At 30.9% G+C, this 62561-nt stretch overlaps 11 protein-coding genes across 12 annotated transcripts; 7 read left to right on the top strand and 4 right to left on the bottom strand.

The window, feature by feature from the left end:
• Positions 1 to 12721: 12721 nt before the first annotated feature.
• On the bottom strand, positions 12722 to 14047 carry OCT59_012175 (uncharacterized protein; the record flags this gene model as incomplete). The annotated part of the gene is made up of 8 exons (XM_066134299.1): positions 12722 to 12763; positions 12839 to 12877; positions 12957 to 12995; positions 13072 to 13111; positions 13188 to 13230; positions 13310 to 13360; positions 13438 to 13485; positions 14032 to 14047. 8 exons carry the CDS (start codon positions 14045 to 14047, stop codon positions 12722 to 12724), a joined length of 318 nt encoding a protein of 105 aa, XP_065989578.1.
• A 3335-nt stretch (positions 14048 to 17382) lies between these two features.
• Positions 17383 to 19151, top strand: OCT59_012174 (uncharacterized protein; the record flags this gene model as incomplete). Its single annotated transcript, XM_066134298.1, has 6 exons — positions 17383 to 17395; positions 17481 to 17687; positions 17831 to 18193; positions 18273 to 18442; positions 18533 to 18720; positions 18848 to 19151. The coding sequence occupies 6 exons, from the start codon at positions 17383 to 17385 to the stop codon at positions 19149 to 19151; spliced, it is 1245 nt and encodes a 414-aa protein (XP_065989577.1).
• Positions 19152 to 20219: 1068 nt separating this feature from the next.
• Positions 20220 to 22370, top strand: OCT59_012173 (uncharacterized protein; the record flags this gene model as incomplete). The annotated part of the gene is made up of 3 exons (XM_066134297.1): positions 20220 to 21201; positions 21286 to 21639; positions 21919 to 22370. 3 exons carry the CDS (start codon positions 20220 to 20222, stop codon positions 22368 to 22370), a joined length of 1788 nt encoding a protein of 595 aa, XP_065989576.1.
• Positions 22371 to 27324: 4954 nt separating this feature from the next.
• OCT59_012172 (uncharacterized protein) lies at positions 27325 to 29368 on the bottom strand (the record flags this gene model as incomplete). Its single annotated transcript, XM_066134296.1, has 2 exons — positions 27325 to 28298; positions 28387 to 29368. 2 exons carry the CDS (start codon positions 29366 to 29368, stop codon positions 27325 to 27327), a joined length of 1956 nt encoding a protein of 651 aa, XP_065989575.1.
• Positions 29369 to 33872: 4504 nt separating this feature from the next.
• Positions 33873 to 35429, top strand: OCT59_012171 (uncharacterized protein; the record flags this gene model as incomplete). Its single annotated transcript, XM_066134295.1, has 6 exons — positions 33873 to 33903; positions 33979 to 34176; positions 34268 to 34462; positions 34528 to 34706; positions 34818 to 35047; positions 35123 to 35429. 6 exons carry the CDS (start codon positions 33873 to 33875, stop codon positions 35427 to 35429), a joined length of 1140 nt encoding a protein of 379 aa, XP_065989574.1.
• A 793-nt stretch (positions 35430 to 36222) lies between these two features.
• Positions 36223 to 36695, bottom strand: OCT59_012170 (uncharacterized protein; the record flags this gene model as incomplete). The annotated part of the gene is made up of 2 exons (XM_066134294.1): positions 36223 to 36225; positions 36303 to 36695. 2 exons carry the CDS (start codon positions 36693 to 36695, stop codon positions 36223 to 36225), a joined length of 396 nt encoding a protein of 131 aa, XP_065989573.1.
• A 2289-nt stretch (positions 36696 to 38984) lies between these two features.
• Positions 38985 to 40820, top strand: OCT59_012169 (uncharacterized protein; the record flags this gene model as incomplete). 2 transcript variants are annotated; one of them, XM_066134293.1, is made up of 5 exons in its annotated part: positions 38985 to 39150; positions 39216 to 39434; positions 39519 to 39756; positions 39828 to 39938; positions 40010 to 40820. In XM_066134293.1, 5 exons carry the CDS (start codon positions 38985 to 38987, stop codon positions 40818 to 40820), a joined length of 1545 nt encoding a protein of 514 aa, XP_065989572.1. The 2 variants fall into 2 exon arrangements, with proteins under 2 accessions (XP_065989572.1, XP_065989571.1); XM_066134292.1 differs by lacking the exons at positions 38985 to 39150; positions 39216 to 39434; positions 39519 to 39756; positions 39828 to 39938 and having other exon boundaries at positions 40017 to 40820.
• Positions 40821 to 41468: 648 nt separating this feature from the next.
• On the bottom strand, positions 41469 to 41955 carry OCT59_012168 (uncharacterized protein; the record flags this gene model as incomplete). The annotated part of the gene is made up of 2 exons (XM_066134291.1): positions 41469 to 41662; positions 41946 to 41955. The coding sequence occupies 2 exons, from the start codon at positions 41953 to 41955 to the stop codon at positions 41469 to 41471; spliced, it is 204 nt and encodes a 67-aa protein (XP_065989570.1).
• Positions 41956 to 43201: 1246 nt separating this feature from the next.
• On the top strand, positions 43202 to 43846 carry OCT59_012167 (uncharacterized protein; the record flags this gene model as incomplete). The annotated part of the gene is made up of 1 exon (XM_066134290.1): positions 43202 to 43846. One exon carries the CDS (start codon positions 43202 to 43204, stop codon positions 43844 to 43846), a length of 645 nt encoding a protein of 214 aa, XP_065989569.1.
• Positions 43847 to 43998: 152 nt separating this feature from the next.
• On the top strand, positions 43999 to 44723 carry OCT59_012166 (uncharacterized protein; the record flags this gene model as incomplete). The annotated part of the gene is made up of 2 exons (XM_066134289.1): positions 43999 to 44240; positions 44312 to 44723. 2 exons carry the CDS (start codon positions 43999 to 44001, stop codon positions 44721 to 44723), a joined length of 654 nt encoding a protein of 217 aa, XP_065989568.1.
• A 129-nt stretch (positions 44724 to 44852) lies between these two features.
• OCT59_012165 (uncharacterized protein) lies at positions 44853 to 45146 on the top strand (the record flags this gene model as incomplete). The annotated part of the gene is made up of 1 exon (XM_066134288.1): positions 44853 to 45146. One exon carries the CDS (start codon positions 44853 to 44855, stop codon positions 45144 to 45146), a length of 294 nt encoding a protein of 97 aa, XP_065989567.1.
• Between the last annotated feature and the right edge of the window lie 17415 nt (positions 45147 to 62561).

Raw genomic sequence — 62561 nt, 5'->3', positions numbered from 1 at the left:
GAAAAGTAACCATGATAATAATAATAAGGAAAAGAAGTAAGAAAACAACACCCGTTACAACAGCTAGTAAGAGCTACGCAGCAAAGGCTTCTTTCAGAAATAAAGGTCTAACCTGTGAATCGCTTGGCCAGTTAGTCTTTAAGAGCGCAAAAACCAGACACACTGCTACAAAACTCTTCAGAAAGACCAGGAAAATGTTCGTACAGAACTGCCATCTTACAATATTTTTGATGGACTCTAAGACATATTATAACGTTCCTAATAATAAGCTGTAAGAGCCTGAGCAAAACCTACAAACCACGACAGACACTTCAGAACACCTCAAAAAGTCTTTTAATTATTCTAAAAGCAAAAAGTCTTCATACTTTTCATCCATTTCTTGATGGAAATTTTTGATCAAGTGAGTAATGGAAAAGAGTTATAAGTTTTTATAGAACAAATATCATCATAAAAAAAATGATTAATATATTATAATATATATTTGTATAATTAAAAATAATTACAGTCAGACCTCCATAATTGCACACCTTTGGGACCATATGTATAATTTTAAAAATAGTGCATTTAAAGAGGGTGTGTATTTATAGAGGTAAAATAATTAGAGATCATATAAGCTTAGAACTGAATCAGAGGGTGCATTTAGAGAGGGTATATCATCAGGAAATTATATAGTGCGAAAAGTTGCGCAAGTTTACACATCATAATATTTCGTAAGCTTCCAGACCCGCCGCAAGTTTGCGTAAGCGTAATATTTTGTAACTTTTTAAAATATTTCGAAATATTACGATATGCAAAGCTTCGTAATTTTACGATTTGTAATATTCCGTAATTTTGCGGTTCACAATATTTCGTAATTTTACATAATATTTCGTAAGTTTTCAGACCTGCCGCAAGTTTGCGTAAGCGTAATATTTTGTAACTTTTTAAAATATTTCGAAATATTACTGTATGCAAGGCTTTGTAATTTTACGATTCGTAATATTCCGTAATTTTACTGCGTAATACTTCACAACTTTTTAAAATATTTCGAAATTCTATGATGCGTAATGTTCCATAATTTGATGATTCGTAATATTCTGTGATTTTACACAACTTAATATTTCGTAATATTTCAAAATATTTCGATAAATAATACTTCATTTTCTGTACTATAAGTTTATATAATGTATGTTTTATTAGATATAATCATAAAAAATTACAAGTATTTATTAATATATACAGAATACATAAAAGTAAAAAAAAGAAAGAGTAGAGTAACAATATTATTAGAAGTAAAAAGAAGAGAAACAGCTATAGTAACGTTAGTATTAGATATAAAGATAAAAGAAATATTGTTATTATTGTTAGTATTAAGGTAAAAAGAGTTAAAGAAACAGTAAAAGGAGTAAAAGAAACATGGATATTATCATTAGTATTAAAGTACAAGTAAAAAGAAATAAAGGAAACGTAGATAGTATTGTTAGTATTACGACATAAAGTAACAAAGAGGTAAAAAAAAAACGCGTTAATATTAAAATAATTAGTATTAATAAATAAATATTTCTATAACTGCAAAGTAATTGAACAAAAGAATAAAGAAATAAAGAGAAAGGAAAAAATAAACATGTTGTTAGTATTGTTAGTATCGTTAGTATTAAAGTACAAGTAAAAAGGAATAAAGGAAACATGGATATTATTGTTAGTATTACGATACAAAATAACAAAGAGGTAAAAAAAAATGAAAATAATTAGTATTAATAAACAAATATTTCTATACCTGCAAAGCAATAAATTATGAAATATATGTAAACATATTGTATATAATTAAAGAAATAATAGAAAGAAGAGACAAAAAAATTAAAAATATTGAACAAAAGAATAAAGAAATAAGAAACAAAAATAAATAAGACAAAAACGCGTGCATGATTAAATGATTAAATCACATGCAAGGATCAGCCTAATTTTGATTGGCCAGAAAATACGATATCATAAAATTACAGAAATTTGCATTTTAAAAAATTATGTATATTGTACAGCGGGTGTGACATAAATAAATCGTGACTGAAATTTGTGTACAATTTGTGTTTAATTTGTGTTGATAATTCTGGTAAAAAATTATTAATTTTGGCCAAATTTCGTTAAATTTGTTAAATTTGTGTTGAGTTTGTGTTGAATTTGTGTTGCGTAATTTTTTATTTATCACGAGGGGATGATATTTAGTAATTGCATGTACGACGTACAAGATTTTTTTTTATGATTTTTTTAAGAAATGTACGCAAAATATTTAATCAGAATATAATTGTTTTATTTTTAAATATGATATATTGATGATTTTTTTTTAAAAAAAAATTGATTTTTTTAAAATTCAATAGAATGTGCTAATAATAAATTGGTTTATTTTTAAATATAATATATTGATATTTATATTTAAATAACCAAAACATGTACATGATTTTTAATTATTTTTAATTGAAATCAAACTAAGATTTTTTTTTTTAAAAAAAAATTAAAATAAATTAAGTGATTTATATTTATATTTAGAATCATGATATTTATATTTAGATAATCCATATCCGCATGAGATTTAATTAATCTGTTTAATGATGAAAAGTCTAATAAATTAAATTTTAATTGAAACGAGAAATAAAATCAAACCAAAGAGGTATTGTTCAAATTTTATTTAAAGTGACATTTTACGACTTTCTTTCAAATTTTTACTCATCCCAAAATCAAATTATAAAAATCAAATCTAATCTAATAATGCCTCGCCACACACGTCGTCGTTCCCACTATAACGTCCATTAGAACTGGGCTATGATGGACGAACTTGTTGACATACGCCGAGACAGAAACCGCGCCTACCACAATATTAATGGTAGAAGCCGCCAAGATTTTTGGGACTCTGTTGCCAATAGGTTCATATGACTAATATTTATAATTTCTTTAAGAAAGAATTTAAATTCAAATTAACCAATCCATTTAATTGAATCAGAATAAATAGAATATTTCGAACGAGGGTTTCCGGGCAACAGTGCAGCCAAAAGTGGAGGAACCTCGTCAGGGATTACCATGTAAGTAAATAAATAAAATTACATTCATATAAATTAAATGTATTTACCGAATATTCAAACTGCACTGGTAAAAAAATGGTCTATCCTACACATATCCTACACATATCTTACATATATCGGGTACTCAAAATGTAGAAAATCATACACAAATAATACACATATCATACACATATCGGGTACTTATATATATAGTATACCTATCAGATACCTGATATATGTATGATATATATATTAGTACCTGATATGTATATGATATGTGTATTATTTGTGTATGATTTTCTACATTTTAAGTACCCAATATGTGTAAGATATGTGTAGGATAAATCATTTTTTTACCAGTGCTGATTTTGATATTTAGAACTATGTCCTTTATCGTAATGGTAACCCTGGGCGGCGGCTGTGGACGTGTACCGGCACAAGATATTATCGTGAATTTAGAACGAGATTTTGGGAGAGGCCGGGTAATTATACTATAATAAAATTTATAATTAATATTTACGTTCATGTTTTAAATTTGATAAATTTGATCAATTTTAGTCACGCGTGATGATCGTAGGGCAAGGAGAAACTTACCTACGTATCGTAGAAGAAGATAATTATTTTTATTTTTTTATTATTTATTAAGTGAGTAGCTAGGCCCAGTTTGTACCAAATATCGGCTGGAGACTCACGTTTTTTTGGGCTGTGACTGATACTGACGTCCACGCCGTACAGCCTGGGTACTATTTTATAAAATAGTAGCGAACAAGTATCAAATGTGTATTTTTTTTATTAAGTTATAATAAAAATTAGAATTTACTTTAATTTTTAACATAAAAATTGTAAATAATAAAAAATTTGTAAATAAAAATAAATTTGCTTTCCCAAACTTAAAAAAAAAGGTGTTTATATAAAAGAAAAGGTGTTTATATTATTTTTGATTATTCAATAGTATCACATGCCCCTTGTATACGTTCTACTGCATATGCAGTTTACAATCTCGTAAATTTTCGAAATATTTCAACCGTAATATTACGCAGGTTTACAGTTTCGTAAATTTTCAAAATATTTTAACCGTAATATTACGCAGGTTTACAATCTCGTAAATTTTCGAAATATTTCAACCGTAATATTACGCAGGTTTACAGTTTCGTAAATTTTCGAAATATTTTAACCGTAATATTATGCAGGTTTACAGTTTCGTAAATTTTCGAAATATTTCAACCGTAATATTACGCAGATTTACAGTTTCGTAAATTTTCGAAATATTTTAACCGTAATATTACGCAGGTTTACAGTTTTGTAAATTTTCGAAATATTTTAACCGTAATATTACGCAGGTTTACAGTTTCGTAAATTTTTGAAATATTTTAACCGTAATATTACGCAGGTTTACAGTTTCGTAAATTTTTGAAATATTTTAACCGTAATATTACGCAGGTTTACAGTTTCGTAAATTTTCGAAATATTTCAACCGTAATATTACGCAGGTTTACAGTTTCGTAAATTTTTGAAATATTTCAACCGTAATATTACGCAGGTTTACAGTTTCGTAAATTTGCAGAATATTTTGACCGTAATATTGCGTAAATCTTACGATATTGAAAACTTACGTAATATTTTAACCGTAATATCACATAAATCTTACGAAATTGTAAACTTACGTAATATTTTGAAATTTTTCGAAATATTATGCCATAAACTTTCGTAAACTTACAAAATCGTAAACTTACGCAATTTTTCGCGCTATAAAATTTCCTGATGATATAGTGGGTGCAATTATAGAAAGTGCAATTATAGAGGTCTGACTGTACAACATTATATAATAATTATAATACTAGTAGTAATTATAATATTATATAATAATTATAATATTGTGTTGTAATTACAACTATGTATGTTGTAATAATTGCAACCTTATATATAAATTTCTAAAAATAATTACATATTAGTATATCTTTAACTTATATATATATCATACAAATATCAGATACCTGATAGGTATACGATATATATAAATATCTGATGTGTGTATGATATGTATATTATTTGTGTAAGATTTTCTATATTTTAAGTATCCGATATATATAAGATATGTGTAAGATATGTATAGGATAGGTTATTTTTTTACCAGTGTATAATTATACTTCTAATAATGAAATAATGATGATATAGTATGATAATAAATATTATGATAATCATCAATATTTAAAATAATTTTTTTTTCTATATTTTGTAAGAATAATTATTAACAGATTGTTCATGTTCATTTGAAATAACTTTTTTTTACCTATCTACAGTTTTTCTTAATATTAATAATCTTATGTTTGCAAGTATATCAATAGAAGTAGCTGATGCTCTAGAAGTTTGCAAAATGCAAATATAAACTAATATCAACTTTAATTTCATTAATATACTTATTATTAATACATGCTAAAAAATAACATAGAAAAACCAATTTTTTCTTATTACTATTATTAGTTTTTTCTGATTTATTAGTAGAATTAGTTTCTTTATATAATTTATCAAAAAATTCAATTAACCATTTATCTGTTATTTCTAACATCATTTTAAAAACTGTATTAGCTTTTACTTTAGCTAGTGTTGATTTTTATAAAAAATATTTAATATTATTTTAATTTTTTCACTTTAAGCTAACTTCATGTAAAATATATAAAATTAATATTTGTGAATAATTTCTTGATAATCTTATTCTAATTGTTTTAATTTTATTTAATTATACAAAATATTATTTCTTGATAGATAAGTATGATTTTTTATTTTTAATATATTATTATTATTCTTGTTTTTGAAAACTAGTATATTATATATATTCTTCTAATATAATATAATTAGAATCAAGAGTTGATCACCCTTGGCTCATTGGTTAGTCTGTAAAGGACCCCGAACATTACTAATAAAACTCAGATCTGAATTTGTATAAACCTTATAATTAATTTCTGTTCCAAATGTATAAAGTTATATGTAGATTTTAGCCTCAAATTTTGCTATCTCGGGATCCAGTGATTGGATTTTAATGATATTTGGCTTGTTAGATTCGTCTCATTGAGGCGAACATTTTGATATATAATTCATCTTTTTAGGTATAATCTTGACTGAGATATCTCATTTGAAATTTTAGTCACACAGGATCTGAGTTGTTTTAATAATGTTCAGGGTCCTGTCTGTGAGTCCTCTTGTGAAACCTGATTATAGTGAGGATGCAGGTTCAATTCTGGTTGATCACAGAATCTGCACTGAATTTTACTGCATACAAACATATCATATTGTTGAAGTGGAGTTATAGGATTAGTGTGAACTGCTATATATGAAGTCGAAATTAAAGCCCAAAAGTAGAAATATTTCGACTTGGGAAGGTCAAAAGATGAAATTAAAGTCAAAATGGTCGAAATTACATTATAGTCATGTGATTTTTATAATTATAATTTAATATAAAATTTTAAATGTGAATAACTCCGTCAATATTAATGCTACAGATATGAAATACATATCATTGGAATCCTCTCGATGAGCTGAATCCAACCGCGTAAAGATCATAAAAATCGAATCACTGGATGCGGAGATCGTTAACTTTGAATTTTAAAATTATTGTTTACTATAAAAATTATAAGACTATTTAATACCAAATTTTAAACGTGAATAACTCCGTCAATATTGATGCTACAAATATGAAATACATATCATTGGAATCCTCTTGATGAGCTAAATCCAACCGTATAAAGATCATAAAAATCGAATTACTGGATGCGGAGCTCGTTAACTTTGAATTTTAATATTATTGTTTACTATAAAATCATATGACTATGACGTAATTTCAACCATTTCTACTTTTGAAGAGGCTCAAGTCAAAATCATTTTGACCATTTCGACCATTTTGGAGGTCAAAATTAACCAATTTCGGTTTCATGTATATGAACTGCATCATGGTGTATCAGTATGTACAGTTAGGCTGCACATTTTAACAGAGAATCATGGTGTCCTCCGTTCTGAAACTAAAGCAATGGGAAGCCAATTTTTCTGTCTAAGTAGTCACTACTTGCATACTACTCAGATGGACTCTTGTCTTAGTGGTCATTCTACGATATCACTAAGGGTATGTTGAACTTTACTGCAAAGGTTCACATGTTAGATGGGGTCCATAGATGGTAAAGTCTTAGGTATAATGTCTTTACAGTAGTTTATCTTCTAATAAGTTTAAGCTAACTATGATGTTTGTAAGCATTTGTGCAAAAATAAATTTTTATTAAAGGTTAATCATTCTAGTATAGTTGTTAAGATCGCATTTCTTTATTAAGTCTGATTATGGTAAAGTCATAGGTTTAATTCTGCTGATCACAGAAATTAAACAAATTTTACTGCAAACACTATTATCAATAATATGAAAATATAAGAATTAGAGTAGTTAAACTGCACCATAGTAAATTAGTATATACAGTTAGGTCACACATTTTTAACATTTCTTATAAGGTTTTTAGAATATTCAAAATCCTGTCTTTAAAGTTACTACTTACATATTTCAGAGTAGTGTTCTGTTCCAATGGTCATTTTACAATACCACTGGAAGTACTAAAAGCTTTACTGTAGAGGTTCAAAGTGTTAAATGGTTACCATAAATGGTAAATCCTTTCTCTTCAAATGATTGGCATAATCTTTTCAAGTGGCAGTTTAATGATATTATCAACTGTGATAGTTAAAGGGTCCTTTGAGGCCTGGTCTTCTAAAAAATCATAGTCTACAAGGGTATAATATGTGAAAAAATAATTATAATAAATTGGATAAATAATTTTATCTGATTATACAATAAACATATTTATATATAATGATTATTTTTTGTTTACATGTCTATTTACAATTAGTTACTTTGCTGAAATCTTCAAATTTGCCACAATATTTTAATGATACATTTTCAACATCTTCACGATGACATCACGATTTTTTTTGATGATATCGCGACGATATAGTTATGATAGTCTTAACGATACCTTTCCAACATCTTCGCGATATTAAAATCGGTAATATTTTGATATCAGAACAATATCATATTGATTTCGTAATTTGATATTGTGAAGATGTTGGAAAGGTATCGTTAAGACTATCATAACTATATCGTCGCGATATCTTCAAAAAAATCGTGATGTCGTCGTGAAGATGTTACGATGATGTTGAAAATGTATCGTTATGATTATCAAAGCTGTACTGTTACGATATCATTTAAAAATCGTGATGTTATCGTGAAGATGTTGCGATGATGTTGAAAATGTATCGATATAATTATCAAACCGTACTGTTACGATATCATTTAAAAATCGTGATGTTTTCGTGAAGATGTTATGATGATGTTGAAAATGTATCGTTATGATTATCAAAGCTGTACTGTTACAATATCATTTAAAAATCGTGATGTTTTCGTGAAGATGTTATGATGATGTTGAAAATGTATCGATATAATTATCAAACCGTACTGTTACGATATCATTTAAAAATATTATTTCATTTAAAAATATTATTAAGATATCAGGACGACATTTAAACAGTATCAAGATGATATTTGACAAGAATTTAGAGGGTCATGAAATAATTGTGAACCATAGGTAGTACATTCAATAATTTTTATTAATTGATAATGCCGTATATATTATTAATATGCAATTATGATGGTCAAAATGAAAAACAAAAACAACGTATCGATATCATTGTTATTACAGCTTGAAGTAGTCGCGTTCCGTCATTATTGATTCACAATTGTTGAATTGATAGTAAGTATTGCGAAGTTTAATCGTACTTGGTAAATTATGTAGGTGCATCCCTCTCTAGTAACATAAAACAATGTGACAATATCGGTATGACAATAATATTATAAATGTTGAATTGATGTAAGTTTCCTGATTACGACGCACCTGGTAAATTACTTCTCTCTCCGACGGTTAACATAAGACACTAATATTATATCAAATACTGAATTGACAAGAGTCTGTATTACATACAACGCAAGTTTCTGCGAAATTAAAGATAAGTACCTGGTAAATTAGACATCTCTCTCTCTCCAGATGGTTAACTGTTATGACACTAATATTGTATCGAAACTTTGTGACAATTGTTAAATTAATAAGTACACGGATTATGGTGCAAGTTTCTGCGAAATTAAAGATACGATCGTACCTGGTAAATTAGACACATCTCTCTCCCGGATGGTTAACATAAACCAACGTGACGATATCGTTATAACATAATGGAGTAGTTACGCACAACATTATCGGATTTCGTCACAAATATTAAATACTACTAGGATTCACCTGTTAACTACATTAGCAGTTAATGGTTAAAACCTAAACTTGAAATAAAGTAAAAATTTAATTATTTAAATTTTTTCTTGATGTTATTCTTGAACATGCAACATATAGTTGTCCATGAGAAAATACAGGAGTTGAAGATACAAACCAACCTAATTTAATGATAGTTCTTGAGATTTATTAAAGTCATTGCAAATGCTGGTTGTTAATCCTAAAAAAGATGCATAAATTAAAGTACTGCGTTTATAGAAATCAAACAAAATTTTTTTTTTAAATAAAAATTGGTTTCAGAACACTTGGGTCACCAAGATTTTCAACCTTAAGAATCAAAAAATGCAATAAGTGGGTTGAGCTCATCCGGCGGGCCTACCTCATTAGAGTGTCCCTTAGGTCGTCAGCCATTAGCACCCAACTGCCTATGACCAATGATACATCACCACTACCTTCCGATACCACAAGATCCCAAGTATTACATAGGAGCACGGCGCTTTCGCTATGTGCATACCCTGCCTCCATGATACGGCCTACCATATAGAGGTCTTAAAAATGGTGCATTTCCATCAGCGGCCAAAAAAAAACCCTCGAATGATCCCCCAAGTACAGTAGTACCTTTTGTGAAAAAATTTCAGGATAATCTCTCTTTCTTTTCGTTCCTTTGTTTTCTCTTTTTCGTTTTTTCACAATGGTTTTTTTCTTTTTTTTCTTCTTTCCCTTTATTCTTTTTCTTTGGGTATTGATATGAAAAAAAAATTATTATAAAAAGGTAAAAACTATTAAAACTGAACGCGTAATTATTTTTGACGCGTTATATAAATATCAAAGATAGTTTAACATAACCCAGCGAGAGCAGAATATGTACCTGTCGTACGCCAGAATAAAAATAGACGCGCATATACAGTGGTCTGACTGTAATTGTTAATATGAATATATTTTTTTGAATAAAGTATACTGTTGATAACAAAAACTGTCAAAATGTTTTTCGGTATTAAAAAAAAAATTGAATAGAGAGATGTAGACATAAACATAATCGTGCGAATGTTTAACATGTCTAACAAACAATGATTTGATTGGATAAAAATTGCAAAGTCACGTGCCTAATAAATTCATGAATACGATATCAAACGATATCGTAACGATATCGTTATCTTTATTTATTTAATAAATCACGTTATCATAAATAAATATACCGAAAAGAATCATGAGATATTGTACTGCATAATAAAGCTATATAGCCGTAAAATAATAATTATTTTTTATCCACAAATCAATTTTCGTATCATAGACACAGTGAACTTTCTGTACGTGGTCAATTATTGATATCGGGAAGATTCTTCTCCAGCGAATGTCTTGGCTTGTCTGAATGCGAAAAAGAGGACATTTCAATACGTTGTGAATTCTGTTAATATTGTCAAACCAATCAATAGTAATAAAGGCATAATATTTATCATCATTGCCTTTGTATTTGAAGATCCCTTTTATAATCGCATAACATTCACCACTGTCTTTCTCGTGTATTGTTATGACGTCACCAATATGAAGATGTACTTTGGAAAATACGCCATCGCTTTCTTCCATAGTGTATGTCGCCAATTCATACCAGCTCATTTGAGAATATATAAGAGCTGACTTTTGTCCAATGTCCATAAATGAAAGAAGCAGCTCAGATTTGAAATTTGGCAAATTTTTCATGATATTTTCGCGATCCTGACGGGATAAGCTCCTCTTTAAGATAATATTTGTAATAAAATCCACTGGAGATGAAATGGCTATATAAAATTAAAAATACGTTAATAATTGCGGAAATATTATTATTATAAAATTGTAATACAAACCTTCTTCATTTCCTTCCGGTTCTTGTTCATTTGATACCTTGTCTTCAGTAATATACCAATTAGTCAATAAATTTCTAAAATTTGAGGACATAGTAGCGAAACCTCTACAAGGTTGTGATAATCTTTGATCTGCGCCTCCATCTACTTTACAGAAACCTCAAAATTTTAAACAATGCCAAATTGATATAATAATGATGTTAATTCTATATCGTAGTGATATCGATTTGCAGATGATATCATTATAATATTAGGATGATATCGTTCCAATATTGATTTGATATATCAAAAAGATATCGTAGAGATATTTATTTAAATAAATATCAAATCGATATCACTTTAATATCGTCAAAATGACAATGATATTTTTTTAAAAAAATGTGAAAAAACACGATATTGATATAATATCAATTCAGTATTAAAATATATCATAACGATATTATTTTAAAAATGTTAAATCAATAATATGTTGATATCGCTAAAACAACAAATAATTATCATATTGATATCGGTTTAATATTGCTAAAACGATTTTTTTACACTAGTTGAAAAAAGACAAGTCAAATTAAGGTCGAATTTTTTGGCGCAGTTCGGGTGCCAATCGTCTTATACGGAAAGAATATTCAACTATCATTACACTACCGTTCAACCTAAATTTGACTATAGGTCTAATAGTAGTCAAATTAAGGCACAAGTTCAGATAAATATTATTCGACAAAATTTTAAGCTCTAAAGATGACCAATTTATTCTTCAATATTTTTTTTATTAATTTAGTTTAATATTAGTTCAATTTCAAATTTATTAATTTATTAAATGCTACAGTACACGTATATTAGCATTTATCTAATATTATAAATAAAAAAAAGATAAAGTTCAAATCACGTGATCACATCTTGAAAAGAACGAATGTTAAAAGTCGTCTAACTATACCTAAAGAAAAAAAATAAAGTCCAAGTCCGATCTGAAATAAAAATTCGGAAAAATTAAACTTAAAAAAAAAGTTTCAAAACGAACCGTTTTGAAACTTACTGATCCGGGATAAGGAAGCCGAAACTACAAAAAAAGATAATAAAAAAATTAAATAATAATAAAAAAAAATTTTAAAAAAAGTTTTAAGTGAAAAAACTTACTAATTCGATCCGGGAAGTGTGAAACTATCGATTTTTACAAATTAAAAGATAAAAAAAATTAATAAAAAAATTAATAAAAAAAAATCAAAATTAATAATAAAAAAATAAAACTTACCAATTCCAAGACATCTACACGTCCTACACGTAACATTTGCGAGTTATGCAACACGAAGGATTCCGTTTTCCTAGCGTACATGGTGGCTATGGTGTAAAAAAAAAATTTTATCTAATTACTATGAAAAAACACCAGCTGCACCTCCCTTTCCCAGAAATAAATTTTCAAAAGAAACTTACCAAAGCTGAAGAAAATTCCAAGGAACCGTCCTACAAACGTAAGAAATTATTAAAAAAAAGAAAGGAACGGTTAGTAAACCGTTCCAAAATAATAAAAAAAAACAAAAATCAAGATTCGTACTCGTACTTACGAATCTTGGTTCCTTCGATCTTCGGAAGCCAACCGAACCTATAAAAATAAAAGAAAAAGAACAGTTAGAAACCGTTCATAATAATAAAAAAAAATCCAAGGTTCGTAACGAACCTTAGTTCTCCTTTTTCCGATCCTCGGAAGCCCACAAACCTATAAAAAAAAAGAAAGAATGGTTAGTAAACCATTCGTAATAATAAAAAATAAAAACAAAGTAAAGATTCGTACTTACGAATCTTTGGGTTTTCGTTCTTCGGAAGCCCACCCGAACCTATAAAAAAATATACAAAAACGGTTAGTAAACCGTTCGTAATAATAAATAAAAAAAATTAAAGATTCGTACTTACGAATCTTTGGGTTTTCCGTTCTTCAGAAGCCCACCCGAACCTAAAAAAAAGAAAGAACGGTTAGTAACCGTTCATAATATTAAAAAAAAATAAACAAAACCAAGATTCGTACTTACGAATCTTGGTCCTCTTTTTCCGTTCTTCGGAAGACACCCGAACCTAAAAAAATAAAGAAAAAAACGGTTATTAGTAACCGTTAATAATATTTAAAAAAGACAAAACCAAGATTCGTACTTACTTACGAATCTTAGTTTTTCTGTTCTTCGGAACTCGGAAGCTCCACCGAAACCTAAAAAAAGAAAGGAACGGTTATTAGTAACCGTTCCATAATATTAAAAAAAAAAATAAATAAACCAAGATTCGTACTCGTACTTACGAATCTTGGTTCATCTATTCGTCGGAAATACACCGAGCCTATAAAAAAAAGAAAGGAACGGTTAGTAAACCGTTCCAAAATAATAAAAAAAATAAATAAATAAAACCAAGATTCTTAAGAATTTTAGGTTCCAAAACCCCTTCCTCCTTCCCCTTTCCCCGTTTTTTACCTTAAAGTCCGGTTTCGTGAACAAGCCGGCGTCCTCCTACACGTCCTATAAAAAAAATAACGAAAAGAAACGTTAGTTCGTTTCTTAATTAAAATTAAAAAGATTAAAAAAAAAATTAAAAAAAAGATATGTAAGTTTCGAAACGAAACTTACATTACTTCCAAGAAAAAGAGGCGGAAGAAGGTGTGAGAAAAGGGGAGAACGAAAGGGGAAGGGAAGGACGAAAGGGAAAGGGAGGACGAACGAAAGGAGGGAAAGTGGAAGGGGAAAGGGGAGTTTAAAAAAGATGATCCTTTTTTAAACTTTAAATACGCGTGACGTTTAATTAGTGCATTATTCGACCAATATCTAATGTAGATCATGGTCAAATTTTTGATTTTAGTCTCCTGCATCACCATCAAATCTGTGGTGGTACAGTTGGGTTCAATCATTTTTAAAAAGTCAGGTTTGAGAATATAGTCAAAAGTGATCAAAATCAGCAAATGAAATTAGAAGTATTTATACTAATAGTATTTATTAATTAAAATAGCAATAAAAATAAAAATAAAAACTACAATAATAAAAAATCCCCAAATAAGAAAAAATGCAGAATTTTCCAAAAGATTATCATATTTCTTTTCCAATTCATAGGATTTATCTTTCCATCTTCTTTCTTCTTTGTCTTTTTGACGATGAGTATGACGCTGGAAATAGGTCTTTCTCGTCCTTTTTCTTGATGATCCAGGTGGCGACATGCTTTAATCAATTAATTGTTAATAGTAGCTTATGAATTGTCTCTCTATATGAATTGTCAATTATTAAATTCGTACCTAAAAAAATTTTTTCTGCTGCTGACTGCGCGTTGAATTAATAAAAAAAAAAAATTAAAACCACTGCTTTGATTTTTCTATTAAATAAATTATCAATAAAAATAAATTAAATTATTGAAGTCAATTTATATAAAGAAAAAATTTTATAAATTCATACCTAAAAAATTTTCTTCCGCTACGTTGGAGTACTAAAAAAATAATCATTTTTTTGTTCTTATATACAAAAAAAAGAGATAGCCTTGAGATCATTAATCGAACGATCAAACTCGAGGAATATTATCATTTTAGGAAATATTTATTTTATAAAAAAAATGACTTGTTTACATAATTATCACATAAAAAAATTCATCAATATTTTAAAAAATGTATACATATAAAAAAAACGTGAAAAAACCATGTGAAAAAAGTTTTTTATTAGCGGATAAAAAAAATTCATAACTAGTAAAAAAGATTCACGTGTAATAACAATAAAAAAAAGTTTAATTGTTTGCTTCAGCTTCATTCTTTTCAATTTTAGTAGTACCCGTTTGCTACTAGCATATTACTAGTACCCAGGTTGCACGACGAGGACGTCGGTACTAATGACAACCCAAAAAAAAATGATACCAGTTATACAATGTCCATCGTTAGACGAAATGGTAGAGCAGAGCTAGATCTACCAATTGTACAATGCCTATTGCTAGGATGGTAACGATTTGTAACTACAATAAAAAATTTAATAATTTATAAAAAACTGTGAATTATGGGATTGAAGTATGCAATTACAAATATTCATGTTAAAATATCTAAAATATATTGTATGATTCTTTTTCCTTGAAGGAGAGGTCATGTTTTAATAATAAATATATAACTATATATTTACACTGATGCTGCTGACCTGTAACTTATATCATTACGTTTCAATCCAAGATTTTTTTTTTTTTAACCTCCTTAAAAAAAATTTTTTTTGGATTTATTAATTAATTAAAAAAATCATTTCACGAAAAAAAATGTTACAGTTCCTTATACGGACGTTTAATATAATGGCAAGTGATTGCCTCGTGAGAATGATAATGAAATAACGAAGTCTCATGCCTCATGATGTTTTTTCCATAGGGAAAATGAAAATTTGAGGCTCCTTCTTTTCAATTATTAAATTATCAATTTTTTTCAACGATCGAATTTAACGAATTTTGAATTTTTGAATGAATTTGAAAAAAAGAAGATTTCTAACATTATAAAAAAAGGTATAAAAAGTCATCATCCTTTAGATTTTTTCATTAATTTCATGTAAAAAAATATTTTAACAAAAAAACTTTTTACACCAATTGCACCCGAACCTCCACAAATACTATTTATCAAAAAATGTCCAAGTTTCTACATGGTTCTAGCGAAAGGCTCACTCAAGAGTAAGAGGTTACGGCTGTGTCAATATTAGACGCTAATGATCCAAAAAAATAATTATTTGAAAATCAAAGCCTTCATTCAGATAGGAATATTGAGAAAGATTTTGAAAAGGGAGATGTGATATTCGTTAGGAAAAAATTTATAGCGTGCAGGAGTTAGCAACGCGTATTAGACAAGAAAACAGAAATAGGTTTGTTACTAAAGTATATATAATTCGTTGACGAACCTAATCAATTAATTAATTATTGTCTATCTATAAATAAAATTAAGATTATATAATAAATTCTTTAAATATTTTTCTTACATATATATAAAGATCATAAAATTCACGTACAGTATAATATAAACATTTTGTAAATTTATTTGTAACAACCGTTACATGGCTTATCTAATTATGCATGATCATCCGTTGGAGTTGTAAAAAATATATTTAATACGCAAATTCGTTTTAGCGTTCACACAATATTTTGGATATTGTTCTACAATTGGGCTACGGTCAATTTTAACTACATCTTTTCTTTTTGGGTCAATATCAATACCAATTCTTTTATTTGGAGAAACGTTACAGTATACTAAAAAGTCGAATACACTGTATATTGTATATAAAATATGTTTTTTATGTTGTTTTTTATATCATTGCTCTTAAACGAAGAAAAATTTTAAATATAAATAAAATACATATTAGTTACTACCTAAATCGGGTTTATAGCACAATGATTATGTTCCAAATTAATAATACACAAATTTTTTTCCTTTTTATCTTATGAAAATTTCCCAGGATACATACTTTGATCACGTAAGTTACCGGGTTGATTTGGGTTATCCGCTTTGCATTTCGGCCCCTTAAATTTTTTTTTTGTACTCCTTGCACTGCACTCCTTTTTCAAATTTTTTTTTTTTAAAAAAATTTTTTTTTTTTTTTGACTTCATTCTTTTATCATTTGATCTTATATGTGCATATCTTTGGCCAATTATTTAATATTCTTACATTACTTTAAATAATATGCGATAGGTCAATGATTACAGCAGTTAAGTGCATAACCGGAAAATTTTGTTATCGTGACTGCAGTATATAAACAGATCGATCCGTTGATCTGTTTACGATATATGTACATCTGTATCAGCCAATTTCCGATTTATGGAAACAAAGTATTTATCACAATAATTCTCATCCATTATCTATTACACAGTTTATAATAAATCATATGAATTAAAAGAGATTACAGTATATTATTTTATATTTCGGGAAATTGCCCATTCGGGATATTGGGTATAAGGATATATTAGGTTTCGGGATTTGGGAAATTGAGCATCAGGAATTTGGAATTCAGGAAATACAGATTCGTGAATATTTCAGGGAAAGATCCTATTTGGAAAATTGGCATTTTAGATAATTGATTTAGGGAGAAGTATATTCAGAAAAGTGGCATTCAGAAAATGGTTTGACAAGGCATGATTACCAATAAACAGGTTCTTATACTGCTAGAGTCAGATATAAATACAATAGAGCAGGAGACACTTTATTTTCCCATGGGTTAAGATTTTTCTGATCTGATTGGTATTCTTAAATCATGGTTCGATCAAGTAATATTTGAATATTTTTTGGTTCCTTTTTTTTTGATTTTTTTTTGATTTTTGAATAGCGGTTTTAATGCTATCTATATAACAGAACCTACTAAAAAGTCAAAGTCCGCGGCAAGTCGAATTAAAGCTGCAGGAATTGCTCAAAGTCAATCAAAAGCTGCGAAAACTAATCAAGGTCGAGCAAAAACTGTATCGGGAACAGACGAAGAAGTTAATGATGAATTTAACGATGAGGATGGAGGAATTAACGATGAAATAAGCAATGAGGATGACGAAATAGATTTTCTCGGAGGTCAGTCATAGAATCTTAATTTATGAATTTAATGAATTTTGCATTTTATTATATACAATTGAAGATATTAATTTTTACTTAAAAACTATTAAAAACAAACGATAATAACACACAATAATAAAACAATAATAAATAATGATAAGATCTTTCCAAAGATCAGCAGAATCCTCACCATGGTCGTCAAGAACAAGAAGTACGAGAACGTCAGAATCCCCACCGTGATCGTCAAGAACAAGAAGTACGAGAACGTCAGAATCCCCACCGTGATCGTCAAGAACAAGAACGAGAATGTCAGAATCCTCACCGTGGTCGTCAAGAACAAGAACGAGAACGTCAGAATCCTCACCGTGGTCGTCAAGAACAAGAACGAGAACGTCAGAATCCCCTCTGTCGTCATCAAGAACAAGAAGGACGAGAAATAGAGAATAGAGAAAGAATTAAGAGGAGAAGAAATGAAAGAGAAGATGATCAAGATTATAGAGAAAAAGAAGACGATAACTATTCTGGTAAAATCTTGTTTAATACAATATTTTGTTATACATAAATATCTTCATTTATTATTAATAAAATAAATATGACGTCAAGTTCCCCCCCAATTCGAATCGATGACAAACCAATTGCAAATCTGCAATTGGCTAGTTGATCATCCGGATATCCTGCAGCTAGCCACTCAAATGTTAAATATGAAGGATAGTACGTCACAATTAGCACTAGCAGTGCAGCAGCCAGCACACGCGCCATCAACCGCATCCAATGTAAGCGTTTATTGTATTTCGATCGATACATTCAGTTGTTGTGACTATAATTTTCATAAATATTTCACAAAAACTTTTATTATTATTTAGGAAAAATATAGGTTAATCGATGAAGAAATAAAATGTCTTTTTTTAAGATCTCGGTTCCCACCTGGTCTCGTTTTTGAAAAACTAGTACGAAAAATTTTTCCCGAATTTGAAACTTATAGTAGCACAGCAAAATCAATTATAGATCGATGTAGAAAATCCTTTTCAGACTATCGTTATCAGCTTAGGGTGTCAATTGAAGAATTAGTCTGAGAATTTCAAAAAAAATTAGAAAGGTAATCAATATAATATTATTTGCATTTATAATTGTATTTATAACTAATGTCAATATGAATTTCTTTCCTTTTTTTTATAAAGAGGAGGAACTATTACAGAAACAGAAACTCAAGTTGAGATTACCAATTTTATTTCATGTGAAGTTGCTATTAAGAGAATTCTTAACCGCTATTTTTCTGCGGTTGATATATCTGAAATTTCAGAAATATCAATGGACAAACTAATTGAATTTTCGAGAGAATGTTTTAGTATTGCGTGGGAGGAAAGGAACGAAACCAACACTAAGGCTTTCTATAATCAAATCAAAAGATTAGATAAAAATACGGAAAATTTAGAAATTCCGTCCCGTAGTGGAAAGAATTTTGCTAGCTCACTGAAATTTTAATAAAAAAATGTAATAAAATGCAGTGAAGTTGCAATATATTGTAATAAAAATTATTGGTGTGATATTATTGTTGTGACAGAATATTATTGATGTATGATGTGATGATATATAAAGTAATATCATCATTGAGAATTCTTTTTTCTTAATAACAAATAATACACGATGATGCATGATAAATTTTGTTAAAGTGATATTTGATAAAATCTGCATGTTGTAGATTATGTGACGCAAGTAGATGTAATTACTACAAGGTCACCTGATTTATTTAATAATACCGATTGATAACTATTATTTAGTTTAATTTACCGATTGATTTCTGGCTAGGAAGAACAATATAAATTTTAACCTTATATAGAATACTGATCTACCGATGATTAATTCGCGATTACTATTTAATTATGCAGACTTCAATTTTTACAATAGTTTTACAATTAAAATAAATTATATGCAATTCTGTACGAAATACATTAACATTGTTAAGTAACAATCATTGGTATCATACCACACCGATAATCGGTGTTGGCTTGACTTTTTTTTTATTTTATATTTCCAACTTTATCGTCTCCTTTTTATTCTTTTATTCCCCTTTAAATTTATTTTTCCAACTTCACTAATAAATTTACATATATTAAAAAACATTATTATATTTATTTTATTGTTTTATTGTAATATTTTTATTTTATTTACGTGCTGTGATTTGATCGATGCGAAAGTAATACAACTAAAATAATTGTGTCACGTTCTATCAAGAAAAATGCATCCGTTGTGTTTGACTCATATATGTTTGTGTATTTTGATTATCCTTATCAAGAAAAGGACATATTAAGGTGAAACCGGGATTTTGTTGAATTTCAAGATATCAATATAAAAAAGATTGGTGTATTTTTTACTTGGCGATTCAGAGATTCAGCTTCAGCTTAGCTCAGTCAACATACGTATATTTCAGTCACTATAGCCACCGTATAGGTCAGTATAATAATATTTATTGCATTATAAGCAAATATACGAATAAGGCATTAATTTTTGTATATTCATAAAAATTTAGAATTTTGATTTTGATTGTTAACAATGTTGCGAAATAGAGCACGAAGGGATACTACTACATTACCTTTTCGTATTCGAAATAATTTTAGAAGGCAACCACAAGGTACAATAGTACCACCAAATGATGATAATGGTAGTGACAATTTTGATAATAGTAATGAACAACGAAATAATTATAATGTTGATATGCAATTAGAAAATGAAGAATATGACGATGATGAGGATGCAGGAAATGATGATATTTATGCAACATCATCAGAAAATAGTGATAATTATACAGCATCTTCAGAAAACGAAGAATATGATGATTATGGGAATGCAGGAAATGATGATTATGCAACATCGTCAGAAAATGATGATAATTATACAGCATCTTCAGAAAACGAAGAATATGATGATTATAATAGCGATACAGGAAGAACATCTCTAGAAGGTGAAAACCATGTTTATGCATCATCACAAAGTGATACAACAACATCTTCAGAAAGCGGAGAAAATATTGCTAATCCCTCATCAGAGGAAAAAATATTCATTGATAGAGCGCTAGATGAAAGCAATTTACCAAATTTTAATGGCAATTTTGCACCATATTTCCAAGATTTTACTACTGCTGCTTTATTTTGTTGGATTCATAAACATGATATCTCAACAAATGCGTATGAAGATCTTGTTGATATTATTATGAATCAAGAATTCAATAGGAATCATATTGTAAGAAATATCCGAAGATTTCGAACATGGAGGCAACATCTTCCTCTTCTTTCAATATCTGCAAAATCTATCCCAATTTCATCAAAAAAAACACCATCAACTTCTAAAAACTCAAAATTAGCATATCAACTTTCAATAAATGATATTATTTGGCATGTCCTTAGTAATCCATCATTAGTTAATAATATGTATTTTGGTCCAGGTATTCATTCAGAAATAAAATCTGAATACTGGCATGGAACTTTATGGGCAGAATCACCCCTTTTTGGCCAAGAACAATTAACAATATTACAAGGTAATGATCATATAATCATATTTGTTATTTATTCTTATTCATAATTTGTGTAAAATAATTCTATTGTTTTTTTATATCTAATAGAGACATATAGATGTGGAGATTTTATTTATTATTATGATAATGACAATAATGAACAATTGCACCTTGGTAGATTGAGAGCAATATTAATGAATGAAGTTGATAAGCAATATCAGCTAAGAATCCAAAAAGTTCTATATTATAATGATTTGCCTGGAGCTTTTAAGGGAGTACTAAGATGGAACCGTTCTCTTACTGGTGAAGTTTGGTTACAAGACCTATCTTTTCAAATAATTGGAATATCACAAATTTCTAAAAAAGCTACTGTGATGATGATATTCCAGCATAATCTCATTCCTGAAGAAACATTGCATATTACTGAAATAGTTTATAGACATAATAGTTACTGGCGCATTCGTAATGTAGATTTTTCATATAAACATCCTGCTGATTATATCATAACAAGACCACCACCATCTCCTTCCATGAAAGTCTGCAAACTATTTTTGGATCTTTATTATGATGATTTTGGCACATACCGAAATGTCTACCATTCATTAGGAGGTGTTTATATACAATTTGGAAATATGCCAAGTCATCAAAGGAAGTTGCTTAAAAATCACTTTGTCCTTGGATTTGTCCCATTTGGTGGTGATTTTAATGAGTTTATAAAACCTTTTATTTCTGAAATAAAAGAACTTGAAAAAGGAAAAGTAATGAATATACAAGGACAGGATGTTTGGGTAATTGCAAGCATAGGAGTTGTAACAGCTGACTTACCCCAAGGTAATGATTTGGCTGGTGTATTGCGACAAAATGCTAATAAGGGGTGTAGAAGTTGTACTATAAGTAAAGATTCATTTACTGATTTTACTCAAAATATAGCTTTAACTTCTCGATATCATCACTTGACAGATTCTGAATTTGCTTTAATATCTGCTGAAACAGTTATTTCTCAAAAAAAACAACTTAGTAGGAAATATGGATTGAAATTACAGCCTAATATTTTAGATGAACTGAAAAGAGAGAGACATTTGCAAACACCACAAGATATTTACCATGTTACTGCAGGAAAAATTGGACGTCTACTCAAATTAACTTGTGAATTATTTTCACAAGAAGGAGAAAATGATTTCATTAAAACCTGAAAAGATTTTGAGAAACCAAAGACATGGTCACGTATACCAAATCCCATTAGCCACCGGGAAAGTTTTATGATGTCTGATTACCTTCGGCTTGCTATAATAATGCCTTTCATATTAAATCGGTTTTTAAAAATAACTAGTTTGAAGAATAATGAGGCAAAAAACATCCAACAACGAACTGGTGCATCACGTATTAATTTAGTAAAAAATACAATAATAACTTGTTGGGTTCATATAGCAAAAACAATGAGTATGGTCTTTAAAAGCAAGTTTACAATAAATTCTTATGAAGAATTACAGCAAAGTCTTAAAGAAGAAATGAATATTCTTCCAAAGGTATAAATAATTACTTAGTATAGCAATTTGAATTAATTATTTACTAATAATAAATGATTTTTAGGTTTTCTCTGAATTTGTCAACTTGCCAAATCTGCATGTTAGTGTTCATTTACTAATGCATGCAAAAACTTATGGTACTCTTATAAATACTCAATGTGGTATCAAAGAAATGGTACACCGGGTCTTTAAAGCAATGGTACCCCGGACAAATCGCAAGAATATTGAATTAGATTTATTAAAACGATATACCACACTTTTTGCAATTCGTCATCTAGTAGATGGTGGTATAGATTATAGGTTATCTCAAAGTTGTAATGGGTTTGCTTCTCTGACATCAAATTTTAGGCATATATTAACCAATTGGTATATTACTGAAAACAAAGAAACATCAAATGAACATGATGAACAAGATAATGGTTTGTATTGTAATTTTATTATTTACTAAGTAATTCTAATCAAGAAAAATTTGTGCAAAATTTTTTGATACTATTTTTTTTTTAAAATTCAAATCTGATTACTGAATGATTAATTTTATACATTGTAATTTTATTATAGTAACTTCTCCAGTAAACTTTATTACACATATTACTTTAAAAAAGGGGGTATCCCAACAAGATCGTGAAAATATTATGTTGAACTTGCCACATTTCAATTCTGAGTTGCTCCTTTCATTTGAAGATATTGGATTTAAGTCAGCACTTATATATTCTCAAATGAGTTGGTATAAATTGGCAACCTATATAATAGAAGAAACTACTAGTGGTGTCTTCTCCAAAATCCATCTTCATATTGGTGACTTTGTAACAATACAAGAAGAAAATCATGATGAATGTTATGCAATTATAAAAGGAATCTTCAAATATAAAGCCAACAATAATAAATTTTATGCATTTATTATTATTGATTGGTTTGAAGAAATTAAGAGAGTTCACCATGTATTGAAATGTCCTCTTTATCGTATTCAGGCAACCTATGATACATGTTGGAGAAGAATATTCCCAATATTAGTAATTGACCGTGTGCAAAAGGTTCACTTTGTTTATGATGCAACGAATGAATGCTGGATAAAAAATGATTTTTTTTTTACTGCTATATGACTTTATAATAAGGACTTTTATTATATTTATTTGTAATTAGTAGGATGAAATTAATGGTGGTATCATTTAGTGTTATTTAAAATAATGCATTTAGCGATCGATCTTCATATTCGTGATTTAGCAATGCTATTTCACGTGACTGGATCTGATTAACCAATAAAAACCTTAAATTTTTTGTTTTTTTGTTTTACTGATAAAATCCCTCTACGCCAAACTTTTTATTTTTAAATATTTATTTAAAGTTAAATAATTACCAGTTTCTTTGAAATTTGATACCTTTGAAGTTTGAAGTAAGTTATTTTTCAGATTAACTACTGTTTTTTTTCACAATATTAAAAAACCTAACGACAACAACTATAAAGGAAGAAATGAGAGTAATACTTGGAAAGGGAAGAATCAACCTGCGGGAAACGACAACTAGGGTGGCCAGTCAAACCGCCAGAGCTAAACAGCATAACGAAAGTAGCTACAAATCTTCAAAAATTCTAACGTGTTCAATACAACCACTTCAAGATGTACTAGACCTAGTAAAGTCATTGTTGAGACGCGGCTATTTTATGGTCACTATCGACCTCAATCAAGCTTTTTCTATCACATATCGCTAGCAGAGTTCCAACGAAAATATTTTGCATTCGATTTCCTCATGTTTACCGTTCGGCTTGACAACAAGTCCCAGAATATCGAGCTCAGGGAATAAGGATAGTGGATTATCTAAACGACCTGTTGATAATGGCTTCATCAAAAGAACAGGCTCAAGACCATGCTTCGATTATCGTAAAATTGCTAGTAGAACCATGGGTTCATAGTAAACGAAAACAAATCTTATCTAACTCCTACACGGGTGATCGATTACTTAGGGTTTAAAATTCGATTCAAAGGCAATAACACTTAAATTGCCAAAACACAAAATAAAGAGCTTAGTGAGGGAATGTCAGAAGGCGAAACAACTCAAAATTCTCCCGTACGAAAACTTGCCTCGTTGATAGGAAAGATTGTGGCAACTGCGAACTCAGATTTTCCAGCACGATTGCATTCTGGGGCGTTACTTCGCGACAGAAAAAGAAGTTTGAAGCTAAAAGGGTGAATGGCTCAGTGACTCTTCCAAACGAAAGTTTACTACACCTAGAAGGTAACTTTGAAATTCTTTTATTTATTGTTTCTCAATTAAATGAAGCTAAACATTTCAGTTTCTCTTTTGTAGGTTCACGGCTTCCAGGCTGTTACTCGAAGGTAAGCTTGATAAATCCGATTTTTTTATTTTTCACTTAAACGAAACGTTAACTAACGTCTTCATTTGCTTTTTTTGTTGGTTCCAGGACACATATCACCAAAGGTTCGGACCTGGACTTTACTTTGAAGGTAAACTTCAAAAAAAAAATTTTAACAAATGTTATCTAACGTTCACTTTTATATTTCTAAGTTTCTTGATCATTGGACAGAGTTTATACAAAGATTTCGAAGGTTTTACTACTTCGAAGTCTTGATTTTCTTTATTCTTTAAAAATGAGATGCTAATACTAATACTTCGTTCTTTAGATGATCAATCACCTGGAGCTAAGAGCAATTTATTTTCCCTTCTATAATACAGGGCCATTCCAATCAGACAGTATTGATCAAGACCGACAACACGAAATATGTAGCGTATATCAACCATCCAAGAAGTAACAACCTATCAAGGAGCGCGGAACTATTGGCGATAAAATATTGCAAAAGGTTATTAATAAACAAAGTTTTTATAATATCAAAAATTATAAGTAAATTATATTATTACTCACTCGTTATCTTTATATCATATTCAACTAGAGTATTTTTAGGAACAATTGGAGATGTTGCTTCCATAGACTTGGCGGTAAAATCAAAACAATCATTCCATGTCCATCAGGGATTTAGTATGTGTTAAAACAGCACTTGTGTCTGCAATTGTTGCATCTTATTTTCGGTAAGTATGGTAGGTATTATTATTAATTACACGTATTTCTTAAAAACTGAATGGTATTATTAAATAATTGTAAATGCTTTAAATTTCACATATACTATGGAAATAAAGTTAGTTCTAGTAATTTCACTAGTAACGATGTTGTAATTATTATTTATGATCAGATATGTAATAAGTAAATTTTGATTATTAATAAAATTGATACTTTAATTATTGTCATAATACCAAGCTGATAACATTTAAATATCGTTAAGATATCATGATTGATATTCTGAATAATCATTAGTTGTTTTCTATACATCTCAACGACATCAATATGGGAACATATTGGTTTTATGCCGATTTTTAAATGATAACATGCTGATACAGTTATGATAATGTAATAATACTGCGACGATATCGTGCTGATACCAAAATGATGCTATCTTAGTGTCGGGATAATATCGTTTTGCTATCATTCACCGTATTGTCACTGTATTATTGCTGCGATGATATTGTGCTGATACCAAAATGATGCTATCTTAGTGTTAGGATAATATCGTTTTGCTATCATTCACTGTATTGTCACTGTATCATTGCTGCGATGATATCGTGCTGATACTAAAATGATGCTATTTCAGTATCAATAAATATCTGGATGATATCGTTTTGTTATCATTCACTGTATCGTCACAGTATTATTACGTTATCGTTAAGAGAGTCGTAACTATATCAATATGTTATCATTTTAGAAAATCGTCATGAAATCGTTACGATCTCATAATGATATCGTTAAGATATTATTTTAGATTTGAATATTTCAGTAAAGTACTAAATGACGAATTGCAAAGAGAGTAGTATACCGCTTTAACAAGTCTAGCTCGACATTCTTGCAATTTGTTCGTGGTACCATTGCTTTAAAGATCCGATGCACCATCTCTTTGATACCAACTTGAGTGTTTATAAGAGTACCATAAGTCCTTGCATGCACCAGCAAGTGGATATTGATATGCAGGTTTGGTAAGTTAGCAAATTCAGGGAAAACCTAAAGCCACATTATTAAATAATATTTTATATATTGATAAATAAAAAATAAAAAATTATATAAGAATTATGAATAATTGTACCTTTAGAAGAATTTTCATTTCTTCTTCAAGGCATTTTTGTAATTCGTCATACGAATCTAATGTAAACTTGCTTTCAAAAACTATCCTCATTGTTTTTGCTACATATACCCAACAAGCAATTATTACATTTTTCGCCATGTTAATGCGTGATTCTTGAATTCGTCGCAGAATGCTTCTGGATTCATTTTCCTTTAAGCTTGATGATTCTAAAAAACTATTAAGTATAAAAGGCATTATCATAGCGAGCCTAAGATAGTCAGACATCATGAAACTGGCATTGTGGCTAATTGGATTTGGCAAACGAGACCATTTTTTTGGTTTCTCAAAGTTCTTCCAGGCTTTGATAAACTCGTCCTCTCCTTTTTGTGAAAATAATTCGCACCTGTGGAAATCAAAAAGCTTTATTAAAAGATTTTGTTCGTTACATATCTAGCTAAAGTTAATTAAATTCTAAGATCATACGTTAATTTAAGAAGTCGTCAAATCTTCCCAGCAGTTGCATGATATATATCTTGAGGTGTCTGTAGATGCCTTTCTCTTAGCAGCCTATCCAAAATGCTAGGCCTTGTTCTTAGTCCAAACTCAGTACAAAGTCGTCTTTGCCTTGTGGTAGCAGGTTCATCAAATATCTCTTTAAATTGATCGTCAGTGATGTGATGATATCTTGATGTTGCTGGTACATCCTGAGAGAAGTTGGTAAGTGATTCTCGAGAGGCTGTACAAGTGCGGCAACCTTTATTGGCATTATGTCGTAATACACCACACATGTCATTCCCTTGTGGTAAATCAGCAGTTACGACACCTAAACCAGCTATCACCCAAGCATCTTGGCCATTCACTTCCATTAATTTTCCTTGTTCGAATTCTTTCATTTCAGAAATGAATGGCAACATGAATTCATTGAAATTACCACCGAAAGGAACAAACCCGAGAACAAAGTGATTTTTGAGCAACTTTCTTTGACGGGCAGGCATATTTCCAAACTGCACATAAACACCTCCTAACGAATGATAAACATTCCTAAATGTTCCAAAATCATCATAGTATATGTCCAAAAACAGCTTATAAACCGGAATTGTTGGAGATGGTGGCTGCCTTATGGAAATATATTCTGAAGGATGTTGATAAGAGAACGTTGCATCACGAATGCGCCAGTGTGTATGATGTTTATAAAGTATTTCGGTAATTCGTAGTGTATCTGCAGCAACCTTTTCGGAAATTTGTGATGTTGTTATTGTCAAGAATGGTTCATCTTGTAACCAAACTTCTCCGGAAAGAGAGCGATTTTGCCTTAATTCTCCCTTAAAATTTCCAGGCAAGTCACTATAATCTAGAACTTTTTGGATTCTTAGCCGATACTGTTGGTTCTCTTCATTTAATAATATCGCTCTCAATCTGCCAAGTTTTCGCTCATTATCGTAATAGTAAACAAAATCGCCGCATTGGTATATCTCTATTATATACATATGAAAAAAGTGTTAGTCTCTTGTACTTTATTGCTTCGCCTCTCTACCATCAGCTTGCATTTAATAAATAATTACCCCCTGATATCATTAATTGTTCTTGACCGAAAAGAGGTGACTCTGCCCATAAGGTACCATGCCAGTACTCGGATTTTGTTTTTGAATCGACACCAGCACCAAAATACATTTCCTTTAATAGTGATGGGTTGTTAAGAATATTCCAAATGATATCACTTATTGAAAGTTGATATGCCATCTTTGAATCCTTTAAAGTTGATGGTGTTTTTTTTGATGAAATTGAGATAGATTTTGCTGATATTGAGGGAAGAGGAAGATGCTCCCTCCATGATCGAAATCTCCGAATATTCTTTACAATATGATCTCTATTAAATTCTGGTCTCATGATAATGTCAACAAGATCTTCATATGCATTTGTTGAAATATTATGTTTATAAATCCAACAAAATAAAGCAGCAGTAGTTAAATTTTGAAAATATGGAGCAAAATCACCATCAAAAGATGGTAACTTATCTTTAGCCAATGCTTCATCAACGAATAGCTTTTCTTCTGAGATATCAGAATCATGTCTTTTTTCATTATCTGACGACATTGTTTCATAATCTTCATCACTTTCTAAGGACATTATATAATCGCTTTCTGTTTCATTCTCTGATGATGTTGAAATCATGTTGGTATCACCTTCTTCATTATTGCTTCGTTGTTCTAAATCATCATCATTATCATTTCGTTGTTCTAAATGATCATTATCGCTTCGTTGTTCTAAATGATCATCATTGCTTCGTTGTTCTAAATCATCACCATTATCGCTTCGCTGTTCTATATGATCATCATCACTTCGTTGTTCTAAATCATCATCTCCGTCGCCATATTCATTATACTCTTCGCCACTAATATTATCATCTTCAAAATCTTTTTGTACCATTTTTTCATTGTCATCATTATCCGATAATAAAAATCTGTTGGGCAACCTTCTAAAATTATTACGGATACGAAAAGGTATTGCAGCAATATTCGCTTTTCGAGGTTTATTTCGTAACATGGCTATGACAATAATTATAATAAGGAATAATAAAATGAAATAAAATCATAAATTTAAAAAATGTCCATGCGCGTTTGTGTATTTAATTCATTAACTGCTTTTATAATATTTTCAATTGGATATCATAGTATCGTGACCGCAGCACATAAACGGAAATTTTGGGTTAACAAATTTCTTAACGGTTACATTAGTTCCTTGTCCGTGGTGCATTAACGGAAATTTTGGGCAATGATCTGGTTACATGTAAAGAAATTTTGTATGAAATCGTGACCGCAGGACATAAACGGAAATTTATATTACGAATTTCACGAAATTTCGAGAAAAAAAAATGTTAATGGTTACATTAGTTCTTAGATCACAGTACATTAATGGAAATCTTGGGGAAAATGATCTAAAATTGACGTGTTAACAACCAGTTACATGCAAAGAAATTTTGTATGAATATCGTGCGTGACTGCAGAACATAAACGGAAATTTAGATTACTAATTTCTTAAATTTTGGGAAAATCGATCAGAAAAAAATGTCAATAGTTACAATCGTTAGTTCTTTGTCCACAGTACATTTTGGTAAAATGATCTAAAATTGACGTGCAAAGAAATTTTGTATGAATATTGTGACCGCGGGACATAAACGGAAATTTGAATTGATCGGGAAATTTTCTTAATGGCTACATTGGTTCTTTACTTACAATGCATTGACGAAATTTTGAGGCAATGATCTGAAGAGTTGACTTCTTTAACGGTTATATATAAAGGAATTTATATGAATATTGTGACCGCAAGATATAAGCGGAAATTTAGATCATCGAATTTTGGGATAATTGATCAGAAAAAAAATTCGTTAATAGTTAGTTACATTAACTGTTAATGAATTATATAATGAACAACATCGTAACTATAGAAATTTGGGTTAACAAAGCTCTTGATTGATGTTTTGACGATTACATGTAAAGAAATTTATATAGGCTGCTGGACATAACGGAAATTGGGTTAACAAAGCTTTTCTGAAAAATTGATATTACATTTTAAGAATATCGTGATCGCAGCACATTTAGACAAGACAAATGATCAGAAAAAAATTGTTAGCAATTCGTGTTCCAGTTTATATGAAATTTTGATTTTTATGATTTTAAATTATTACGATCAATTATTATGATAAAATCACTAGTGGTGAGCTTTACGGATATATACAATTATAAAATTACATAAGATTTATTTTTTTATTGAAATAAATTGAAAAGGAGGTGAATATATCCCAGTAAAAAGTCCTGTACTGAATTTATATTAGGTTTGTATTGAATTTATACATGAGCCCGTTTGGTACGAAAAATTGGACCATAAATGGGATAAAATTAAAATACATATGGCCAAATTTTATACCGAATGGACTCATTTCATAATTGGCCTATATTTGGTACAAGAACTTTTTACTGGGATAGTAATATTTTGCGGTATTGTAATGAGATATAACTTCATATAATGGCAATATCAATTCTAACAAATAATTTTAAAGTGTTAAATATTTCAAATTATCACAAAATATTAAAGAATCAAATGATCATACTTTTTTCACCATCCGAGCCCAGTCTCCCATGGTCTTCGCTCGGTTGTTACGAGACGGACGTTGCCGTTTCTTTTTAATGTTGGTTTGGCGAAGATTGTTCAATCGGGTTTGTTCTTTTATTAGATCGTCTAGTGAGATCAATATCGTATTATCTATATATGAAAGAAATTATATGAATATTATCATACGTTATTTAATGAATTAATATATGAGGTATTTTTTTTTTTATACCTGTTTCTTCTCTACTAGGTTTGGGAAAGGACATTTTCTTTCTAACTTTTTTTTATTAGAAATCTAAAAACTCTGATCTGAGATGTGGTATTTTTATATGTAACTGATAAGATATGGACAGTCAAACTTTAAAAAAATATCAATTGAATTCTTTGGGAAAAAAGTACAAAGTAATTTTTTTTATAATATTACGATTGTGATATCATGACTGCACTACATAAAAGGAAATTTGGGTCAACAACTTGTAAAAGTTTTTTTTTTTAAAATTTCATTACATAATTCCGAGATAGAGAATTAATGTAACAAATTCTGTCAATGCGCTGCAGATAAAAATCAATGTAATCATTAACAATTTTTCCGATCAATTATTGATCTAAATTTCTATTTATTTATTGCGACCACGATATTCATTCCAAATTTTTCAGATCATTACCCTAGATTCCACCAATGTGCTGCAGATAAAGATCTTTTGCAGATAAAGAATCAACAGAACTGTTGACAAAAATTTTTTTTCCGATCAGTTTTTTGATTTAAATTTTTGTTCATGTCCTGCGATCACCTTACATGTAACCGCAATTTTTCCATTGCCCAAAATTCATCAATTTACTGTATACATTGCACTAATATTGCACTGTTAAATATTTAATATAATATTTTTTCTATTAAGATTAAAAGAATAGTTAATAATTTATTATCAATCCTAATTATTAAAATAAATATATAATATATTAAACATATAAAAAATGTACTCTATTTAAGTATTAGGACAGCATAATATAGTACGTACAGTATAATTCTTCAACTCTGATTATGTAACCATTAACAAATTTTTTCTCCTGATCAATTATCCCGAAAATCCGTTTATGTCCTGCGATCACGATATTCATGTCAAATTTTTCAGATTACCCCTGAATTCTATCAATGCGCTGCAGATAAAAAATCAATGTAATCATTAACAATTTTTTCTGATCAATTATTGATCTAAATTTCTATTTATTTATTGCGACTACGATATTCATTCCAAATTTTTCAGATCATTACCCTAGATTCCACCAATGTGCTGCAGATAAAGATCTTTTGCAGATAAAGAATCAACAGAACTGTTGACAAAAATTTTTTTCCGATCAGTTTTTTGATCTAAATTTTTGTTCATGTCCTGCGATCACCTTACATGTAACCGCAATTTCCCATTGCCCAAAATTCATCAATTTACTGTATACATTGCACTAATATTGCACTGTTAAATATTTAATATAATATTTTTTCTATTAAGATTAAAAGAATAGTTAATAATTTATTATCAATCCTAATTATTAAAATAAATATATAATATATTAAACATATAAAAAATGTACTCTATTTAAGTATTAGGACAGCATAATATAGTACGTACAGTATAATTCTTTAACCCTGATTATGTAACCATTAACAAATTTTACAATTATCCCGAAAATCCGTTTATGTCCTGCGATCACGATATTCATGTCAAATTTTTCAGATTACCCCTGAATTCTATCAATGCGCTGCAGATAAAAAATCAATGTAACCATTGATAATTTTTTCTGATCAATTATTGACCTAAATTTCTATTTATTTATTGCGACTACGATATTCATTCCAAATTTTTCAGATCATTACCCTAGATTCCACCAATGTGCTGCAGATAAAGATCTTTTGTAGATAAAGAATCAACAGAACTGTTGACAAATATTTTTCCGATCAATTTTTTGATCTAAATTTCTGTTTATGTCCTGCGATCACGATATTTCTGTCAAATTTTTCAGATTACCCCTGAATTCTATCAATGCGCTGCAGATAAAAAATCAATGTGTAACCATTAATAATTTTATTATCCCCAAATCTGAATCTAAATTTCCTTTTATGTCCTGCGATCACCTTACATGTAACCGCAATTTTTCCATTGCCCAAAATTTTATCAATGTACTGTAAACATTGCATTAATATTGCACTGTTAAATATTTAATATAATATTTTTTCTATTAAGATTAAAAGAATAGTTAATAATTTATTATCAATCCTAATTATTAAAATAAATATATAATATATTAAACATATGAAAAAAAGTACTCTATTTAAGTATTAGGGTAGCATAATATAGTAGTACGTACAGTATAATTCTTCAACCCTGATTATGTAACCATTAACAAATTTTTTCTCCTGAACAAATTATCCCGAAAATCCGTTTATGTCCTGCGATCACGATATTCATATATAGCTTCTTTACTTGTAACCGTTAATATTGCTCGAAATTACCATTAATGTTCTGCGGACAAAGAGCTAATATACCCATTAAGGATTTTCCCGATCAATTATTCCAATAATTTGAAAATTTTGTTGGCCAAATTTCCGTTTATGTCCTACAGTTACGATACTCATATATAATTTCTTTACATGTAACCGTTAAGACATCAAATTTTCCCAAAATTTTCGTCATAAAGAATCGATGTAACCATTAACAAATTCTTCCGATCAACTATCCAAGATTTAATGTAACCATGAACGTTTTTTTCGAGAATGCTAACCCAATTTCCTTTTATGTGCTGCGGTCACGATGTAATTTTTTCTTAATATTAGGAGAAATCTCTATAAATAAATAAAGATGATGCTGTATTCGTTTCGTCAGGAATCACCTATTTCTTTACGTTGCTACTAGCACAATACCAATAAGTACCACCTTGTTTGTTTATCATGACTAAACGCAGAGGAGTAACAGGAAAAGGTAATAAAATTATATTTTTGATTTGAAATTTTATATAGTAATTGCGCCTAATACTATTATAATGATACCTAAAAGACAAGGCAACAAAAGCTGCAAAAACTACCAAAACTATTCGTACATATGTTGCCAACTCTTCACGTGATTATAATAAGGAAAGAGATGAAAGGAGAGAGGAAGGAAGTGAACATGAACAAGATAATTTACATGGACAAGATGTAGATATTGGAGAAGGTAATAATAGACAAGATGATGATATTGAAAGAATTATTATGGGTAAATACCTTATAATAATTGTTTTATTATTCAATTGAAATGATATTTCTGCGAATTTATTTAAAAATAAATTTACTTCGTTATAATGAAGATATGCTTCCAGAGCAAGAAGAAAGAAATATTGAAAAAGAAAGAAGAGAAAATGAGAAGAAAGAGATGGAAAGGAGAGATAAAGAGAGAAGAGAAAAAGAAAGAAGAGAAAAAGAGAGAAGAGAGAAAGAGAGAAGAGAGAGGGATAGGAGAGAGCAAGATAAAGAACAAGAAGAAAATGAAAATGATGAAAGCGGTAAAACATAAAATCTGAACATAATTAATGAATATAATTTTATTCTCATTTAATATTACTTCTAGAGAGTGAAGAAGAAATTCTGGTTCAGTTTGGCGCAATGACCAATCAATTGCAAATTTGCAATTGGTTGGTCTTACATTCAAGTGTACTACATCTGGCAAACAAAATGCTTGATGTCTCGACGAAGCAGCCATCAACAAATTTGCCACTAACCACCTCGACTTCGTCATCATCTGACAACGTAAAGTCCATTTCTTATTTTGGTTGTTACATTCTTACCAATTAAGAACAATCGTTATTACACAGCAGAATTACTGATGTATTATGTATTATTGATATTATTACTATTTAGGATAATTATCGTCTTATTGACGAAGAAATGAAATGCCTTTTTTTGCGAACTAGAAATCCGCCCGATCATGCGTTTGATAAAATAACACAAAAAATTTTTGGGCATGATGCTTATCAAAGCGTGGCGAAGTCAATTAACGAACGATATCGTAAATCATTTTCCGACTATCGATATCAATTGAAAAATGTACTTTCAACATTAGTAAAAGAATTTCGACAAATTGTAGAAAGGTGATCGATACGTTCATATCGTTATGTTGTTTTTACTACAATGATTTAATGATTTAAACTTTTTTTCTATTAAAGTGAATATACGGAAAGTTCAGATCCTACCGACGAGGAAGTAAACAACTTCATATCACGTGAGGTGGTTTTAAAGAGAATCTTAAGCCGATATGTTTCAGCCATCGATTTTACAAAATTATCGGAAACTTCACTAGATAAATTAATAGAATTCTCCAGAAAATGCTTCAAAATAGTCTGGGTTGAAACTGAAAGCGCAAATATCAAAGAAAAGGTTAAGGAGTTAGATGTTATTACAGAAGATCTAGAAATTCCTTCCCGTAGCGGAAGAAACATTGCTAGCTCTTTAAAACTCCATCTTTTTTCATAAATACAGTACATATCACATAAAAGACCGTGATAACATTGATATGTTTTTTATTCCTTTATTATAATAAAGATTACAATATATCATATTGTTTTAAAAGTTTATAGAATGTGACTTCACAAGTTAATAAGTTAATGTCGTAATAACTTCACTAACACAATTTGACGCTAAAATATAACTATTAATCTGTTATTTATGTCATTCTCTAAAAATTTTTTTTTATCGTAACCTTGACCTTATAATCATCAATTATCATAACTGTAATCGTTTTCTCATTTAATTTTTGATAAAAAAAAAAATTAACAATCTCTTAACGCAGTAACAATTAACATGTATATATACATACATAACAGGTCTTACAGTGATCGTACAAACCTTATTAGGGAATAGCACAATCAATAATCCAGTAATTTAGTAATAAAGAGTAATCAATAAATATCCCTTAAACAGATAATCGCATGTGGTAGAGTAGTTTGAGATAGGAAATCCGCATCGCAGCGGGTCTCTGGTTCGATTACTATGTATACCTTATGGCGATTATTATCGTAGAGTTCTAGCGGGCGAAAATTTCCCCATATCCTCCTGATAGGCGAAAATTTCCCAGTTAAACCTTTACAAATATTTTTTTTATTATTTACTGGCAAATAAAACATATTTTACACGATATATTATTAATACGAATTTGATTATTTTATGTATTTATTTCAATATTACAAAAATTTCTTTTATTAAAAAAAAATGAGAATAGTTCAAAATGGTTTCAAAAAAAAAAAAATAATGAACTACTAGATTTCTTTTACTAAAAAATGAGAACAATTCATTAATTATAAAAATAAAAATCATTAAAAATTGCACAATACCTAAAAAATTACTAACTTGATTATGTTTAAAGTACTCATCCATGCTTTTAAAAGATGTCGGTGACAATTGTGATGATGATGATGATGATGGTGGCTGTGGTGGAGATGACAGAGACGATGTTGATTGTGCTAAATAACTCTTTAATTCAAGCTTATATATCTCTTCTTCCTGACTTGAGATTTGATTTGAAAAAATATCGATCCACTTCAATAGATTTGCGTTTTCACGCTCAGTTTTGTCTAGCTTGGAAATCACTTGTTCACCGGCTGTCTCAACAGCTTTTTGGAAATCCTGGAGCTGTATCTGGAGATCAGATATTTCAATTTCTTTTTGTTTAAATTTTTTATATTGTCGTTTTTTTTGTCTACGCCAGGCCGTTTTCCTAGAATGTAATGATGGTTTTCCCATTATTAATGAAAAGAAAATTACCTTTTTTTTTTATCGAAAAAAGATGTTATTTATTATTGGGATTCAACAATTTTGGAAATTATCCAATTGTACTGTCGTCAAAATTAGTTTAGTACAACGTAAAGATCTCGTGTATAATTCCTGTTTCAGTAACTACAGTAGTTCAGGGGTTTTTTCCCGAAGGGAAAAAAACCATCCCATAAATTATACCCAGGAGCGTGTGACTTATGGCCACTGTATTATCACGTGTATGATTATTATTATTTAAAAACTACATAAAAATTTGATAAATCCATAGAAGCCGCAATATTATATCTCGAAGAGCTTGGAAAATCACAAGTAACTGTGAAAAGGCTTCCGTAAAATGAGAAAAATTTGTCGTGCGCATCTTATAAATTCTCAATACAATAAAACCCAAAGATGATGAGATTTTAAGTGCGCTCTCATTCTCCTCCGTTAGTATTTTCCTTAATTTGTCGATTCTTTAGATTTACATTCGGCTTAATCTTCTCTTTACTATTTTTATATTTAATGTACCTTTCTACTAATTTCTTCCAAAGGACGTTACGCAAATTATTATAAATTTGTAACACGTCAGCGTATCCTTAAAAAGAATTCATTGATCCACACAATTCAGGCAGCATTACCCAAGTTCAAATGGCACGTTTGCTTTTTGAGTCGTACAAATCACTACCGAAGTGGATTAGAAAGATAATTTTCGGCGAATTGAAGCCATTATTTAGGAACGATGTACTTGGAACGATTCGTCAAATCAAATTTTGAAAAATGATCAAATTTCCAGATATTTTAATGGTAACGATAATCCAGCTTCAACAAGCTTTTTTCAATATCATCCCTAATAAATAAAATGTTAGCGTTTTTATGATATTAGGTAGTACTATAATAAAAAAATTATCTTTTATCACATTTTATTTACATTGGAGTGAAGAAGCGCAATTATGCAAGACGGGTCACAATTTTTTTTTATGATAATAAGGGAGCTTACACATATTATGTAATTATTATAGGGGGGAGGGGGTAGTTAAAATTTTACGTTACACTTATTTAAATCATATGATTTATAAATATTATAATTTGATTGGTTATGAAATCTAACAGGGGGGGGGGTAAGGTTTATAATAAAATGAATATTACGTGATATGTGTAACTCCCCTAATAATATAATAAACTTATAATACACTATAATATAAAATAAAAAAAAAATATGCTATAAATTGTTCAGTTAAACATCATGATAGTTTCTATTTTTTCGTATAAGTATTATACTTAAATTATTGATTTCCGATCATGTGTTCCAACATTCAGTTGCTAATATCAAAATAATATTTTGATGATCTTAAAAAATTTTGTTAAAAAGACGATATACTTATTTTGGTCATGTAGAAAATAATCAAAATTATATAACGATTGTTACCATCATAAAAAGTTATTGTGGCGAAGCAAAATTATAATTATACTGTTTATTTCCACCTCCTGAATTTTCTACTAACATAGTAATTTCATCTGAAGGATTCATGTGTTAAAATCCATTTCAGTTTGTTGATCCATTTTATCTTTCCCCTTTTCCCAAAATTTAATTTTTCGTTCTCACTACTAAGCATATTTAGTATTCATGTCATATTAAGGTAAGTTGCGCTCTCTGTGTTTATGAGAGAGTTTAACTTTAGATGCTTGAGAGGGTTCAAGGAACCCGTAGTGTTATTAGGAAACCGATATCAATACAATTTTTTTTTGCAAAAAAGTTTTTTTGCTAATAGGTGTATAACCACGATATGGAATTTTATTCGATCACAAAGAAAAAAAAGAAAAATTGAAAAAAGATTCTACTCGATCATGATTTAATTACAATATCCGTAATCATATGATGAGATTAATTTCGAAAAAAAGAAAAGTCTAATTATTGACTCAATCTAATCTATTTAATTTCGAAAAGAAAAAAAAAATTCTTATTTCCATTGTTCTTATTGTACCGTATGATTTTTTTAAGGAAAAAAAGTAATATAATCACGATATGAAAAAATTACTTGTTCATGATTTAATCACAATATCCATCATTATATTAAATAATTAATCAGATTTTTTTTCCCTTAAAAAAATCTGTATTACACGATGTAATAGATCAATGGCAAAAAATAATTTTTATTTTCGAAATTAACCATATTTTTACTCGATCATGATGTGGTAAGATTAAAATTATTTAAATAAAAAAAAAAAATTGAAAAAATTTTTGATCCACATTTTTTAACTCATAGAAACCATTATCAAAAAATGTCTTCTCAAGATCGTAATAAGCCTGTACAAGAAAAAGAAAGTCATAGACGGAGCTCTCTTATTAAGCATTGGGAACCTTCGCAATCGCCTTCGCAATCGCCTTCGCAATCGCAATCTCAACCTCAATGGTCACAACAATATTTACCTCCATATCCCTATCAACGTTTTTCGTCACGGCAACATTCTCCATACCCCTTGTATCCGCATCATTCCTCGGTACAACAACAGTCTCCATACCCCTCGTCACAACAACAGTCTCCATACCCTCGTCACAACAACAGTCTCCATACCCCTCGTCACAACAACAGTCTCCATACCCCTCGTCACAACAACAGTCTCCATACCCCTCGTCACAACAACAGTCTCCATACCCCTTTCCATATCCCTCGTATTCCTCACAATACTTGCAGCATCCTTCAACACAATTACTTTCTGATGAAGAAATTGGTCTGTATTATTTAATAATATTCGGTATTTGAAGAAATCTTCAATAACAGAACAATAACTTGTAACGTTATTTCTATCATATAGATAATTTACTCGCTACACTATTTCTACAAATCGAGGACATCATGTCCAGAGCCGTTAATCCTGTTTATGTCCAACAATCTATTGCAGAACGCTTTGCCATGACGCTCCCTGAACATTTACATGATCAAATCGAGCAGATGATCCACAGAGGCAAGCGTTATGCTAGCGAAGAACGAAGCCGCACTTCCTCATCTTCTACACCTGTTATGACCCCAACTCTCACACGGACGGATTCAATGTAACAAATATGACTTTTTCATATTTATAATCTTATAATCTTCATATTAACATAATGTTTTTTAAAATTAGGGATACCTTGGAAGAAATTCCTCTTATAACTCAAAGTAGTACTAGTACTTCTTCTCTTGGTATTGCTATACCTTCTGTTACATCTTCAACTCTCCCTCGGATGAATCCAATGTAACAAATATATTTTTTTCATATTTATCATCTTGTAATCTTCATATAACAATGTTTTCTTTAAAAATTAGGGATGACATGGAAGAAGAACTCTTAAGCTCAGGCTTACAGCTGCCAAAAATCTATCTCGAGAATCGAAGATATCCAACATCGATTCGCCCTCATGCAAATTCTCCTGAAAAGTTCACAGATCGTGATGCAAATATATCATATAACCAAAAGAGAATTTCTAATATTATATCGATGCAAAACTCTATCCCAAAGTGGTTAAGAATAATAGTGATTAACGAATTAAAATCATTATTCCTAAGAACAAGAAACTTAGATAAAAGCAACAATAATCAAATTATAGAAGATTTCTTAGCGTCATTGTTACCAACTTTTATGAACGATCATCCTGACATATTACATATTGTAGCAAAAAGTTTTTGTAAAACCTGGTTGTACTGGAGAAATACATTATGGGATAACATCAAGCTTAGATACGAAACTTATCAAAAACGTAAAGAAAAAGACAAAAGTCTTGATTTCAAACCGTACTTAAAAGGTCGTCATATTGAAGAAATATTCAACCTTTGGTTGAAATTTTCGGACAAGCCGATATCTCAAGAAAACGAAAATTCGCTTAAAAATTTAATTCTTTTTGGATTCCACTGTTTAGAAATTTATAACAGTGATGCACGTGAGCGTTTTTTTACTCACACCGGAAACCTTTATACGGTTAATAATATTTTTAACAATTTATCTGGATATAATATTGGTTCTTCGATTGATTTATCAAAGTATGAAATTGAAAATAATGATGATGATGATTCAAATTCCAGCTCTGAGGATGAACCAAAGCCGAAATCAAAGAAATCTACTAAAAAGCGAAAAAAATAATATATATTATGTAGATTTTTTTCAATTTAAATTTTTAGCGTAGAAAGTAAAGTGTCTGGTCGTGTGTTGAAGTTTGAGAGGTTCGTATGTAAATTTATAAAACACGTGTCTAGATGTGCTGTTAATCCCACGATATGTCTAAAAAATCCCTTTTATGAAGAAAGTGCTGAGCAAATTTTTCTTTTTTTTTTAAAAAAAAATTCTATGTAAAAAACCATCATTTTAAAAACCAGGTCAAATGATTATAATTATCATTGTTACTACAACAATAATTTTTTTCTTTGTATCTATATATATATATATATATATATATTTTCACTTTCACAATCTAAAAGAAGACGGGTAGATAGTATATTCTTTATCATTTTTATTTCTATTGTATAACATTATTGCCAAAATAAAACTTCAAATTTGCAACCAAAATTAACGAACATTCATTCACATTCTTTAACTGAATCGAACACGGCGATATCATTTAGATTTTTTTTGGTACAATTATGAAACATCACGGCGATATCATTTAGATAATTTTTTTACAATTACAAACTGATATCACGAAGATATCATGCAGTGTTTTTTTAAAATAAATCAAATCATTTTTATTAGTATATTGGATTTTATAATACAATAATAAAATATTAAATTGAGTTAATCGTGAAGGTTATTTTTAAAAACAGCAACAGCAACATCAACATCAACTTCACCAACAACATCTACAACAACATCATCAGCAATATCAACGGCAACAACAATCCATTTATAAACCTCAATCACAATATTATCCTGAATTTGGACGTAATTACAGACCATTTCGATTGCAATATCCTTATGAGGATGAACAACTACCTCGTTTACAATATTGCCCAGGTGTCCACATTTTGAAGAGGAGACAGACAACAATCTCAATCAACCAGACAAGCAGAAATCATTAATTTGGAAGAGGAGCAATGACGCAGCACATGAAAAATTTTTCTCGTTTAATGGAAGCCTCTACACAGTTAACTGTGATTTTCCAAGTACTTCTGGTTATAACGTCGCGACATCGATAAATTTATCAAAATACGACGTGATCTTTCAATATGCACTTCTGATGTTGATTCTGACATCACTGATCCATCAAATTACTGACTTCCATATTGAACAATTTTTTTTTATATTTTCTGCAATATGAATTTAACATTATCACCATATCAATTTGGCATTCAAGATGATATTCAGAGGGCATGTGATTGTGATTCCGTATCGTTTCCGGTGTTACCTGGATTTTTTCACTGATCGTAACACCAGAGATATAAGCTGTAGATGTATCCGACTCCATAGACCAGCTCAAGAATACCAAGTCATCGAAGGAAAGGGAAATGGATGTTTTCTTGGATAAGGCGCATAAGAAAAAGCATCAGTGATGAAATGAGAGAAGAGAAGCTTCAGCATGAATCATCTACTCAGATATTTCTAACTCGCAGAACCGTTGCCTCTTTCTTTTTAGGATGTTCCTTTTCCATACATGATTCCCATTCTTTGATTTCTACTTTGCTTCTTCCTCGGAGATCGGTTGAGACAGAACTGAAATAATCAATGTAGAGCGAGTTTGATAAAAATCAAATTGTAGAACAAGGGCTAATACGTGAATTGTCTTCATCCATACCGCCTGAAGATACCGAAACTATCTTGTTTCTAACTTTGGCTTAGTTCAAATCACTCGCTCTCTATTCGTGTTTATATTAAAGTAAGTTGCTCTCTGTTTATAGGAGAGGTTAATTATTAATTATACGACTTAAAATGTTTGAGAAGGTTCAAGGAAAAGATAACTCGTAGTGTTATGATATCAATGCAAACAACTTTTTTTGCAGAAAAAGTTTTTTTCGGTAATAGGTATAACCACGATATAGAATTTTTAAAAAAAGAAAAAAATTGAAAAAAAGATTAATTTTTACTCGATAATCACAATGTCCGTCATTATATTAATCAAATTTTTTTCCTTAGAAAATCTATTGAGATCAATGGTAAAAAAGAAACTTATTTTCGAAATTAATCGTAACAATGTGAGAAAAATATTAATTTTACTTGGCCATGATTTAATCACAATATCCATCATTATATTAATCATATTTTTTTTTCCTTAAAAAAATCTGTATCATATGATGTAATAAGATCAATGGCAAAAAGAATTTTTTTTCTTTTCGTAATTAACCATATTAATCATAGATATAATTACGATGCAAGAAAAAGATTAATTTTTTTCGATCATGATGTGGTAAGATCAACGCAAAAAAAAGGGGATAAAAAAAATTTTTTTTTTTATTCAATTAATTATTTCTTTTTTTTTTTTATATTTAGATATTTGTTTTTTTTTTGACTTGCATTTTTTAACTATCATTAAAATGTCTTCTCAAGATTTTGATAAAGAACAAGGAATTCGTAAAAAAGGCTCGCTTATTAAACATTGGCAGCCATCGCAACCGCAATATCAACAACCTCAGTCTCAACAACCGCAACAATCTCAACCCCAAACTCTATTTCAGTGGCCGCGACAACCTCAACAATTTCAACAATCTCAACCTCAACAATTTCAATGGCCGCAACCACCTCAATCTCAATCTCAATGGACCTCAACAACCTCAACAATCTCAACCTCAACAATCTCAACCTCAACAATTTCAATGTCCGCAACCACCTCAATCTCAATGGCCTCAACAACCTCAACAACCTCAACAATCTCAATCTCAACAATTTCAATGGCCGCAACCACCTCAATCTCAATGGCCTCAACAACCTCAACAATCTCAACCTCAACAATTTCAATGGCCGCAACCACCTCAATCTCAATGGCCTCAACAACCTCAACAATCTCAACCTCAACAATTTCAATGGCCGCAACCACCTCAATCTCAATGGCCTCAACAACCTCAACAACCCCAACAACCTCTATCTCAATGGGCTCGACAACCTTAACAACCTCTACCTCAATGGTCTCAACAACCTCAACAACCTCAACAAAATCAGCAACGTCAATGGCCACATCATGAATATCAATGGTCGCAATCACCTTCTCAACCTCAATTACCACCTCAACCAATCGATGAAGAAAAAATAGGTGACCTATGATTGAAATTCATTATTCTTTCTTTTTGTGATATGAATAGTTCACTTACCTTGATATTTAATAATTGTAGACAAAATGCTGAAAGAGGAGTTCTTGAGGATTGAGGAGATAATAAATATATCTTCAGATCCCTATAAAACTAAGAAGAAAATAGCGGATGAATTCAGCCTAATTTTACCCGAGTATGTCAATTTTATGACCGAGAAATACAGGAAAAGTCAAAGTCCCATATCAACAATAACATCACTGGAATCTTCCCCGGTGACTTCGCCACATTCTCCGCTACGTTCTCCGCCTTTGAAGAATCGCGCTCCAATGTAAATATATATATAGTAAATCTGTAAGATTTATAATTCACATGTTCTGAGCCCATTTATTTTTATTATAGGGATAATTTCGAACGACAACTCATAAATAACAATTTGGAGTTACCGTCTCAATATTTTACTAAAGAACGTCATTACCCCAGAAGTCCTTCCCCAAGACCTGACGCAAATGTTCCAGATAAATATACGGAACCTAAAACTAGTCGCGAATATAGTCAAAAACAGATGAGTGAAATATTAGAAAATAATTATAGTTCTCTCCCAAAATGGGTCTTAGATATCATTTACGTTGAATTAAGAGCATTATTCCTTCGTACTCGGCACCTTGACCATTCTACTAGAAATTTAATGATAGAAGATATAATTAGTAAATTATTTCCACATTTTGCTAAGAAGAAAGAAAACAAACAAAAAATTGGTTTTATGTGCAAACGTTTTCGAAAAGTTTTTGATGGATGGAGGAGCGAATTATAGTCGAATATAGTTTTCGCATATCAGAATAGTTGCACTAACGATAATATTTCCCAGTTAAAATTCAAAGTTTCAGTTTCAACTATATTTCGTCAGTGGTTGACATGTGTTTCAAATGAACTATCAGAAGAAATGGAAAAAGCGCTCCGAAATGTTATTATTTACGGGATTAGTTGTTTAAGTGAGGAGGTGGATGATGACAAGACAGCTCGTCGCAACTTTTTTATGGCAAATACAGATTTATACACAATAAATTTGGACTTTGCTTGTACTGATAAAATAGATGTTACAAGATCAATGGAGCTGTCTCATTATTACATAAGTGCTGCAAGGTCATTTCCCGAAGATGATGACGAAAAGGATGATGATGATGAAAGAGAGCAAAGAAAGCATAAAAAAAAAGGAACTAAGAAGATTGCAAATTAAGGAGGCTAGTGAGAAGCGTTATTATAAATTTTATATAATATATTTTTATTATATATCATTTTACATTTTTATCACGTCCTTTATTTTTATATTTCTCCAAATGGAGAGGACATTGTAGCTGGAGCTGGTGGTGACGATAATACTTTAAGGTTCTGGAAGATTTTTAATACTCTAAGAACAAAAGGGATAGAAAATAAATATTCGTGGAAACTTGTTGGTCTTATAATGTTATAGCATTTGGTTGTTGGCTTTGATTTTTTTTATTCGATCAATAGTTTATAGTAAATATTTAGCATAGAGGAGCTATAATTTAGTAATTATACTTAACATTTACATTATTAATACTTTTATTATTAACACTTTTAATCATAAATAAAGTTCATATCAATAATTTTGCTTAATATATAATTTATTCTTTGCTGGAATGTATTGAATTGTATCCGAATAGTAAACATATCATGCAAATAATCGTCTACCGATCGTGGATCAATTTACCGATAAATCGTCACGAATTATTATTAAAGTCGTTCCGATTTTTAACCATGTCGATAAAACTTAGTAAATGTATTGAATAGAATAATGTCTCTAATACATTTCAAATACTGTATATTAAAATATACATTCGTAAATAAAATGAGACTACTTTTACTGGACAAGGCAATTTTTTCAAGATATCGTATGATACTTTTATGATATCATAAATGTACTTAAAATTCGAATTTTAATATGGTTGTAAAGACATTTTACATAATAAAAAATCATTTTGAAAACCACGTTAGAACCCCATTTCCGATGCTTACCAGAACATCATAAAATATGTCATCCTGACAATGTATTTAAAACCATTTTATGATAATTTTCACAATTTTGTAAAGATTGCATTGACAGAACATGATTAATATATTTTAAAATGCCAATAAATTATTTTATTATACGGCTAAATAATAATACATAAACTACTAGTATAATTTACAAAATAGAAAAATTCCGTCAAAGCAATCATGAAAACCCGCTTAAAAAAAAAGAAACGAACTGTTAGTAATAGTACATTAAAAAAAAAAAGATTTTAAAAAAAAATGTTATAAAATATCCACCGAAATCTACACCCCTGAGCTCCAGCAGTTGAAATCCCATGCTTTGAACCTGTCTAAAAAAAAGAACAAGTGTTAGTACATTTCGTTAAAGTAGTAATTAAAAAAACTCTTCTCTTACCAAATTCTCAATATCTAAAATCATATGGAAAATACATCAAAGTATATCAAAAAAAATATATTTTTTCTTTCGAAATTGACCACCATACTAATCATACTCGATCATGATGTGGTAAGATCAATGCAAAAATAAGGAATGAAAGAATTGATTTATAAAAAATGAGAAGAAAAAAAAATTTTTTGACTCACATTTTAACCTGTAGAATCATCATCAAACAAGTTTTAAAAATGTCTTCTCAATATCGTAATAAACCTATACAAGAACAAGAAATTTGTAAAAAGAATTCTCTTATTAAAATTTGGAAGCCTTTGCAACCGCAACTCTGTGGCGGCGACATACGGAAGTAGTCAAAGTCCCATATTAGTATATTTTTATGTAATCTTCATTGCTTAATCGTTTAAAATATCAGAATTTTATTTTAATAATATGGCAGCACGTTATACATATAAAAGTTGTAAAGTTTAATATTTGCGGTATTGCAGATGAGTTGCGATACCACAAATGAGTTGCGGCAATGAAGTGACGATATCAAATCAATATCGTAAATGCATCTTTTTTTATCCCTGAATTACCAATATCGTAACGATATCATGACTATACCAATCAGATATTTTTTTTAAATAAATGTTGTCACGATATCTCGGCGATAAATTGTGGGATGAAGTGACGATATCAAATCAATATCGTAAATGCATCTTTTTTTATCCTGAATTACCAATATCGTAACGATATCAAGACTATACCAATCAGATATTTTTTTAAATAAATATTGTCACGATATCTCGGCGATAAATTGTGGGATGAAGTGACGATATCAAATCAATATCGCATCCTTTTTTTGAAATTACCAACATCGTAATGATATCAAGGCTGTGCCGATTTGATATTCTTTTGAATAGATATCATCACGATATTTTCGCGATAAATTATGGTGATGAAGTAACGATATCAAATCAACATTATAACAATATCATCACAGAAATTGATACCATTATGACATGAAATTTATATCGTACCTGTATCAATTCAACATCGCTCATATTTTCAAGGTTTCTGTAAAGTATGCAATTATGCTTTATCTATAATAATATAGTTTATGAAATTTTTGCATAATGTTATATAATATTGGGAAAATGGTTTCTATTCTATAGAAAATTGTAAAACATATTGAAGAAACATGTAGAAAGACAGGTTAATAAACCAGTAATAAAAAAAAAATTAATTATCATAGATATTTCTAGAAAATAATTTGAAAAAAAGTGGAAAGAAATTGGCCTGTGAAATTTTTATTAATTTATTAATTAAAAGTATGCCATTAAGATTAAAGCAAATAATAGCAATAAAATAAATTATTAATTAAGCCTATTCAAACTTTTTTGCAATATAATAAAACATATACAGTCCCCCCTCTTTACAGCGAACCTCTATATAACGAATAATACAATATAACAGATTTTCAGTATGGTACTGATTTTAAATATAAAAAAAATCTTGATATAACGAAGTTTACTATTTATTTACTATATAACATAGTACGAAGTAAAGTGTGTGAATTGCTTATATAAAAATACTTCTCAATTAAAAATGTAATATGTAATTATTTTTAGAAGGTTATAAGGTTGCAACTATTACAACATACATACAACACTTTTGTTGTAATTACAACACAATATTATAATTATTATATAGTATTATAATTACTACTAGTATTGTAATTATTATATAGTGTTGTAATTATTTCCAATTATATAAATATGTATTATTATATATTAATTATTTCTTTTATGATGATATTTGTTCTATAAAAACTTATTTTTGTAATTTTTATTTTTCAAAAAGGAAATTTTTGAACAATCGTAAGTGTTGTAATATTACCTTTAACTTTAAAATAAAAGTCATCAGTTGCAACCCTTACTATTACAACACAATGTAGTAATTATCAATTACATACTACATCTTTATTCTCAATATAATGGATTTTTTTTATAACAAATTTTTTTTTCAGTATAATGAAAAATTTTGCAGTTTTTGATTGTATGTAATTAAATAATTCTATTAATAATTAGATTGATGCACAAAATATTATATAACATTAAATATCATTCCCGTATTTTATATTTAAATTATAGATCAGAATCATATCAGAATCGTATTAGGATTGATAATTCTGGCTATTTTATTTAATATTTAGGCAGAATTATGTTAATTTACATTAATTCAGTTGTATTAGGATTCGATATAAGTTATTATTAATTTATATTTATCACAGTAGTAACAGGACCCTAAAGAATACTTCTGGTTAAATTAACATATCATTAAAAAACAATAATTATTTATTTATTATATAGTCAGTTATTGTAAATAACATTAAATTATTTCCTACAAAAAAAGAAATATAATAAGGGAGCTTACACATATTATGTAATTATTATAGGGGGGGAGGGGGGTAGTTAAAATTTTACGTTACACTTATTTAAATCATATGATTTATAAATATTATAATTTGATTGGTTATGAAATCTAACAAGGGGGGGGGGGTAAGGTTTATAATAAAATGAATATTACGTGATATGTGTAACTCCCCTAAACATTTTTACATAAAAAAATTAAAAATCCACTTCCAAGTTCCAACCCTTTAAAAATACTTATCGGTCTCCATTTCCAAGTCCTAAGCTAAAATCTACAAAAAAAAGTAGAACACTTCAGGAAGCATTCCCTGCAATAAAAAAATAAAAAAATAAACATTAGTAAATAATGTTATACGAAATTAATAAAAAAAAATAAGTTTTCCACTTACTTTTCGTTTTAGGCGTCCATTTCAAAGTCCAGGAAGTTTACTACAATAAAAAAAAATAAAAAAAGAACATTAGTAAATGTTCTTAAACAAAATTAATAAAAAAAAATGAATTGTCTCCATTTACTTCTCATTTTAGACGTCCATTTCAAAATCTGAGAAGTTTACTACAATAAAAAAAATAAAAAAAGAACATTAGTAGTAAATATTCTTAAACGAAATTAATAAAAAAATGAATTGTTCCCACTTACTTCTCATTTCAGGCGATCATTTTGAAGTCTGGAAGTTCACTACAATAAAAAAAATAAAAAAATATTAGTAATTAAATTATCGGTAATCAGATTAACAAGTCACATGATTTATATGACCAATATATCTATACCAAATAATTCGTTATAGTGTAAATGAAGTTGCTTATAACAAAGCCCTGATCGGCTGAAACGTAGAGTTCGTTATATCAAGGGGACTGTATGTTTAAATTTTCATGAAAGTTTAATAAATATTTGTTATACAATAAACAAAAATATTATTATAATTATTTTTTTCATGTACTATATGTATATTTCTAAACAGAACAGATAGTTTAATAATAGGATTTGACTTTCCACTGGATGGATACTAGGTGGTAATTCCTTATGGTTAATATCCATTTTAAAGAATGATTCTGTATTGAGCTGTACATCTTAATGTCTAAATGGTTACTACAAAGTATACCACTTGGAGATTACAACTATACTATTGATGCTAGATAATCACAAGTTGTAGTGGCTTTTAAATAAGACTTAGTATTTAATATGATGGTATAGAAGGGATCTAGATGTTTGGAATTACAGTCAACTCTCTTTATAGTCACACATTTGGGACAGTCTATATTTGGTGATTATGAGCAAACAGTCTTTTGACTTTATTTTTATTTAATTTTAAACGAAAAGTACAATAATCAAATCGAACAATATTACAAAGAACAAATATAGAAATTAAACATAAAAAATAAAAAGAACTAGCTTCACGATTCATACAAGTAAAGAAATCTAAACAAAATAAAATTAAGTAAAGAAAAACTAAACTATTACAGAAACGCATACCTCAACTTTACCCGAAGGCCAGTGTGAGTCAACTATCCAGCATGTCCTAAGATCCAATCCGTTACCAAAAAGAAATCCTAAGTAGAGGCTGAACTGTTAAGCGGCGCCAAAAATCCAAGTGCGAAATCCAAGATCCCCCACGGATTACATAAGAGGAAACCCAAGAAACCCAGGAATCCAAGGAAACTGTCGCCAGGGAAGGTGTCAAAAAATCAGGAACAATATGAGAGGAAGGATGAGAAATAGAAGAAGGACCAATAGCAGACGATTTCATCTTATTAGTAATGCCTTGAGCTGATTCCCAATGGTGAAAGAAAATGGAACGGCACAACCAGATTTGAACATAAAGGTCAAAATGAAAGTTGTGTAGGGGTGTATCGAGGATAGACCAAATATTGGATGGTGAAAAATAAGTTACAAGAAAACTTGTAAGAGACATCGGTATAAGTCCACGTGCAAATCGCAGACAGGAATTTGAAGGAGGGTCACATTCCCAACAATCAATAGCCGTAAATTCCGCAACAAAAGAGTCCAGTAAAGGTTTCAAAGGAGTCGCGAAAAGAAATTTATCAAGGTAAACAGTACGAAGGTCCAGTAGAAGAGTTTTAAAAGTATTAAAAGGGCTAAATTCAGGTAGAATATAAGGACAAGTCCATAAGTGGTCTAAGGTCTCAGGAGAGGAGTTGCACTGAGGACAGGGCCAACTCGGATCATAGATATGAGGCTTTCGTTTCTAAAGAGTTGTGAGTGTCAGAAGCATATCCAATAAAATCTTGATACAGAAAGCACAAAATTCAGAGCGGCCATTGCGATGGGAAAATTGTAATTGTTTATTATTAAAACAAAATTTAGTACAAGCCCAATTGATGTCTGGAATAGAGGAATTAAGATTGAATCTTGGTAATAAAGCAAAAGTCAAAAGATTCTTAGCGTCAAAAATTTCTCCAATGAATTTTCGGATATTCATATCCACAGGTAAAGAATTAAATTGTAAAATGCAAGGAGCCAAAAGTGCAGGCGACTGAAGGGAAAGACGCGAGTCCGTATGAACAGCTTTCGCTAAATCATCAACATGATTATTCAAAGAATCGTCAGCATGAGCAGGAACCTTGATTAAAGTAACTTCTAGGTTCTTTTATGAAATAATAGCTCGTGCCGAAGACCATAAAAGGTGGTTGGATTCTTTAAGCATTTTAGGAATAAAAGAAGCATCCACATACGTAGACCATAGGGAAATTAAATGAGCACAATCAGTAGCGACAGTAATCTTGGAATTCTGAGGGAGAGAGTCCAATCCATGCAATAAAGCAAAAATTTCAGAACGCAATGCAGAAGGGAAAAGAGAAGGAATGGTATTATAATAAGATTCAAGAATAGTGCTCCTAACAGATCGGTTCAGACGGGATTCAGCTTAAATCTGATCCGATCTGATTTTTATTTTAATAGATCTGATCTGATCCGAATCCGATCAGATCTGGTTCAATCTGATCCGAATCTGGTTCGGATCCATTTGAATCCGATTTGAATCTGATCCGAATCTGGTTCAGATCTGGTCCTTATCCTAAAAAAAGGAAGGGAACGTTAATTACGTTCCTCAAGTAAAAAGAAAAAAAACAAAAAAAAGAAACGAACTTACCATAGTTCGTTTTTTTTTTGAATCCTGGTCGTTCAGCTTCGTCTCACGTCCAGGTTTCCTAAAAAAAAAAGAAAGGGAACGTTAATTACATTCCCTTAAGTAAAAATAAAAAAAAAAACAAAAAAAGAAACGAACTTAACATAGTTCGTTCTTTTTTTTGAATCCTGGTCGTTCAGTTTCGTCTCACGTCCAGGTTTCCTAAAAAAAAGAAAGGAACGTTAATTAGTACGTTCCCTTAAGTAAAAATAAAAAAATAAAAAAAAGAAACGAACTTACCATAGTTCGTTCTTTTTTTTGAATCCTGGTCGTTCAGCTTCGTCTCACGTCCAGGTTTCCTAAAAAAAGAAAGGGAACGTTAATTACGTTCCCTTAAGTAAAAAAATAAAATAAAATAAAAGAAACGAACTTACCATAGTTTGTTCTCTTAAATCCTGGTCGTTCCTTCGTCTCACGTCCAGGTTTCCTAAAAAAAAGAAAGAGAACGTTAATTACGTTCCCTTAAGTAAAAAAATAAAATAAAAATAAAAGAAATGAACTTACCATAGTTCGTTCTTTTTTTTAAATCTGGTCGTTCCTTCGTCTCACATCCAGGTTTCCTAAAAAAAGAAAGGGAACGTTAATTACGTTCCCTTAAATAAAAAATAAAAAAAAAAATAAAAGAAATGAACTTACCATAGTTCGTTCTCTTAAATCCTGGTCGTTCCTTTGTCTCACGTCCAGGTTTCCTAAAAAAAAAAGAAGAAAGGGAACGTTAATTACGTTCCCTTAAGTAAAAAAAATAAAATAAAAATAAAAGAAATGAACTTACCATAGTTCGTTCTTTTTTTTAAATCCTGGTCGTTCCTTTGTCTCACGTCCAGGTTTTCTAAAAAAAGAAAGGGAACGTTAATTACGTTCCTTAAATAAAAAATAAAAAATAAAAATAAAAGAAACGAATTTACCATAGTTCGTTCTCTTAAATCCTGGTCGTTCCTTCGTCTCACGTCCAGGTTTCCTAAAAAAAAGAAAGGGAACGTTAATTACGTTCCCTTAAATAAAAAATAAAAAATAAAAAATAAAAAAAAGGAACAAACTTACCATAGTTCGTTCATTTTTTTTAAATCCTGGTCATGTCGTTAGGTTTCGTTCGTCCAGGCTTCCTACTAAAGAAGGGAACCGTTAAATACGTTCCCTCAAGTAAAAAAAACAAAAAAAAAGAAACGAACTTACCTAGTTCGTTCTTTTAAATCTTGGTCGTCCGGCTTCGTCCGTTCGTCCAGGAAAAGTTTTTAAAAAAAAAATTTTTTTTTTTATTTAAAAAAAAATCTGATCTGAATCTGTTCAGATCGGATCAGATTTTCTTGTGTTATGATCTGATCTGATCTGAAATTGATCGGATCAGATTTTTTTTAAATCTGATCTGATCTACGGATCAGAATTTTGAAAACCAAACCGGATCTGACTCGGATCAAATTTGCGGATCCAGATCAGATCGGATTTTTTTTAGAGCACTATTCAAGAATGAATCCATCAGAATCGATAGCAGTCTATACATAAGCCATCGAAGGTACCGAATGACTGGGAAAAGAAAGGAAAGAGCCATTGATATATAGTGTAGACACCAAAGAGGGAAGTTGGATATCCGAAATCCTAGACACTTAATTATTCATGAGAAATGATCGAACTGGAGCAAAAAGATAAAATAGTAATAATAGAGATTTGGCATAGCCTAACGAGACGGAAAGCGAGACCGAACGAGTTTCCGCATGTATATAAGTACGGGGCTTCGTAGGGTAACGGATAAGAGTTGATAAAGACACATAAGAAAAGCACTTTTCAGAGGGACACCATTTAAGCAATGTCTTGGAAGTTGAGGATCGTGGAATAGCAGAGGCACAACCTTGGCATGCAGTAAAATCGGATAATAAGTCATCAACAGATGACACAATCCAATGTGAAATAAGAGCTTCATTGCATGGAGCAGGATAGGTAATGATCACACGGCCAACGAGAAAAGAATTAGTATTACGATTAAAAGAAATAGCCCATTGGAGATTAAACAAATAATTTCGACTAATATCTATAAAATGGATAGAAGCTACAGTATGGGAATTAGGTATTCTAAATTGCGGTAAAACAAAAAAGGAAGGAGAATTAGAAATAATAACAAAATTAAATAAATAAGTAAACCAAGCAGGCACAGATCCTTTGTTCGAAACTCGTTTAAGAAAGTGTAAATCTTTCCATGAAAGAAGTCTGGAGCGGTGGAGCCACATGGAGTAACCAGTTGGGCAAGAAAACGAGTACCAAAATTGTTTCGAACATTTTTCATGGAAGTAAATAAATCTTTAGGTAAAATAGACCAGAGTGGAATCGCCGGACGTAGATCCTTTTTCGGAGGTCAGAATAATAAAGACCACGTGATTTTCAATCGAGAAGAGAACAATAAAAAATTAAATAAAGAATGTGTGCGAAGAGAAAAGGTATGGGACCATGGTTCTAAATCAATAGTAGAAGGACAGGCATCACAATCTAGAAAGCCTTGGAGATAAGTAATTACATAATTGGCAAAGGTTTTATATAAAGGATGAGAAAAAATTCTTTGTCGTGAAGCCACATGAGACGATAAAAATCGACCAAATGCTTGTTGGATTGAAAATGGCAACAATGTAAAAAGTGCGGAAAGAGGAGTTGTTGAGGCAAAACCAGCCTTCTGTTGAATGAGAGAAAGCATTGGGAAAACCATATGGTTAATGGTGGATTCAGCAAATAACGTGGTTTGTAGGCGAAATTCTAGCCTTGAAAGTAGAACAATATTATAAAGATAAGCCACATGTTGTGCCAAAAGTTTTTTAGGGCTAAGTAGGGCAGCCATGTCTTTGACCATGGAAGTGCATTGATCATGAACAAAGCGAGAAGAAGCTGAAAGGCAAAACCAAACACCTAAAAAATGGAAAGATTTGGATAAAGTTAACGCCTTTAAAGTAAGGGAACAAATAGGGATTAAAGGAGATGGGAAAAGATCAAACACTATAGTTTGAGAAATTTGTTCAGAAGAAAGAAGGATATATTTTGCTGAATTAGCTTGAGTATTATTTAGAGTATAAAATTCAGCAGTGATTGAAAGGCGATCTTCAATTCCTCGTTTAGATGAAGCAATCAATGTAGAGTCATCCATAAATGTAATATGTGAAACAGGAAGATTATGTTATTCATATTCAAACGAAGAATAATCCAATAATGCAGAGGATTTCAAAATAAAGGGATCACAATCTTCTCGATTAAGTGTTGTGAGCAAAGGATCTAAGTAAATTACCCATAATAACGGGAAAATAATTTCACCCTGGTCAATACCAATTCTAACTCTATATCCAGAGGTATCCCCATAATGTGTAATAATTTTGTTGTTGCGTCTTGTAAAAAGATTAATAATAAATTTGGTCAACAAAGGTGGAATATGTAAACGGATTAAAGCTAATTTGAGCATATTTAAATCAATCGAGTCAAAGGCCTTAGAAATGTCTTGAGAAACAATCCATAACTCTTGGTCATCAGTTTTGTCAAAACGGCGTTGATGAATAATAGCATCAAGCATTTTAATAGGAATGTCAGTAGAACCGCCTGGTAATCCAGCAAAATTACCACCTTGAAGCACTTGGTTATCAGCTAGGATTTTTGAAAGTCGAGTTGTAACGAATTTAACCACACATTTCTGCACAGTTTCTAACAGAGTAATAGGACGCGTATTCTTTAATTGGGCGTCAAATTCATGAGGCTTCGGAATGGGATAAACAAGCGCTTCACGCCAATCAGCAGGAATATCTCCATGAGTGAGGCAGGCATTAGCTAATATAAGGGACAAATTGAAAGCTTCTCCAGTTAAATGTTTGAGCATCTCATATAAGGTTGCTTGCCGAAACCTAGGGGTTTAGGCAAGATGGCGTTTCACCGAAAAGCGAAATTCTGCCGAAACTATATTAAAGTTATATTAAAAAACTGGCGAAACTTTGGAGAAAGGCGAAACTGCCGAAACTTATTATAAATGCCGAAACTGCCGAAACTCTGCCAAAACTATAATAAATCTATAGTAAAATTTTGACAAAACTAATCGTAGGATTTTGAAGAGGTTTAGACAAGCAACCTTAATCTCATAAGAGATCTTGGAAGGACCAGAGAACTTTTCTTGTTGAGGCATAGACTGGATAGTGTTCTTCCATTCTTCTTCCAGAATAGAAGACATGACCGAGTTATATAAAGATGAGTCAATGTCAGAAATAGGAGTATATGCTCTTTGCCAACGTGGAGGAAATTCATCTGTGGAAGAATGCTGAACCAAAGGAGGAGTAACAACTGATTGGAAATGTTTGATGGCAGCTTGTTTGATATCTGAAGAATCAGTAAGTAATGTAGGTTTGAAGTCAATTACAACCAAAACTCTATCAAGAACGATAGAGCGATGTTCCACTAATAGAGCTAAAGAAATAAAAGAACCCGGCGACGTAGAGAAATGTTCATCTCTAAGAGCAGTATAATATTCAATGGAATCCACACAATGTTGATGAAATTGCGTGGAAAGATAAGCAGAAACCAAAGCTTTTTGTGAATGCAAAAATTTGACAAAAGCAGAAAGTGGTGTTGTACTATAAATAGGTATAGTATAATCTGCTAAAAGAGATTTCAAAAGAATTAATTGTGTAGGTAAAGAATTAATCATTTGTGAAATCTGAGCGGGACGATTAGTCCTAGATGTGGTCAATTTAAACAATAATCTATCCAAAAATTTGTTGATAGCAATAAGCATTGTAAGCTCAGGAGAATATTTATGATGATGGGTATTGGATACGTGTTGGAATGGTAAAGAATCTATGGCACCTCCAAGAATAGAACGTTTAAGAGCGTGCCAAAGTTTGTCTAATGAGAGAACTGAGAGTGAAGATATGGAAGGATGGTGTGTGGTCAAATACAACTCGAGACGTAAGTTTACTTCATTGGAAAATGTGGCCCAAGTATCTTCTGTTAAATTTTTATACAGAAAAATGGTGCGTTGTTCACTTTTCTGCTTTAATCTAGCTTTGGCTAAAGTAGCGAAACAAGAGCTAAAATCGAAGGCTGTAAAAAGGACCCGGTGATCAGTAAATTGATTATCATTCAACTTAGGACAAGATTCAACATGAGAGAAAAGACTGGGAGCAGGAAATCCAGGGGATGACCAAATATAATCAAGTCTTGAAGAACCATTCTGATGATAAAAAGTAGAACTAGGACCTGAAATTGAAGAAATATGGGATTGATGATCCGTAAAATATCGAGAATAGAGTGATCGTAAAATTTTCAAATGATGTTGGGGGAGATGTGAATGTGAAATTTCATTCGCATTAAAATCACCAAGGATGACTACATGATAATTATTAGAACGGGTTTTATCAAGCCATAAATTAAGTTGTGCAAAAATAGCATCACGTTATTTGTAATGAATAGAATGATAAGGAGGAATATAGACAGAAATAATGGAAATTTTTGTTTGATGAAAAAAAAGATCCAATTTTAAAAGACGACCTTGCCAAGGATTAATCTTCTGAACATGTTTATGTAAAGGATGGCGAAGTAAAAGACCAACACCATCATGTGGTCGCAAATTAGAAGGGGAAGGAGCCTAATAGGACTTAAAATTATGTTGGGAATGTTCATTTTGATAAATAAATTTAGCACTGGAAGAAGTAAGACGAGTATCATTTAAAGATAAAACGCCAAAAGAAGAATGAAGAAAATAATTTAACAAATGTAATTGACGAACAGGGGAGCACAAACCATTAACATTGATTTGTCCAAAATTAATAAGAGGGGAAGAAGGAGAAGAAGGATTATTGGGACTATTAAAATTTGGTATCGCACTATTAGGGGGTGAAATCCCTGTGGTACACCCGATATAGATTGGTGTTCAATCATTGGAAGGGGAGGGTTTTGAGGGAGAGAAGGAGTCCAACTTTTCTATAATCGAACCAAGTTGTGTAGAAAGATTCTTTTGCACATTAGTGACATTAGAAATTTCCAATTGCAGACGGGAAGTAGTAGCATCGGGGGTAATGATATTATGGCGGGAGTTAAGTAATAAGACATGTCTGCGTGATAAGACGGAGTTAGGATTCAAAGCTGAAAAAGAAGCATCAGGAGAAGTATCCATAATAGAAGGGGAAGTATGGGGAGGAAGATTGAATCCAGAATTCGTGTCTTGGGCTGGGATATCATCCCATCCTCTATTATAAGAATTTTCTTGAATTTCAGGATCATCACAAGGTGGATACAAATCAGAGTCACCAGGGTTGTCATAATTCATCATTGATTTAAGTTCAGATAACTTATACTCATGGGCCGTGATAGTATCATTCATCCAGGAGACAGTTTCCTCTAAAGTATTAAGTGTGTGAGCAATCTTTTCAATCCACGCCTTTAACTCATCAATGATGTGTTGAGGAAGCGTACAATTAGGATGGTTATTTGGGGAAGTAGATGTAGTATCATTAGGGCGAAGAGTATGTGAAGATTGAGTAGAGCCAGAAGAATTGGCATTGTTCCTAGAGTTGGTATTATTGTTATTGGACTGATTTTTACAGTTAGAAACATTAGGACGGGAAGTATTAATATTATTATTGTTGTTGTTAGATCTGGACGAGGATGAATTATTACGGGATCTAGAGGTAGATCTCGATCTTGAGCGGGAAGTAGATTTATCACGTGATTGGCGTGAATCTTGATGACCACGTTGAGGGCCAGTATTAAAGCGTGAATATAGTTTGTTAAGGCGATCATCCACTTTGCGTGCGGGACAGGGGTTACATACAGAAGGGAGCAACCTGAACGTCCGCAAACATGACATAAAGTGTGAGCTTCATTAGGAGGGTGCCATGTTAAACCTTTGCCGCGGAAAGCCACAGATAACTCTTTCGCTGCCTCAAGGGTATCAAACGAAGAGAAGTTTAAATAAACATAAGGTTTGGGCTTGTAAGAATTGATAGAAAGGGGACATTAAAGGCTTTAGCATTGACTTAAGTAGCAATTTCTAAAAGGTCAGCTTCTTTGATATTCTTTGGAATACCGGCAAAAATGGTGACATGCTCTCTTCGGCTATTGCGTTGGGATTTTGAGAAAAATGCCGGACAGACACGTAAGGAATTTTCTAGGCAAATGATCACCCAGATATCGTTAAATTGGGTAATTGCATTCGCGGAGGAAAATTGAATATGACCATTATAGTAATGTTTTTTAGGGGTGAGTTTACACTTGATCACAGTGCCATATCGGAAAAATGCCTGGCGGACTTGCGTCTCATTTAGGAAAAGTGGGATGTCAGTGACAAACAAAGACTTCGCTTCGTCACTGAGTTTGGCATCTGCAGGGGAATAGTGAGTGAAGACTAAATTGAGAAGATCTGCACGTGGGGAGCTGACACAATCGGTAAAATCATGTTGATCATTGAAGAAGACAAGGATCTTTTTATTATCGCCTGATCCATCGCAGTGTGCGCGGGCACCATAGGAGGAATATTGGGAGAGTGAACAATCCACTTCGTCATACATGAAGCGATTGGTAGTGAATTTAGTTTTAAACGCGTCAGGCGCGTTGCGTAAATAGGCCGCAGCATAATAACGAGATGGTGCAGATTTGATAGCGGCAGCATTACCATCGGGAGATGGCCAACGTTCAGGGATATCAAAGGCAACAGATTTACCTTTGTCATTAGGGGAAGGGTTTGTAGAAACAGGAAGGGAGTGGGCATGTATAGAAGAATCTAAAGACGTATTAGTAGGAGGAGGTCGAGTAATAACAGGAACTCTATTAATAGGAAGGCCAGAAGGAACAGTGGAAATGAGGCTGGAAGCAGGAGTAGAGGGTGAAGTTATATCAACATTCATAGAGTCATCAGAGACAATACGCGAACGTTTGTTAGGCGCGCCAGCGGTATTGGATGGAGACAAAGGTCGGTCTCCAGACGGAGCAGAAGTGTCAGGACGCGGTGGCGGTGGAATATCCGGGTTAATAACAGAAAGAGCTAGAGGTATTGTTATAGTATAAAGCTCAGCAAAGAGGAAAGCAACTGGGGAAATGTTAGTATTTGTACGAGCACTTAGAAATTTTTGAACGAAAATTTCAAAAATAAATTTTTATTAGTATTTTCAAAAATTCAGGAAAGAGTTGCGATGATCCTCCATATTTGGTGATTATGAGCAAACAGTCTGATGACTTTATCTTTTATTATAAATTTTAAAACGAAAAGTACAATAAACAAATCGAACAATATTACAAAATATAGAAAATTAAACAAAAAATAAAAAGAACTAGCTTCACGATTCATACAAGTAAAGAAATCTAAACAAAATAAAATTAAGTAAAGAAAAACTATACTATTACAGAAACGCATAATATTTGGTGATTATAAAGAGATGTGACTATATAAAAAATTTCTTATATTTGTATATCATAATTCCGGCCAAAAATTAACATAATTTTAGCCAGAATTATACTTAAAACTTTATTGTATCATAACTTCGCCAATATTAATCGTAGAGAGATGATCTTACCGCCATTCGATTCGTCATGATGAGACGGTTCTAATGGTATAAAATACGTCGAAATCCAATCACTAGATTAATTTCCGAAATTAAAAAAATATTAATGGTTTTTGTGTAATAACTCTGCCAATATTAATCGTAGAGAGATGATCTTACCGCCATTCGATTCGTCTTGATGAGACGAATCTAATGGTATAAGATACATCGAAATCCAATCACTAGATCAATTTCTGAAATTAAAAAATATTAAATGGTTTTTAAGTAATAACTCCGTCAATATTGATCACAGAGAGATGAGCTTACCACCATTCGATTCGTCTCGACGAGGCGATTCCAACGAGCTATAAATCGTCTTTTTATAATCACTAGGTACTGAGAAATCTAGCAAAATGTTAAATGGCGCAGTAAACGTAAATCAAGAAATATTATAATGCTGATGTTTAACATTTTGTTGAATAACTCGTCAGCCAGTGATCGGAAAAGGATAAAGCTTACTTCCTGTCTGAGTGGTCACTATAAAGTATACCACTTGGGGTAAACAACTGTACTATCGGTACTAGGTAATCGCGGGCTGTAGTGGCCTTTGAGTGAGACTTAGTACCTAAAATGGTGGTATGGAAGGGTACTAGATAGTTGATGTTACCTGTCGAAAGTCCTCCATGAAAGTAGATGCTCTCTAAAGGTCGTTAAATAAATTGAGTATCAGTATCATGCAATGGGTATAGGATGAGTAGGCGGCGTGTACCTAGCTTCAGATCAGCCTAAAATGGCCCGATGGGGGATGTCTTCTATAGTGGTGCTGTTACCTGAGGAATTAAGTACTCGGTATAATGGTTGCCCATTGAAGATGATAGGACACAGACCCGAGATTAGTCTCATAAGAGGCAATGGGTGGTCTGGCCGTAAACACTTGCAAAGGAAAAGGATAAAGCTAGGGTTGGTCACCCTACTCTGGGTGGTTAGTCACTGAGGACCTCCATTAAGCCTGAGTATGGTGAGGTCGCAGGTTCGATTCCCATGACCACGGAAATAAAAAGAATTTTACTGCGGACGCTACAACCAATAGCGTGAAGGTACAGGGATTAGTGTAGTTGGACTGCATCATGGTGAATTAGTGTGTACGGTTAGGCCGCACATTTCAATCCAAGGGTCATGGTGTCCTTCTAACGTTCCCTATGGCCAGGTGGTATGTGCGCAGTCCCTGTCGTGAGGTCGCTACTATACTGGGGGGACTTCCTGTTCAGGTGGTCCACTCCACGATACCACTTGGAATAAAGCCAGTAATGGCTAGATGGTTGTCCTAGATGGTAAAGCTGAGGGTGCAATGTCTTAGTGGTAGTTTGACCTTCTGTTAGGTCTTAGACCAACCAAGGTGTTCGTGCACAAAACAGGTAGCATGGTTATGGGGTTCGATTCCCCACTTCTTGGGTCCTGGTTGGTGATCCCTGGTGGTTGATACCCACCATAAGGGGTGATCCTGGACAGAAGCCTGCTACTTCCCTGTCTGAGTGGCTCTTACATAAGTATACCACTTGGGGTAAACAACTGTACTATCGGTGCTAGGTAATCGCGGGCTGTAGTGGCCTTTGAGTGAGACCTCGTACCTAAAATGGTGGTATGGAAGGGTACTAGATGGTTGATGTTACCTGTCGAAAGTCCTCCATGAAAGTAGGTGCTCTCTAAAGGTCGTAAAATAAATTGAGTACCAGTATCATGCAATGGATTAAGGATGAGTAGGCGGCGTGTACAGCTCGCCGATCGTCGTCTAATGGCCCGATGGGGGATGTCTTATAGTGGTGCTGTTACCTGAGGAATTAAGTACTCGGTATAATGGTTGCCCATTGAAGATGATAGGCTTGACCGAGATTAGTCTCATAAGAGGCAATGGGTGGTACGGCCGTAAACGATGCGAAAGGAAAAGGATAAAGCTAAGGGTTGGTCACCCTATCTCGGTGGTTAGTCACTGAGACCCTCATTAAGCCTGAGTATGGTGAGGTCGCAGGTTCGATTCCCATGACCACGGAAATAAAAAGAATTTTACTGCGGACGCTACAACCAATAGCGTGAAGGTACAGGGATTAGTGTAGTTGGACTGCATCATGGTGAATTAGTGTGTACGGTTAGGCCGCACATTTCAACTAA

This window comes from Rhizophagus irregularis, chromosome 2 (genome assembly GCF_026210795.1).
Source record: "Rhizophagus irregularis chromosome 2, complete sequence".
Lineage (NCBI taxonomy): Eukaryota > Fungi > Glomeromycota > Glomeromycetes > Glomerales > Glomeraceae > Rhizophagus > Rhizophagus irregularis.
The sequence above is the reverse complement of the archived record's forward strand: the minus strand, read 5'-3'. Positions and strand labels throughout refer to the sequence as shown.